The sequence below is a fragment of the Sorghum bicolor genome, chromosome 8, assembly GCF_000003195.3.
Source record: "Sorghum bicolor cultivar BTx623 chromosome 8, Sorghum_bicolor_NCBIv3, whole genome shotgun sequence".
Lineage (NCBI taxonomy): Eukaryota > Viridiplantae > Streptophyta > Magnoliopsida > Poales > Poaceae > Sorghum > Sorghum bicolor.
This window is the reverse complement of record NC_012877.2, coordinates 45,163,839-45,229,234: the sequence shown is the minus strand read 5'-3', so window position 1 is coordinate 45,229,234 and position 65,396 is coordinate 45,163,839. Positions and strand designations below refer to the sequence as shown.

Below are 65,396 nucleotides of genomic sequence, written 5' to 3'. Positions count from 1 at the left end.
TTAACCTGCTGTAAAACTTATGCAGATTTTTTAGAAGAAGACTCTGGTTTTGAATACGCAGATTTAAAATGCCCAGACCTCCACTTTCTTTTGGAACACAGGCCATCGTCCAAGCTGCCTTGGGTGGTTTCTTGTTATTGACGTCTGACCCTCGCCACAAACAATGTTTTCTATACTTGTCAGTTTGTTTAATTACTGTCTTGGGAAGCAGATACGTTGACATTGCAAAGGTTGGTAGAGCACTGAAAACTGCATTCGTTAGCTGAAGTCTTACTGCTTGACTCAAAAAGCTTGAAATGCTAACCAACCTTCGTTCACATCTTGAAACTAGAGGCCAATAATCTGCCACTGTTGGTCTAGTTAAACTTAAAGGCAATCTCAGATAGGTAAAAGCAAAGTTCCTTTGGAGCAACCAAAGGTTCTGATCTCAAGTTTATCCTCATAGGAGCTCCTCGCCATCTCTAGTGTGCTCTCTCTCTCTCTCTCTCTCTCTCTCTCCATTAGGACACAGATGCTCTAAGCTGGCGGTGGTAAAAACTTTCCATAGGCGGTTTCTTAAGCAAACCGTCTGTGCTATTCTTTCTATGAATACCCCTAGCCTCCCTTCTTCCTCCTCGGGCAGAACTGTTGCTAGCAGCCACCTTCCATTGGAGGCCATCTTAGAGGTCTAGATTTTCCAAAATACAAGAGGGAGGTTTTGATCTTCATTTTTTGGAAGGAGGGGGCTAAGAAAGGTTAGTTCATGCCTCTAATGCCTCTTTTTGTGCCCTCTTGCTCAATTGAGCAACTTTTTGGATCTAGGGTTTCACCATGAGAGGGAGAGAGTAGACTAGCTAGGTATGCACTATATTTGCTCAAATGAGGTTGCTTAAGATGGTTAGATGATGTCTCTCGTCTCCCCATTTCCATGTTTCTTTCTCTAATTATAGAATCCAAGAAATATATATATATAGTGGTTTCCATGATGGTGTTTTCATGCTTGGGAAGAGAGAGAAAGATAGGTTTTCTTTTTTAGTTTTTTAAATTATATTGTTTAGGATGTTATTTTTTATGTAAATTTGATTTAATTATGCAATATGCATTTTTCATGTATGAGGTTGCTTAAGATGGTGAGACGATGCCTCTCCTCTCACCATTTCCATGCATGTTTCCTTCTCAAATGTATCTTAGTGAAATCAAGATATATATTTAGTCAGTTCCATCAATGGTGTTTTTCTACCTTGTCAATTTGATTTAGTTGTTAGGTGTTCTTTTTTGAATTATTACTTAGGTTTTGTCTTTATTTTTAATGTTAGCTCTAAGGTTTACAAATTGGATAGATATCAAGTGGGAGGTTTTCATCTTCACAGGTTGTTGTTTGAAAAGGTTAGATAACAATATTCCTAGACAATATTTCATACTTGTTTTGCATTGAGATCAATTAATTTACTAATTTTTCCATAGCTCATGATGGAGAGGTCCTTCTAGATGTATAACTTATCAAGACTAGATCCATCATGCATACTTGAGGTCCATAGGTTTGTTGATGCTGCTAAGAACCATGCTTTGAGAACAAAAACGAAGCACATATATTGTCCATGCATCGACTACAGAAATATTAACATTTATGAAGATATTGAAGCAATCATTAACATTTATGAAGATACTGAAGCAATCATTTCTCATCTGGTCTGCCGAGGATTTATTAAGGATTACTTGATTTAGACAGCATGGAGAGGGTAGCTCAGCGCCTTATACAATTGGGGACCCTACGAACATCGACGCCGATGGTCCAGGCATGCCTGATGAAGGATTTTAGTTTTTCCACGACACACACCAAAGTGAACATGTTGTGCCAAATGTTACCACCGGTGGTTTTGCTGGGGGAAATGATGATGACAGAACTCATGTCTTACCAAATGATACAGCTGCAGAAGACTTTGAATTCTTAGAGGCAATGTTGCATCGTCATACTGAACCATCAATGTTATTAATGAAAGGGATGGAGGCCTTGAAGAAGGCAGCTGAAGAGCCTCTGTATGATGAGTCCAAGGGTTGTACCAAAGAGTTCACGGCGCTGAGATCTATGCTAAAACTATTGATGGCAAAAGCCAGTTACGGTCTGTCTGATGTTGGATTTGATACGTTCTTAAGTATTATCGGAGACATGCTTCCAAAGGAGAACAAATTGCCTACTAACACGTACTTTGCAAAGAAGCTGCTCAGTCCACTCACTATGGGTGTTGAGAAGATCCATGCATGTAGGAATCATTATATCCTATATCGCGGCGATGAATACAAGGACTTGGATAGGTGTCCAAAGTGTGGTGCAAGTTGATATAAGACAAATAAAGACTATTGACAGGAGGATTGTGCTGCCCCCATGTGTAAAGCAGGGAAGAAGCAAAAGAAGACCCAAAAGAAGACCCAGCAGAGTTCAAAACCCACCAGCAAAGATAAAGAAGAGGTTGATTATTATGCGTAGAAAAAGATTCCTACTTTAGTGATGTGGTACCTTCCAGTGGTAGATCGACTGAGGAGTTTGTTTGCTAACCCTGACGATGCAAAACTTATGAGTTGGCATGCTTCGAATGAGCACAAAAATGATGGCAAGCTTCGCCATCCAGCCGATGGAAAGCAGTGGCAAGATTTCAATGAGAACCACCAAGACTTTGCTAGCGAACCAAGAAATGTTAGGTTCGCACTGAGTACCAACGGAATGAATCCATTTGCTGAGAGGAGCAGCAAGCATAGCACATGGCTGGTGATTCTCACCATCTACAACCTTCCTCCATGGTTGATGCAGAAGCAAAAATACCTTTTGCTAACCATACTTATCTTTGGACCAGTCCAACCTGGAGTTGACATGGATGTTTTCTTGGAGCCCTTAATGGAGGAGATGAAAATGTTATGGATACAAGGTGTTCAAATGTTGGACGAGTATCGCAAAGATTCATTCACGCTGAGAGCAATTATTTTTGTTATGATCAACGATTACCCTGCTCTCTTCACATTGTTAGGGCAATTCAAGGGAAAGGAATCCGTAGCTTTTTGGGACATGCAGGGTTCTATAGACGCTTTATCAAGAACTTCTCTCAAATTGCTAGACCCCTAACTAGTCTCCTAGCTAAGGATGCACCTTTCATCTTTAGTGATGAGTGTCATGAATCTTTTCAAACTCTTAAGAAAGCACTCATCTCAGCCCCAATCATCTAACCACCTGATTGGAATCTTCCTTTTGAGATCATGTGTGATGCTAGCGATTTTGCGGTTGGTGCCGTTTTAGGACAAAACCAAGGATAAAAAGCATTATGCCATATCATACGCTAGCAAAACCTTGTCTGGACCACAGCTCAATTACACTACAACTGAAAAAGAGCTTTTGGCTGTTGTGTTTGCTATAGACAAGTTTAGATCTTACTTAGTGGCGGCAAAGATAATCATCTATTCAGACCATACTGCTCTCAAGTACCTCCTCACTAAGAAAGATGCTAAGCCTCGTCTAATTCGATGAATTCTTCTACTCCAAGACTTTGACATAGAAATCCGAGATAGGAAGGGAGTTGAGAATTTTGTAGCCGATCACTTGTCTAGGCTTCAATATAAGGAAACACATGATGAGCTTCCCATAAATGACTACCTAAGGGATGACACCCTGCTTAAGATAACACATGTAGATCCATGGTACGCAGACATCGTAAACTTTATAGTAAAAGGCTATGTCCCACCTGGTACAAACAAAAGGAAGTTGCTTCACGATAGTCGTATCCACCTTTGGGATGAGCCATATCTTTTCTGAGTCTGCGCTGATGGACTCTTGAGAAGGTGTGTTCCTATGCTGAGGCTACTCAAATTATGGAAAGATGCCATGCCTCGCCATATGGAGGACACTATGGAGCATTCCGGACACATGCTAAAATTTGGCAAAGTGGCTTTTTCTGGCCAACGATGTATGAAGATACAAAGGACTTTGTCAGGAGATGCCACCGATGTCAAAAACATGGGAATATCAACTCACGAAATGAAATGCCTCTCACAAATAATCTTCAAGTAGAACTTTTCGATGTATGGGGCATTGATTTCATGGGGCCATTCCCTATGTTCGGGAATTGCGAGTATATCGTAGTAGGTGTGGACTACGTGTCCAAATGGGTAGAAGCCCTACCTTGTCGATCAGCTGATTCAAAACATGCCAAGAGAATGTTCCATAAAGTAATCTTTCCTCACTTTGGTATACCCCGGATAGTTATAAGTGATGGAGGTTCCCACTTCATCGACAAAATCTTCCGGAAGTACCTAGCCGATCATGGAGTTCGACACAACGTCGCAACACCATACCATCCTCAGACTAGCGGTCTAGCCGAAACATCTAACAAACAAATCAAAAATATTTTACAAAAGACCGTAGATGATATGGGTAAGGGGTGGAAGGACAAACTTCTTGATGCACTTTGGGCATATAGAACTGCATTCAAAACACCCATAGGCATGTCACCTTATCAACTTGTATATGGAAAAACTTGTCATTTGCCTGTGGAAGTAGAGTTTAAGGCTCACTGGGCACTCAAGAAATGGAACATGGATCTCCACCTCACTAGCGAGAATCGTCTGATGCAACTATCTGAGCTAGAAGAATGGAGAGAGAAAGCCTACCACAATTCAAGGATCTATAAAGAGAGAACAAAACGATGGCATGATAAGAGAATCAAGCACAAGGAGTTTAAGCCTGGAGATAAGGTTCTACTATTCAATTCAAGAGTTAAGCTCTTTGGGCATGGTAAGCTACGAAGTAAGTGGGATGGACCATACAAGGTTATTGACACTTCAACTCATGGGGCCATTACCATCCAAGACGACATAGGTAACACTTTTAAGGTAAATGGTCAACGCTTGAAAATTTATCTCGAGCCACAAAACAACCTGGTAGAGGAACTTGATGTGATTGAGTTCATAGAATTCTCATATTAAGCTCTCATAAGCTCTAGACAATTACCTAACCCTTAATATGCTCCACGAGTTTTGTTGTCTATTTGGGTTGTGCAGGGTTTTGAGACTTAAGAAGAGTGAGACCGAACATGCAGGCCACAAGAGTGAACGACTATGTCAACATCCAGCTTGGGGGAGGCACCCCCACGTGTATCTGGATAAGTATTACTTTTCTTTCTTGGTTTTATTTACTAGTATTCGGAAATAAATAAAAAAATGCATAACCATGAAACCAAACAAAGTTTTTCTTTTGAATAATATATAATAGTTTTGTGTAATCCTAAGTTTTAAATAAAATAAAAAGAAAGTTTGATCCAAGTCTAGGTAATTGACAAACATGACATGAGAAGGTCTAAGCTACTATTTAACTTGAAAATCTAAAAAAATGAGATCCTGTTTGACATAATACCTAGAGTCTTATAAGATATAAATATTAAAACTGTGGGCACTTGCTTTGTTCAAGCCATTGTCAATTCTTGTAGTTTTGGTTGAGAGAATTATCATGCTCCAAAGATCAAGATCTTTTTGTTTTAAAAATATAAAAGATTCACTCTTCTGAAGTATTATTGCGTTAGAGGCATGAGACTATGCAAAAATTTGATTAAAAAAAAGAGTGAGACGAGAGGTAAAAATGGACAAGTGTCCGATAGTAGAATTAGGGGTACAAAGATACCCACCTGAGTGGAAAAAAAATGGACACGTGTCCGACAGTAGAATTAGGGGTACTTGGTGCCCACTTGAAAAAAAATAGAAAGAGAGAGAGAGAGAGAGAGAGAGACTGAAAAAAAAGAAAGAAAAAAAATGATAGCCCATGGTCCCTCTAATAAGCAATATGCCATTAAGAGATGACAAACTTTTCAAAAAAAGTCAAAGGTCTTGATCTAGGAGTATGACATTTCTCTCCCTTGCTCCGAGCATTGACATAGCAAAATGCAAAGTAAGTATGCTAAAACTTTTAAAGCTCTACTTATATATCTTTTGAGAAGAAGGCAAATGCCTCAGTTTTATTTTGGAAACTTACAAAAAACTCCAGAACAAAGGTAAGACAGAAGAACTTGAGACATAGTGCTTGACTTGATCGTTCTGTTTTTCAATCACTTAAGACCTTAGTGATAACTTAAAAACCCTGTAGTAAGAAGCATAAAAGTAACCCCTGTTTTCTTGTTAGCTTTGCTCAGGGACGAGCAAAGGTTAAGCTTGGGGGAGCTTGTTGACGGTCCTTAATGCTCACATTTAACCGTCAACTAATCATGGAAAAGGACCCAAATGCAACCAACACCCAGACTTAGGGTTTTATCTGACAGAATTCCACGAGTTTGGGTGTTTGTCTATTTCAATAGGGGGTTATCAAGAAATATGGAGGAAAGGCCCACACGTCGGGTTTACATAGAGATATTAACGTGCCGCGCAATTTTCTATCATCTAGAAGACTCTAGAAGCTACAGGAACGAACGGGAAGCCGAGCGGGCCTGGGGGCAGGGCGCCCGCCCTCCCCCCTTGGGCGCCCGCCCAGGTGCTATGGCCAATCACGTTCAACCTCGCGGATTATGCTCCACCGACCTAAAGGATCAAGGAAAACCATGCGATTAATGTCGGTTTGATCCGACGGCCCAGATTCACTTGAGGAGACTATATAAGCAGGCCCCCTGGCCCCTGGAGAACATACCTCTTCTACAGAATCAAAGCTAGGGTTTCAATTATTCATCCAAGTAGAGAGGATCCCTCTAGTTCATCTAGTTCTAGTTCTAGTTCATCTAGTTCTAGTTCTAGTTGTAATCTAGAAAATAGGGAGAGAGAAGAGGAGAGCGGAGGAGGAGCCGGATCTGTCGGATCTTCCTCAACATTGTACTTTTGCAGCAACTGGTTCGTTCTTCATCGTTCTCTAGGTTCTTCAATTCATAATTCCTGAGTTCTTTAATTACTTTTATTTACATTCAAGTTATTTATTGGATTCCCGCTTGCATCAAGTGCTCTAGTCTTTGCAACGCTAGAGTAGTAATTAATAGATTAGACGTGGTGTTTAGTCTTGCAAGTACCTGAAATTACACCGAATCCTGCGGATTGTTGTGGTAGCCCTAGGGTAGTGACAGCCCTAACGGTCGACGTATTCCACCTCGTTCGGATCGGTGTTTGTAGAACCGTAGTTAGAGCTTCCTAGCCCCCTTCTCATCTCTTTCTGTGGTTAGTGTTCTGATGTCCTGAAATAAATAATCTTTGAAGTAATTCTTGATTCTTAGATCAACTAGAGAACTCTCAGGAAACTTCCTCTCTTCCCACCAAAAATAATTATATAGTTATCCTTGGGCGATGCTGAATCTTAATTAGTACACTCACGTTCCCTGTGCAAAATCGATACTCTCGAATACTCCCGGGTGAAAGCTACATCGGTATCCGTGTGCTTGCGGATTTTTCTGTTTACGTTTAAAATACCCAACAGAGATCGAGCGTCTCCAAAAGGAGAGAGACCAGCTCGACTAGGAGCGTGCTCGTGCGCTGGAAAGCGAGCGCAAGGTCGGCGAGGAGCTGAAGACCTGGAATCGGGAGCTGACTGGTAGGATCTATTTTGTCCTTTTTGACCACGAAGTTTTTATTGCCATAGCATGTTGCTGATTGTTTGATTTCTTTTTTCCTTGAAATTGGTCATAGTGCTCAAGGCCAACGCCAAGAAGCACGTCGAGGACCTAGTAAAGGACCGGGACTCCTGGAAGACGAATTGCATAAAACTCTGGAAAGGAGTTGCTCCGGTGCTGGATCTGATAAGCCCTGAGCTTCCCAAGGAACAGCCCCGCGCACCGAGGCTGACCCCAGTCGAGAAGGCGCAGCAAGCGTGGGGCTGGCTTCAGCAGTTCGTCACTGATGCTGGGGAGTTTGCTGGGGCGCATGTCCTTAGCATGGTGCGCTTCCACTACCCCCTGGTCGACAGTGGCGGAGGACGAAAAAAAATTAAGGTAGGAAGGTCGATAACGGTTCACTAGACATAATAATAGTCAAGCACAAAGTACAAGCATTTAGGATATAAAGAATTATAGAAAATACATGCAAAGTCAACTAACCATGTGAGTATGTGACGATGAAGCTTCAGTTATGCTTAGGCTTCTTAGGCAATTGCATTTGCCTATCTTTCTTGTTTTGAAATGTTTCTTTTATCTTCTCAAGATCAATTCCTTTGAATATTTCTCGCTCAATATAGCACACCATTAAGTGATTGAGCCAAGCGTCAGACATCTTGTTGCGCAATTCTGTTTTGATAATCTTCATAGCTGAAAAGACCCTTTCAACTGTTGCCGTCGCTACCGGTAGTATCAATGCCAACTCAATTAGACGATAGACCGATGGGAAAAGAGCATGTCTCTCAAGTTCAACCATTTTTGCAGCTAGGCTTGCTAGATCATGACAATCTCTAAACTCCTCAATTCTTCTCACATGAAGAATAAATGTCTCTAGTTGATCTTTTATACCCTTCTTTTCAGAATAGGAGAAATCATCAGAATATATCTCAGTAAGTCAAGCTAGCTTGTGCACATCAAATTTAGAGAATGAATCTCTCGGGTCAAGACAAGAAAAACAAACAAGCAACTCTGAAGATACCTCATTAAACCGATGATCAAACTCTGTGGTAATAGCATCTGTAGCAGCATAGAAGGTATCAACACGAAAATAATGGTCAGCAGTGATCTTGTTCTTGCCCCCTTTTCTTGATCTTCCAAATCTTGTCACTGATTCATTCATATTTGGTACTGGGATATCATTTTCACTGCAGAATTTTGTGGCTTCCTGTAATAGTGGCTCCCAACCATCATTCCTTAAATTCATCAAACGTGTTTTCACATCAATAACCAAAGACATGGCTTGAACAATATTTTGATCCTTCCTTTGCAAGACAAGAGAGAGCTCATTTGTGATGCGAAGGATTTGCAACATCATCTTCATGATGACCACAAAGCTAAATGACTCCATGATTTGCACTAAACCTCCTGCCCTACTTGGATTACGCTCATCTTCATGCACAATTTGTAGAACTTCAATTACTGAATCCCACATTGATTCAATACGAAGTAATGTCTTATAATGAGAACCCCATCTTGTATCTCCAGGTCTAGCCAAGGATGTTGCTTGATTTTTCCCTCTGCCTGAGGAAATCTCTCCACTGCCCAACTTACCTAAAAGATTTTCACGTTGCTTATCTAGCAATACATCCTTCCTCTTGCAAGATGATGTTGTGTTATTCACAATCAGGGTCACATATTCAAAGAAATCCTCAATAGATGAACAACATCTTGAGATAGAAACAACTACCAACTGTAATTGATGAGCAAAGCAATGGACATAAAAAGCATATGGGTTCTCATCACGAATAAGCTTCTGAAGGCCATTAAATTCTCCTCTCATATTAGAAGCACCATCATACCCTTGCCCTCGTAGATTTGCAATGTGTAGCCCATGCTCACCAAGTACTTCAATAATTGCTGTTTTCAGTGCTTGTGAGGTTGTCTCCTTTACATGCTTAATACCTAAAAATCTTTCAATCACCTGTCCTTTCTTGTTCACAAACCTACAACATAGATATTATAATATGATTAGCTAATTTTAACAAAAATGAATATACAGTAACCAATTTACATTATAAAATCAACTAGTTACCTCACAACCACAGCCATTTGTTCTTTGACAGATATATCACGAGATTCATCTATAAGAATGGAGAAAAGACAACCTGCCATCTCTTCCTTTATTGCTTTGGTGACCTCAATTGCACAACATTCTGCAAGTTCTTTTTGAATTGTTGGGGAAGTCATCTTGGCATTTTTGGGACATGTCTCATCAAATGCAAGCCTCACTTGTTCATTCCTTTCTTTGTACCAATCAAGAAACTCTAGAAAATTTCCCTTATTCAAAGAAACAAGGGACTCATCATGTCCACGGAATGGTTCACCTTGCAATGTGAGCAAACTCACAATACCCAATGATGTATCCAACCGAGTTTCATATTTGACTAGTGCATCTTTTGTATGTCTGTCAACCTTATGTTTCACACTTGTTCTTTGATTTTTGAAATCTTCATATGCTGTCCTACACTGATTGTGGATTATTCCATCATGTTTTGGAAGCGACAAATATGCATTCTTCCAATTATTAAACCCCAATGTTGTAAAGACATCATATCCAAATTTGTCATCCATTCGATCATGCTTGAAAAGATAACAATAAAAACAATAGGCCCTATCCTTCTCCACACTGTATTCAAGACAAGAATGTTGCTTGAACCAACTTTTCTGAAAGCACCTTTTCTTATTTGTTTTAGGGAAATTGTAACCCATTGGTTGAGTTGGACCCTTATCTATGAAAGCCCTTCTAACCTCAGATCTAATATCGATAGAAAACCGATCAATTGGTATACGAAGCCCTGGATCAGTGATAATGTGATCTGGATTAAACTGAGTTATAATACCTTCTCCATCAGTTTCAATCTCCTCTTCAATTTGTGGTGCTGCTATTTTGTTTTCCATCTCCTCTTCAACTGCAGCAACAGCTTGTTCAAACTCATCTGAGTCGTAGTCATCTTCCATAATTTCCTGTGCTTCAAAACTAACCAAACCAAATTAATTAGTAAGTCATAAGTGATAACCGAAGATTGAAAAGCAATAATGGAAAAACTTATAAAGTGTCAGAAAGTTGGACATCTTACTGTAACAACACGGATCTGCCGAGCGCGATCTAACTGGTGAGCTAATTGGCGACTGGCGAGCGCGATCGCCGTACGGCCAAAGTTCCGAACACGAACAGCCGAGTTGACAGAGTCGTGGAATCGCGATGGAAATTTGGAGCGCCGGCGGCGGAAAGCAATGCGTCGTTGTTGATCTTTGGAAACAAACTGACGAGTCCCAATCTAATATGTTATGTGGCCGGTGGCCCAATATGTTACACGGCCCACAAGACCACAAGCCACAAGCCCACACGTCCACAAGGCAGACATAAAGCACTAAAGCAAGCATCAAAGCCCAAAGACCCAAGGCCAAGTAACGATTCATCAGACATATGAGACATTTGGTCGTCTTCATCCAGCGGACGTTCGACAGCACACAACAGCAGTAAGACCTTCAACCAGGCATCCATGGCGGCCAGATTAGCTTGGGGGTGGGGATCCACGGCGGAGTCAAGGTAGGGCGAGTGCCCTACCTTGCCCTATCGAGCCCTCCGCCACTGCTGGTCGACCTGTCTCGGCTGGAAAGGGGGTACCCCAAGGAGGTCGGTTCGAAGGAGGCAGATGACCTTCGCGTCGGCCTGCTCGACCTGTCGTCGACTGTGATCGGTGACACAAACCTTTGAGGGACGTCCACCCCCCTGAGCAGCCAGGGTCAGATAGGTTGGCCAGGGAGTTGTCGGGGGCATCGATTGCGAGAGATGGGCGGTCGACGCCTACGGTCTCGACCAGCCAGGCGCCGGTGACCCCGACCCCTTCGACGGCGCAAGAAACCCGTGCGGGCGAGCAACCCGAGCAGTAGGTTTATAGAGTAGTCTGTAGAGATAGACTAGAGGCCGTCCAGAGGGGTGCTTATTGTAAACTTTGTATATAAAGTTTGTAATAATGTCTGAATTTTGAAAACCATGGTTTTGAGCGCTGTAAATGAATTTCCTGAGTGATGTATCACTGAATTATGTCGAGTACCCTTGGGTAACTTGTCAGGGAAAGTTGTTGTCATACTTGTCGAGTATTCTGCATATGTGAAAATATACAACAAAAAAGACAAACTTTATTATTACTCATCAAAAAAGATATACAAGTAAGATGTACTAAAACTTATGGATAGAAGCGCCGTAGTTTGTCTATGTGCCAGGAGTTGGGCAGGCTAGTTCCGTCTGGGTATGCCAGCCTATAAGAGGTAGGACGTGTAACTTCGGCGATCACAAAAGGCCCCTCCAAGTGAGTAGATAGCTTGTGCATTCCTTCCTGGCTTGTTTTCTATTTGAGTACCAGATCACCGACCACGAAGGAGAGATCCTTGACATTCTTGTTGTAGTACCGCCTCATGGCCTCGAGATACTTTATTGTTCAAAGGCAGGAGGCCAACCGTCGCTCTTCTGTACAGTTGATTTCAAGTTCTCTGGCGTGGTCTGCTGAAGACTGGTCAAAATGCTCGACTCTTGGGGATGCGAAAGCTACGTCGGAGGGGAGCACTGCCTCAGCTCCATAAACCATAAAATAGGGGGATACACCCGTATTTCGACTAGGCTGTGTTCGGAGGCCCCAGACCACTGCCGGTAATTCCTTCATCCATCGCCACGACGCCCTGTCATTTTCCGTGTACAGCCTTTCCTTTAGTGCATCGATGATCATTCCATTGGCTCGCTCGACTTGGCCGTTAGCTCGAGGATGGGCTACCGACACGTATTTTATGACTATGCCTCTGTCATCACAGAAATCCTAGAATGTAGTGCCGGTGAACTGAGTGCCCAAGTCGGTGATTATGCTATTGGGAATCCTGAATCTATGTATGATTTGATTGAGGAATTCTACAACCTTCTTGGAAGTTGCTTTGACCAGTGGCATGTACTCGATCCACTTAGAGAACTTGTCAATTAGCACGAACACGAATTTGAAATTGCCGGGGGCTGGTTTGAATGGCCCAATAATGTCAAGACCCCAACAGGCGAAAGGCTAAGACGATGGAATGGTCTGGATCTCATGAGCAGGTACATGGATCCTTTTGGTGAAGAACTAGCACCCTTCGCAATGCCGGACCAGCTTCTCCGCGTCAGCGACCAGTGTTCTAGAGGCGGTGTGGTTGCCACAAGACCCAGCGTGTATGTCATCTAGCAGCTTGATGCCATCGTCTTTTGTTATGCATTTCAACAAGACTTCTGAGTTTGCATTCTTACGCATAAGTCTACCATCGACCAGTATATAATTTTTGGAGCGCCGGATAAGACGTTCGTTCTCCGTTTTGTCTTGAAAGAGTGCGCCAGTCGTTGCCACTGGTTGTCGGAGGGGCGTCCCCTACGAGCAGTGTCTTGTTGGGTGGCTTATCGACCAGGTCCGTTCTGACGCTTGATGTGTGAATGTCCTAAACAAAAACACCTTGCGGAATCTGGGCCTGGGATGATCCTATCTTTGACAGCGCATCTGCTGCTTGATTCTTGTCCCGGACCACGTGTACGTATTCTATGCCATAAAAATTTGATTCCCACCTCCGGATTTCTTTGTAGTACAGGTGTATCTTCTCATGAGTCGTGTCCCACTCCTTATTTAACTGGTTGATGACCAGGGTAGAGTCACCGTAGACGTAAAGGCGCTTGACTCCTAGTTCGATGGCCAATTAGATGTCGTGCAGGCATGCTTCGTACTTGGCGACATTGTTGGATGCTGGGAAGAGGATCCTAAGGATGTAGCATAGTTTGTCCTTGTTTGGTGAAATGAAAAGGATTCCGGCACCAGCTCCATTGATGTTTAAGGACCCGTCGAAGAACATTGACCAGTGATCGAAGACATCTGGAGAGGGTGGTGCGTTGAGATCCGTCCATTCTGCGATGAAGTCGACCAGGGCTTGAGACTTGATGGTTGTGCGACTCTGGAAATCCAAAGAAAATGGGCATAACTCCATGGCCCACTTTACAATTCTACTGTTGGCATCCTTGTTGCGTAAGATGTCCCCCAATGGAAAACTCGTAGTAACTAAAACACTATGGCCATCGAAGTATTGCTTCAGCTTCCTTGAGGTGATTAAGATGGCATAGATTAATTTTTGTATCTGGGGATACCTGGTCTTGGATTCGTTTAGGACTTCGCTTATGAAGTATATTGGTCATTGGACTTTGTAGACATGGCCTGGTTCATCCCGCTCTACTACGAGCACCGTAGAGACGACCCGATCAGTTGCTGCTATATAGAGGAGCAGGTCCTCGTTAGATTGAGGCGCAGTGAGGACAGGTGGTGAGGTGAGGAAAGTTTTGAGCTGGGCGAATGCGACGTTGGCCTGTTCTATCCAGGAGAATTTCTCAGATGCCTTTAGTAGCTTAAAGAAAGGAAGCCCTTTTTCTCCCAGCCTAGAAATAAACCGGCTGAGAGCAGCCATGCATCCCGTGAGCTTTTGAACGTCTTTGATGTTTCTGGGAGGTCGCATGTCGAGCACCGCCTTGACTTTTGAAGGGTTTGGCCGTATGCCGTCGCGGTTGACGACGTTGCCGAGCAGTATACCGGAGGGGACCCCAAAGATGCATTTTTTGGGGTTAAGCTTCCACTTGTACTTGTTTAGTGCTTTAAATGTACGGTCTAGGTTGTCGATCAGGGTGCTGGCGTCCCTGATTTTGACGACAACATCGTCGACTTAAGCTTCAACAAGGTCGTCATGTATCTCGTGGTGGAGGCACTGCTGAATGGCGCGTTGATAGGTAACTTCCGCGTTTTTTAGTCTAAAGGACATGGTGGTGTAGCACTATGCACCGAAGGGAGTGATGAAGGAGGTTTTAATTTGATCATCTTCTTTTAACGAGATCTGGTGATAACCAGAGTAGCAATCGAGAAAAAGAAAGTAGTTCGCATCCGGCCGTTGAGTCGACCACTTTGTCTATGCGGGGAAGACCAAAAGGATCTTTAGGAGAGTGTTTATTGAGATTGGTGTAATCAACGCACATTCTTCATTCATTATTCTTTTTTCATACAAGGACCGGATTGACGAGCCAATCGGGGTGATACACTTCTTTAATAAACCCGGCTGCTAAAAGCCGTGTAATCTCTGTCCTAATAGCCTCCTTTTTGTCATGAGCGAACCGTCGTAGCTTCTGCTTGATAGGTCTTGCGCTCTTCGAGACATTTAAGGAGTGCTCGATCAGGCTTCATGGGACGCTGGGCATGTCCGCAGGTTTCCATGCGAAAATGCTTACGTTGTCCCTTAGAAACCTGACGAGCGCGTCTTCCTATTTGGCATCCAAATTGGCCCCAATGAGAGCCGTCTTCTCTGGGCTGCCGTCGACCAGTTGGACTTCCTTGTGCTCCTTGGACTTGGTGCTTTTTCTTGGAGTCTCCTGCTCGGGTAGTTTGAGCTGGTCAGGTGATATTTGTGTTGCTTGTGCTACCGTTTCTGCCATGCAGATCGAGAGGTCGATTGCCTCGGTGATCTTGAAGCTTTTCTCTTTGCAGGTGTATGCCATGTAGACGTTGCCTCTAATGGTCAAGACGCCCTTTTCGGTTGGCATCTTGAGGTCCACGTATGAGTAGTGCAGAACTGCCATGAACTTGGTGAGCGAAGGACGGCCTAGAATTGCATGGTAAGTCCCATCGAAGTCGGCGACCACAAAGTTGACGAACTCTGTGGAAGTGGTCTGGCGTTCCAAACTAGACGGGTAGCGTTATCTAGCCACGGGGTACTGAGCTTTGACCTGGCAAGATGCCCCAGAACTGAGCGTCATATGGTTTCAGCTGCGCCGGAGTTAGCCTGAGAGCAGGCAGGCTGTTGCGGAATAGGATGTCGATGGAGCTACCCCCGTCGACGAGCACGCACTCGAACCTGACGCTGTTGATGGACGGGTCCAGGATCAACGGGAAGCGCCCTGGTTCTGGGATGGCAGCCCACTGGTCCTGTCTGTTGAAGGAAATCTCTCGGTGCAACCAGGGAGGGAATTTAGGATCGGCGATCGAGCCATCAGTGTTGTCTACATTGAGACAGGCCCTCTGTAAGAGTTTTCTTTCCTGTTTTGACTCGATGGAGACTTTCCCTCCAAAAATGGAGTGTACCACGTCGGTGGGACTGACATATTGGTGCCATGGGTCCCTATCCTGGTCATCGTCTTCATCTTCCTGATTGCGTCTGTTCTGTTTCTCATTTTTCTTGGCGGCATCTCCCTGAGCGGCCCGCTGTGTGTAGATGCTTTTAAGGACACGACATTCTTCCATCGTGTGGTTGGACTTGGGATGGAGTTGGCATGGTCCTTTCAGCGTTTTGTTGTAGTCTTCTTGGTAGTCTCGCCGTCCATTGGGACGCTTGCCTGTGTTTACCTCGTGATCATTGTCGTGAGGTCGCTTGCCTCTGAAATCGTCACGATTATCATGATGCCTGTCCCACCCTTCTCGGTGGTCGCGGTTATCTCCACGGTGGGGATTCTGGTTGTCGAAACACCCACGCCTGTCGTCTCGTCGGGGGGGGGGGCTGCTCGGCTCCTCGTACGTCTTCTCGGATGAGCTTTTCTATGTCGTTGGCATCGGCGTAGTTCTTGGCTGTGACGAGGAGCTCGGCGACCGTGGTCGGCCTTTTGCGCAGTAGCTTGCTTCTTAATGCTTCGTGGAAGCATAGGCCTTTGATGAAGGCCGATATGGCGTCGTCGTGGGAAATCTTTAGAATCTTGAGGCGCATATCCGAGAAGCGTCGGATGTAGCCACGCAGGGGCTCATTCTTCCTGTCCCTTATCCTCTCAAGGTCGTATTTATTTCCGGGCTGCTCGTAGGTAGCAATGAAGTTATCGATAAATGACTGGAGCAATTCCTCCCAAGAATCAAAAGAGTCCTCGGGTAGAATGAGGAGCCATTGGTGGCCGGCTTGGTCAAGGACGTCTGGGAAATAGATTGCCATGACATGCTCGTCTCCTGCTGCTGATCGTACTGTGATCTCATAAAGAGAGATCCAGTTTTCGGGATTCTCCTTGCCATCGTACTTTTTAAGCTTCTCAAGCTTGAAATTGCGGGGCCATACGACTTGCCGAAGGTGTGAGGAGAACTGCCTTAGGCCGGGGGGCCATGTGCTGCATCGTACTCGATGCGTCACATGTTTTCGTGTACTGCTCGTTCCGTAATGCGCCTGTTGATGTGCTCGCGGACATCCTTAGCAGGGATGTTGTGTCGTAGGTCTCGGTCTTGGTTCACCTCCTGTTGATGCAAAACTGATCTGCAAACACAAAGGGCTAATACCCGATTCAAACGTTAAGGCGTGCCAGCCGATTTGACCTTACTATCGGCAAAGGTGATAACTCGAATACTTTAGTCCTGACAACAGCGATGCGCCCGGATGTCACGGCTAAGAGGTACTCACGCGGAACTTGAGAACACGCCGAGCTTAAGTCGACGAATTCCTAAGAACTCGTAATAAAAAGAAAAAAAAGTATGACGAAGTCGTCGAAAAGTAGATGCTGGAATATGAGTAAAAACGTGTATTTGATTGATTTCTTCCTTTTTTTTACAAGGCCCAAGGGTTTATATTTATACCCTGCTCAAAGAACTACAACCAGACACGATTAGAATTCGAATTCCAAATTACACGGAATCCGTATACAAAACGATGCAAATAATTAAGGAAATAACAAACTATCCTTCGTGACAAACCGAAACTCCTCCACATGACAACTGGCAGCTTCCGGACTCCTCCTTTGCATCATCGACAATCCCTTTGCCATAGTCATCGGCAGACCTTTTTATCCAGCCATCGGCACCATATTACTGCCTGTGGACTTAGTCACATTCAATCTCTCCCTCATCGGCAACCATCCTCATCGGCAACCCGCATCGTACTGCCACCCTATCCTGCCATCCTAGACACGTGCCCAAAAACGGCGTCAACACCTCCTGACCACGCCCTCGTCTCTGTTCGTGGTAATTGCCAGGATCCCGACCACGGTTATCGCGATGGGTGTCCTTCCTGCGATCGTTGACAGGCGAACGGCTACGACGATGCCCGCTGGGTCGCGGTGAAGTTCGGCTGCGGTGAGTCTGGTCAGAGGAAACCTCCGTGTAGGAGATGGCTTGGACCCTTTTGAACAAAGTAGCGGTCTGTCCCATCGCGGCGATCAGATGTGCTCGTATATTAGATTGGATGTCCTGGTATTCTGGAGTATCGGAAAGTCGATCTAAGTTTGTCATGGTGACGCCCACATTAGCGCTTGGTGTCTTGTAGACTTGCTAATTTCCGACCATGTCAAAGCGTCACCAAGGTTGTTTAGGATGAGTTGCCGCTCCTCATTTGCTCGTTGTTGGGCACGGTCGGCGTTGCGCTGTTCGTGCTGCTGTCTCTGTTCGTCAGTTTCGCCATCGACAACTGGCTCGTCATTGCTGACGTTGAGAACCAGGTCTCCTCGTCGCGGTGGGAAGACCGGGAAGCGGGAAAAACCTGGGGGGTAGGGCGGTAGATCTAAATCGTAATCTTCATCCTCGGGGTGTAAAACCTCGTTAGGGACGGAGCCTGTGCTGGAATTTGTGCTGTTGGACTTATCTTCCGGTAGAGTGCGGATGGATACCATATTGACAAAGTGACGGGCTGTTCGCCTATTTTGGCTCAGCAACAAGCTCATCTTCCCAAACAGAGATTGGGTATGCCGTGAAAACTGATTAGCCGCGTTGCTCAGACCATGAGGGAAGTTCTGGTCTGTCGAGGCTATCTTGAGCTTGACAATCCATCCCACGGTGGTCGATGTTATCGTCAGGGACATCCCCAGTCGTTTGTGCGTGGTGACACGAGTTGGTCGATGGGAATCGAAAAAATTCGATGCTGATGCTTGATCAGGCTTGCGTGAAATCAAATCCACCAAGTTGGAGGCTTCGAGAAGTTTGTGGTCGGCGCGATCGAGGGCTTGGAGAAGATCCGAGTTGTCAACTTGTTTTCCCTTGTAGCGAGGGAGGAGAGGTCGGGCCCTCGGAGTCGTCGCGACCGTGGTTGGTGTGATCGGGACCATCACCTCTGCTGCCCCAAATCGGATCTGAGTTTCTTCCAAGGTCGTGGTCGTAAGGCCGCCATCGTGAGTGGTCCAAGTGATCTGGCCGACGGTAAACGTGAGACCTTCGGCCACGGCGGCGGAAGCTGGGATGATGACCATCTTGCTCGTCTGGTAAGCTGTACGCACACCCCCTACCTGGCGCGCCACTGTCGACGAAAGCTAGTCGGCAGTCTACCTTGGGGTATACCCACGGTAGTAGATTATCAGCAGAAAGGTGCGCAAGCTATGAACTTGATGGTGACGCAAGACACAGACAAGGTTTTTATCTAGGTTCAGCCGCCGTGTGGGCGTAATACCTACGTCCTACGTCTGATTGTATTGGATTGTGTTGAGTTGAGATAAGATGATCTAAGGGGGGTCCCTTGCCTCTCCTTATATAGTCTAGAGGGCAGGGTTACAGATTTGGAAACTGATCCTAGTCGGTTACAATTGCCATAGATAGCACGATATCAATTTCTATTCCAACCGACTAGAATCCTGCTTGACCTCCACGTCTTGTTTCCTTGCGAGAAACTCCGAGCAGTTGGATCAAGCCTCGAACTGTCTCGTGATGGGCCAAACCTCGTGGCCCAAGTCTAGCCGTAAGGGTATAGGGGTTTATACCCCCACAGTATGCCCCTGCTTATATACCCTAGTGGGATGAACCGCATCCTTTGGATCAAATCAACTTGAAATAAGGGTCAAGACGCATCGTAGAGGTCAGTTGGAAGTTGTCATGCGAAGCAGAGCTCACATCCATGTGGGCCTAGGCCGGTCGGCCTAACATGTGGGGCCGAACAGCCCCAGCTGTCAGCCGTCGAGCTCCCGTTTTGTTCTCGTGTCTTCTAGTGTCCTCTAGAAACTTCCTGTCAATTCTTGCAGAATTCCGACTTGATTTGGTTTGGTTCCTTAGCTACTACTCTTCCTCGAATTATTCTGTTTTTATCCCTAAAAATTCACAAATAACCAAAGCTGTAGAAATTATCATGTTAGTCCATAAAGCTTTTGTTTGGTGATGCTTCCTGAGTATTCTAGATAATTCTTGAGTGTATCCATCGGGGACTCTCTCGTTGGGACTCCAAATATAGCAAATGATATGTCCATTTCGATTGTCTTGATGAGCTCTTTGCAATGGTGAGCTCTATTTTATCATTTGAGATACTTTTATGTGGTGAAATATCAATAATCCTACAAAAGAGATGAGAACAACACAACTCGTGGAACTTCTTAGAATAAACCCTACAACTATGCACTAATAACTCTTTTGCCATTGTGTTGTGCATTAATTCAAGGTATAGTGTTGACATTAAGGACCGTTAACACTCCCCCTCAGGACCACACCATCGTCCCTGGCCAGCTTTGGAGCTCTGGTTCTCGGCTTGCCCCACCCCCTGGCCCTCTGACCACCTGGCCCTAGTGGCCGCGCCTCCCTAGTCAGTCGCACCGACCCCGGCTGCAGCAAGGTAATTTTTTTGTTTTCTTTAATTCAGTTGCTATATATATAGAGTTTGTAACCACCTTTATTTACGATAATTTTATGTACTAACTTATGATAATGTCAATGCATATTTACGATAGTTACATGGGGATATTTACCATAATATTATAGTAAACCACTTAGTAAGAAGTTGCTATAAACTTGTGAATTAACATAGTAATTATCATAACTCAAAGTGACTACAAAATAAATTATTTTGTAACTAGCTACAAAGTAGTAGGTATATATATATATGAGTTTATAGATAGTCAATTATTTGACGCATATGTAGTTAATACATAATTTAATTGATACATAGGTATAAATGTAGTATATAATGAGTACACACTTCTAATATATATTTTTTTAAAAAGTTGTAGAGAGCTTCACCGTAGTAGTTAGCGTTTAGTTTGGACTAAATGCGATATTTTTTATTGTATGTATGCACTAGATGGATAACCTAGTGGGCATATATCATGGAGGAACCTTGGAAAGAGATCGCTATGGATATGTTGAGTTTATTGACATGCATAGTGTGCCTGTGTTATTTGATGAGAAGTCATCATTTAGTGAGTTGGTTGGAAGGGCTTGGGAGGAGCTATATTGCCATGAAGATGATGCCATGGTAGCTGAGGGTGTACTTCACCTTGGTTGCCCTCCAAACTTGCTAAGATAGTTGATCCTAATTGGGTGTGCAGATGAGTGGGAGAATTATGTGAGAACGCCTTTAAAGAGCCAGTTCTAAAGTTTGGATGTGGTTGTGCGGCTGGTGTTAGTTGATCCATTCCTCATGGGTTTTCCTCGTAGACAATGGCACAATAGGCTTTCTTTGACACTCTACCCTTTGCTACGGAACCGGAGGTTGCGCCTATGGTTCCCGATGCCCAATCTTCTTGCAATGAGGTCTATGTTGCTACAGCAGTTGGTGATGGTAGTGGATCTCATGATGTCGTGGCAAAACCTCCTCACGAGATCCCTTTGCCATAGATTCATCCCAGTAAGTGTGTTATCTGCATCGTTCCTTTGTCATTGATCTCCTCAGGTCACCTATTGATCTTATTATTTCCTTTTAATTCAGCTTATGTCGCGGGAGACATTGTCGATAATGTGGAAATTCTCCATGGAGAAGGATTTTGTGCCTCAAATAGTGTGGATTCAGAGCCATATGAGATTGCAATGGCAGCTGATTCTGATGATGATCGTCTTGTTGGAGAGATGATGGAGAGTGATGTTGAGATGCTGAGGCGTGTGTATTCCGGACACCGTGATCCTAGAGTTCATGAGTTTAGTGATCTTACTCATTCGGATCAGGCTTGTGCAGAAGGACATGATGATGAGCTACAAGAAGCCCTAGAGTCTCGTCTCGAAATCACAGTTGAGAAGGGGAGAGTTTTCAAGGACCTCCCTACATTGAAAAGGTGGTTAGAGGCGTTTATAGTGATACGCAAGAGACCTTACAAGGTCCTACATTCGTGCAGAGTAACAGACTGAGGATGAAGAAGTTATGACCGTTTATGGTGCCAAGGCCACCTCCACATAAGCGCCACATATGCGACCCTCAACGCCACTAGTAATGGCTACAAGATGTACTACCTTGGCGCCATGGGCTATGACGCCAAGACTAGGGTCCATATTCGAAAATCTAATCAGTAGGGGTCTATTTGTGAGAAACTTTCCAAAAAAGAGTCAAAATACAAAAAAAATTTGGTTAACCGAATTTTAAGATAGCCTCATGCTAGCCTAGCCAACTTTGGCGGCCTCGCTTGCCACGTTAAGTTCAGTGTTGTGATGCGTGCAAGTTAGCACTTGCTACTTGCTAGTGTGCGACCGCTTATGTGTCAAATGGTTTATGCACATTGAGATCTTGTTCATTTCATCTCTAAATTTCAAGTCAGGCCTTATTCGTTTTATCAACTATAGGGATTGGAGAATTTGATGTAGATGACATTTTTATTGGTTTAGGGATGAAACCTTTAATCTAGGGATGGAACGAACAGACCGGAGTTGAGGTTTATTTGGATTGTACTATGTACGATTGTACGTACTACATGCAAAATCCACTGCTTTCTTTCTGCAACCTTAAAAAATTCCACTGCTTTCTCGCGACGGTCCACCAGCTCATAAAAGTTTGCATTGGAAGACGAAGAGGAATCGACGGGCGAGAGGACGGCCGGCTACATAGCTATCTCGCCGTTCGTGCTATATTAATCACAAGATGATGCCGCACACGTACTGTGTCTTTGAAGCTACTACCTGATTGACTGGGCCGTTCATCGACCAGACCAAGAGCCACATCAACACACCTGCAGTCTCTGCAGAGCTTCATCGGCAAAACAATGGCCTCGTCGTCCTCGGCGGAGGCGGCGAGGGCGCACGTGGAGCGAATCCGGCGGGAACGGTTCTACATCGGGCGGGGGGAGAGGAACCCGCTGGCGGAGGACATCCACCAGGCAGTCGGCTACCTCTCCGAGGAGCTCTACTCCAAGGACGTCCATTTCCTCATGGAGCTCATCCAGGTACGTGCACACATCCCCCACCTATACATATTCCATTATATCGATCATTCCGTCATAATCTTGTACGACCCCCGGCCGGTCACATTTACTAGCTTATAATATATATATTTTCTTCATGTTCTTGTCTTGGAGAGTCTCATCTATATTTGACTGAAGGTCTATTTTCTTGAAGACGCACAACGTCATACGTGAATGCTTTGAGTATTTTTATTTTGCATGTGCACAGACTAATCCTTCAGTTGAAATTGCTTCACGAAGTTCATGTCTCGCAGCAGTAATTAAAAATATGAACCTATATATTTGTATGAAATCACTTTTTAGACTTTTTTTTCTCATGGAACAGAAGGGCCGGGTTGTTCCCACTGGAAATATGCATTAACCATAGTTGGAGAAGTACTGGTGGGGTACCCTGTTTGATCCCATGGTCTAAAGTTTTAGACATTAAATTTTATACCAGTTAAACTCTTGATGCTCAAAAAAAGAGGTCTAAAGTTGTGTCTAAAATTTAAACCATCTTACAAAGTTTTAGAGCACATAAATGAGCTGAAGTGGTCTATAGTTTTAATCCTTACTTTAGTCATCTAAAGTCTAGGCGTGAGAATCCAAACAAGCCCTTACTTTCTCTTTAGATTTTTCTAACTAATTATTTAAGGATTAAGAAAGATAATTAACAAAATTAAACTTATACAATTGAAGGAATGTTAGTAATTGTCATGACCGGACATTGGTCATCTAACGGCATCTCGACTCTGCCCAGGTGCACTCATGCTCAGTCTCAACTTATCTGTCGGTTGGTGTGGTCGATCCTTCCTTCAATCCCTTCATCGCTCCTCTTAGCTCAACATATTATGAAATTTTAGGATGACCGTTTTGACCAAGTTTCTAAAAGAACATTTATATCTTCAATTTGATTTACTATTAAAATATATTTCATAATAATCAAATAATACTTATTTGATGTACTATTAAAATATACTTTATAATAATCAAATAATACTTATTCGAAATCCGGCCTCAGCAGCATTGTTAAAAAACCTAACAAAATTGGTTTCACTTCACCTAATTAATACTAGTGTGATTTATTATTATGCATTTTGTATTACAAGCCCGTGAACCATTTGCGAGGCCAAGCGGAGACCTTCAGCACAGGCCTGACTTTCCGCCTCATCTGCCGAGGCGCAACGAGCAACAAAACAGCACACGCCATGCCGTAAACCACCCCGCCGGGCTCCGGCCTCACCGGCATGGTTTCTGATGATCACGCCGACCCCGGCATCTCCTGTCTGCTGTCGGAAGAGCCATCTGACCGTCCATCCTAGAGACCCTTCGCCCCCGCAGCCCCGGCCCGCTCGGCCATTGGCCAAGTCACCGCCAGCCCGCACCCACCACATGAAATCAGTGGAAGTTTCTATACTTCCTGCAAGTTCTAATATATCTTCCCTTCTACCATGTTCTGAAGCTTTGTCTGCTTTGCTCTAATCGAATCCCAACTTTATTTGTTTGAGGAGTGGCAATACTGTCCTCTCATTCACAGTTCTATCTTCCACAAAATCACAGCCATCTCTTTCTGCATGGGAGGTGTTTGATGAATTGCCTTGTCGACGAGCCAAATCTAATAGAGTTGGATTACAATTCTTTGTGCATAGGATTGATCAGTCTTAAGATAGTTCCCTTGTGACCTTTTAGCGTTAGTGTTGTCACTTGCCATAGAGATATTTTGGTAGCTGCTTTTGCAAAATGTAACACAGAAGAAAGATGGCTCATCTTTCATTAGGCGGAGATAAGGATAGAAATTAGGGGATTTGGTTGTGGCAGTATAGGTGGGCTCACAGGTGAGAGCTTTATTTGGGTCTCATGGTGATGGTTCATGGATAACTTGGTCCTCCAATGGGAGCAGATGACTTGTTATGCTTTGTATATTGGATGCATGCACCTAAATTGCCTCAAGAGGTGTCGTCTGGATTTTCGGCATAGTGATGATTTATGAAGGTAAACAAGATGGTCGTGGGTTTATGTCATGTGGTATTACAATTGTTGGTTAATTAAGTATTAAAATTATATGAAAGAGATAATGTCACAGGCATGGCTAGCAGGCCAGAACATCCAACCTGTTTTGCCAATGACCCTCAAGTTGAAGACCTCTGTATAGTAGCTCTTATTTGTCAATGTCAAAAGATATTATTTGATATGATGTGATTAAAATGTGTTGGGAACACCAGTGGTTAAATTTACAAGTTTATCAATCTGCTCCATTTGTCACACAGATTATCCTAGTCATTGCTGTAGAGAATGAAAATGATTGTAACCAAGTGGCCAACTGCATGATTGTTTGTGCAAATGTGAAGCAACGTTAGTTAATGTACAATAGCATCAGTGTAACAGTTTCCCTTATGTTTTACTCATGAATAGATGCTGCTACTTCATGGGAAATTTCATGCCTGGTCTAAATCTGTGAAATCTTTTTTAGATGCTGAGGACAATGATTATCCATTGGATGTGTCGCCAGCACTGGAGTTTGTCATAACAGAAAAGGACATTACTGCTACAGGAGCTAGATCAACACTTGTTGTCTTCAATAATGAAAGGGGATTTTCAGCAGCAAACATTGACTCCATATGTAGGATTGGCAGGTCAACTAAGAAAGGAAACAGACATCTTGGCTACATTGGTGAAAAAGGTACTCCCGTGCCACGAGAGTTAACTTTTGGTTTGGACCTTGGAGTGCAAAACTGCCTGTTGCCTATTTTGCATTGGGTTTATGCAGCATGTATGCAAGCATCTTGAATGAGAACTCAACATGCCTGTTCCGTTTTAGTTTTTACTGTTACCTGAATCAGAAAATTTGTGGATGGTTTGACCTTTAGGAGTTCTAGTAATACTTGAATTTTTGGGTTTTAAGCAGTTTCATCTGCCAAATGGTCTTAAATCTGTCCCTTGAATTTTATATAAATTAATTCTACTCGAAGTAGCTTACTGTCATCTTTTCTTCGTCTTGAAGACATGAGAGTTGTGTTTGTATTGTACAGAGAAAAAAGAGGAAGAACCCTGTACAAAGCAACCTGCTTAGCATACTGGCGTTTTCAACAATGATTTTGCCTTAACTGCAATAATTTGTGATTCTATAATTTCATGGAATTTGTAGTTCCAATGTAAGATGTTTTTCTTAGAAAAACTAAGGCCTTGCATGTATAATGTGGTCCTGCTTTATGTTGTATTTTTAGTTAGCTAACAGTAATCTTTCATTCAGGTATTGGTTTCAAAAGTGTATTTCTAGTTTCAGGTCAACCACACATCTTCAGTAATGGATATCAGATAAAATTCAATGAAAAGCCTTCAGCAGATTGTGATATAGGATACATTGTTCCTGAATGGGTTGATGGGAAGCCAAATATTGATGACATAAGAACAGTATATGGCCCTTCTAGGAGTCTTCCTACAACTGTTATTATCTTACCTTTGAAGACTGATAAGATACTTGCTGTGAAGAAAGAACTTAATAGCACACATCCTGAAATTCTTTTGTTTCTTTCAAAGATTAGGCAGCTCTCTGTCAGGGAAATGAACCATGATCCTAAGGCCAGTAAGATCAGCCAGATTTCGATTTCCAGTGAAGTGGACTACAGGTCGAGGAAGGACATAGATGCAGAGTCTTACACGCTTCATCTAGCTATGCAGGAAAATAGCAAGGGAGAAACAGAAGAGTGCACCTATTATATGTGGAAGCAGAAGTTTGCAGTCCAACCAGACTGCAGAATTCAGAAAAGGATGGAAGTTGATCAATGGGTAGTTACGTTGGCATTTCCTCATGGACAGAGACTAAGCAGAGGAGCAAAATCGCCTGGCGTATATGCATTCCTTCCTACAGAGATGGTCACTAACTTGCCCTTTATTATTCAAGCGGATTTTCTTCTAGCTTCATCCCGAGAGTCCATTTTATTTGACAGCAAATGGAATCACGGTATACTTGAGTGTGTACCTTCTGCTTTTGTCAATGCTTTTGGAGCTCTCCTGAAATCGTCAGGGGATGCCCCACATTTTGCGCTCGCACCCATTTTCAGGTTTCTGCCAATTCAGGACCCTTCAATATCACTTTTTGATAATGTCAGGCTGTCCATAAAAACCAAAGTTGAAGCTGAGGACATAATGCCTTGTGAATCATGCACTACACAGAAGGTCTTCTGCAAGCCCACTGAAGTCTCTCGTCTCGATAGTGCATTCTGGAGAATTTTGAATTTGGCCCAGAAGCAAGGAATCGGTCTGCAGAATCTATCTTTGTATGGTACTTTTGTCCTGAGCTCCTATCTTGACAACCAAGAATATGATGATGTATTAAAATTTCTAGGTATTGGATATGCCAGCAAAGAATGGTACAGTAAGTGTATTGATGGATTGAATCTTGTGAAAGAGGCATCAGAAGAACTGTACCTTCAGATCTTATATTTTGTTGCTGGAAATTGGAAACTGTTTTTTGGAACAAGTATGATGCTTATATCTCTCATAAAGTATGTGGATACCAACAGTCGATTGTCATACTCCAGTGTGCTAGCAGCACAAAAGTCTTTAAAGATATGTACTGCATCTAATTTGGATGATTTATCTTGGCTTATTTCCTGGAACAAGGAACTCTCAGCGGCCCCTGGTCTATTCTTTTTGCCCCTCAGTACACATAGGTCTCTGGATGCATTTTCTGGGGGAATACAGATAATGGACTGGCTTAGAAACATTGTGAACATGCAAATTTTGACTCCAAACGAGTATGCTTCTACTGCATCCAAGTCACTTAACGAGAGTGGGTTGGCTCTTATTTACTGCCATTTTCTTTATCATTCACATGCAAAAAAGTACATAACTGAGAGTATCATTGTCAACTTGTGCCAAGCATTGCCTGTGGTTGATAACTTTGGAAAGGTTATAAAACATAGAAAAACTTTGCTTGTCCCTGCTGATGGAAGCAAGTGGGTTAGAGTAATTGGTACTAATCCTTGGAGATCTCAAGATTATGTTGAGCTGTCAGCAGATTATAGCTTTTCAGGAAGATATGCTGGAAATTATACGTCTGATGGTCAGCTCATAAAATTCCTGAGGACCTATGCACAAGCAGCTGATATACCATTTTTACGTCCTCCTAATTCCAGCTTCCCAACAGTGTCGTCTCCTCTGGCCATGGAAAATGCACTTTTGCTGTTACAGTGGATAAGGAATTTAAAATTAAAAATAGTCCATCTGCCACAAAACTTCTTAAACTGTATTAGGAATGGGAAGTGGCTAAAAACATCTCATGGTTATGAGTCACCATTAAGAACTTTTCTAGCAAGTGCAGTATGGGGAAGTAAGCTGCAGGTACAGTTTATCTTTGCTGATGTACCCATAATTGATGAAGAGTTCTACGGAAATAGAATAAATGCTTACAAGGAAGAGTTGATGGTGATTGGAGTGCAATTTGAGTTTGCAAATGCATCTATACACATTGGCAACCAGCCTTTGTGTACGGAGGATGCTATTTTACTTCTACAGTGGATTAGGCATCTAAGATCAAGGGGCATCCTGCTATCCAAAAACTTTTTGGGCAACATCAAGAACGGTAAATGGCTGAAGACCTCAATTGGTTACAATGCACCATCTCAGTCTTTTTTGTTGAGTTCAGAATGGACAAATTTGCGGCAGATTATTTCAGAGTTAGCTGATGTACCCTTGATTGACCAAGAATTTTATGGGAACAAAATAAGTTCTTACAAAGAAGAGCTGAGATCCATTGGAGTGCAGTTTGAATTTCCGTACGCATCTGTGGACATGGCCAGCGAACCATTGACTATGGAGAATGCTATTTTACTTCTACAATGTATCAGGAATCTGTTGAGGTGCGTCCAGCTACCCCAGAAGTTCTTGAGCTTTATCAGCAATAGAAAGTGGTTAAAGACATCCTTGGGTTACAGTTCACCTCTGGGATCCTTTTTGCTGAGTGCAGAATGGGAAAAGTTTCCACAAATCCAATCAATCTTAGCTGATGTACACATTATTGATCAAGACTTTTATGGAAATGAAATAAAAAATTACAAGGAAGAGTTGAGAGTTATTGGAGTGCAATTTGAGTTTGTAGATGCAGCTGTGCATATATGTAACCATCTTCTCTCCTCAACAACTAAAACTTTCTCTCGAGCCAATATGTTAGCTCTACTTCAATCGATCAGATTTCTGAATGAGAATAACAAGACTCCCCATCTCATTGAACGAATGGAAAATGGCTGCTGGGTTAAGACTTGTCTTGGCAGCAGATCACCACTAAATTCAATCCTATTTAATTCAGAATGGGAGAATGCCTCGGTCATCAGTATCTTGCCTTTTATCGATACAGTCTTCTATGGGGTTGACATAGCTGATTTCAGGTCAGAGCTTGAGCTATTTGGAGTTGTTGTTGGATTCAAAAGAAATTATCAGCTGGTGGTTGATAACTTTAGGTTCTCTAAAGATACAATCACTCCTAGTGCCACAATACTAATGCTCAAGTGTATTCGATACGCTGAGGAATGTCTTGATTTTGTAGAAAGACTGAAAGATCTCAGATGGTTGAAGACTGATGTTGGCTTCAGAGCTCCTCACGAAACATTCCTTATTGATGACGACTGGAAATGTCTTTTGGAGGTTGTTGACAAGGTGCCATTGCTTGATCTGGAATTCTATGGGGATGAAATCAAGCTGTACAAAGTAGAGTTATGTAAGACTGGTCTAATTGCTGGCTTCAAGGAAGTGAGTAAAAAACTAGTGTGTGGTATCAAGAAACTTGTAAACACTTCTTCTATTACAAAAGAGCGGGCATTTGCACTGCTAGAGTGCTACAGAGACCTAATCACCAGGCATGGGAGGTTACCCGTTGATCTTGGGAACCTCATGCACCGTGAGAGATGGCTACATACATCATTTGGTTTCAGGTCTCCGAAGGAAGCAATTCTTTTTGGCTCAGAATGGGAGTCTATTGCTTTAGTTTCCCGCCTACCATTCGTCGATGACAGCAACACACAGTATGGCCTTGGGAAGGAGATTTACTGCTACAGTAATGAACTGATGGCCTTGGGTGCCAAAGCTCAATTAGAACAAGGTGCAGCATTTGTCATTTCGGGACTCCATATTCCAACTGATCCTTCAGCTGTGACTCCAGAAGCTTTTATTTCATTGCTAAAGTGCATCAGAATCTGGAGAAAAAACGGATCTGCTCTACCTAAAAGTTTCATGAGCGCAATCAACTTGAAGTGGGTTAAGACAACTGCAGGGTACCGTCATCCAAACAGTTGTATCCTTTTTGGTTCGGCGTGCTCTTCTCATGTTCACAGGGATGATGGCCCTTTTGTAGATGAAGTGTTTTATGGACAGGAGCTAGTTTCATATGAGAGTGAGCTGCAAACAATAGGGGTTATTGTGGATCCTAGAACTAGCTGTGCTTGTGTACTGTTGGCACGGCATCTAAAAGGTCTCTCTAATGCTGATGCAATTTCTAGGATTTACTCGTATTTGGAGGTGTACCGTTGGAAGCCTAGGTACACCAGTGAGGACTGGATTTGGATACCTCATGAAGCTAATGAAGGACAATGGGTTAACCCTGACAGTTGTGTTCTTTATGATAGTAACGGTCTTTTTGACTCTCAGCACCATGTTCTAGTGAAATGGTACAGCAGCAAATTGCTTCGGTACTTTAACACGGCTTTTGGTGTGAAGCATCATCCAACAGTCAGCGATTATTGCAAGCTCTGGAGTATGTGGCAGGGCTCGAACTCTGCACTGACACAAAAAGAATGTGTTGCTTTCTGGGAATTCTTTGGCAAGAACTGGAGCACAGATATGGGGAAGTTTATTGCTGGGTTTATTGATAAGGTTCCTGTTAGTTCTGATGATCAGATCTTGCTACTTGAGAAACAAGATGTCTTCATTCCCGATGATCTACTACTTGAGGATCTTTTCAAGAAGCAGGCTCAGAAACCTTTGTTCATTTGGTATCCTTCAACTAGCCTGCCTTGCTTGTCTCCTGCTAGATTAAATGATATCTACAGTAGCATTGGTGTTCAGAAGATATCAAAAGCTGTTACCAGCAATCAATTTGAGCTCTTAAAAATTGAATCTGTTACCCTTGTTCATAAGAGTACTGTGATTAAACTTGGGTTGCTCAAAATTGTTCTGGCTTTCCTTGCCGATCCCATCCTCAACATTTCTGTTGAGAAGAGGCATGAAATGGTCGCAAGTCTCACCAATGTTGCTGTCTACGAGACAAGAGATCCTCTTAATGTGAGTTATCAGGTTGCACTTTCTTCAGGAAGAAGAGTGCATGGTACATGTGCAAGGTTTTTCCGTTGGGAGAGGGAGAACTCAAGGTTATTTGTGACAGAGACTGACGAACCAGGATCAATGACCAATGCAAGGAAGATGGAGTATGCATTATGTTTTGCTGAGGAGATCTCTAAAGGATTGTTGTCGGAGAATACAGATCGGATTACAGCTCTTGCCGAACTCGTGAGGACTGGGTTCTTGCTGGAATTTGATGTTCCTGCAGTTCAGATTTTGTTGAATTTGAAGAACCTACGGCTGTTTGAGCAGGATGAAGAATTCCTTTTACCTTTCACAATATTGTGCTGATGGATTACGTGGTTCTTCCTATGTATGATCCTCTCTCTCTCTCTCTCTCTCTCTCTCTAGCTCTAACCTCAACCTACGTAAATATTATTCTGCAGATTAATATTATGCTATTTGGGGCTCCTGTGGGATTTTGCCAAGTGATCAACATCCTGTGTTAGTTGCACTAAGGTTGCGAAATATTTCATACCAATAGGTACGTTTCTGAACCTCTGGCACAAGGACAAATTAAGATGTTCATCCTGCTGATGCATGCATATGCTTAACTGCAAACGTGTTCCTGATAAATTGCAGGATTCATGGATGTTCATTCAAATGTGCTCTCCCGCAAATGTGTCTCCAGATACAATAACAAAACATGTCTTCTGTGCGAGATGAGCTGCTGGATTAGGCGATTAGCCACCAAACTATTGAATGTTATATATTATTACATATATGGTGTTCTTGCTTATGAACTAGCTTCTTTTATGCATTTTTTCTGTGTCTGAACTATATATATTGTTCTAATGGTTTGTCCACGGTATGTTAATTATGAAGTGTGGTTTGAATATCACTTGAATATTTGATGTATTCATACTTATAACTTTTTATTAGCTGACAGTACGTATGATATTTCTAAGGTGGAAAGGAGTGAGCTCCTGTCATGGTCTTCCTAAGGGTTTGGATCCTAGAGCTAAAAATTAGTTAGTCCATCTTGTAATAATAGGTTAAGCATGGGCTAATTATAGGCTCACAATGGCCTAGTAGGCTCTAGCCACCAATTATAACCACCATAAGCCCTCAATTAGCTCATATTTAGCATAAAAAATATCCCTAGTCATGTTGAATCGGGTTAGCAATGGGCTCTTGTGGAAGTAAACTGTTGATTTGGTAAAAAACTCTGTCTAGCAGCTTCCAGATCAGAGAGTCTATTTCTTCTAATTTTTATAGTCCCTTTATAATATATTATTTACATCAACACTCCCCCTTAAGATAGGTTAAAGATATCTAACATGCCCATCTTGCTACAACTTAACTCAACTTCACTAGGTCCTAAACCCTTTGTAAAACAGTCCACTAATTGATCACGCGATTTTGCATACTTTAACTTTAGAACCCCACTATCTAGCTTTTCCTTGACGAAGAATCGATCAATCTCCACATGCTTAGTGCGGTCAACCTATACTCAGCCTCCGTAGTAGACCGAGCCACAACTGCTTGCTTCTTGCTAATCCATGGGACAAGATTGCCTCCCATAAACACACAATATTCAGATGTAGAACTCCTATTATCTTTGCTACTCGCCCAATCAGCATCACAGTAGCCCTCCAAATCAAGGTGTCCATTCTTCTTGAACCATAACCCTCTTCCAGGGGTTCCCTTCAGATGCCTCAAGATCATGTAAACAACATCCATATGTCCTGTTCTTAGATCATGCATATATCTGCTCACCAAACTCATTGCATAGAAAATGTCAGGCCTTGTATAACACAGGTATAGCAGTCTTCCCACAAATCTCTAATATGTCTCTTTGTCCACAGAATCTCCACCCTTGGCACTGATTTGATGGTTTTTTATCAATAGGGTACTACATGGCCAACATCCAAGCATGTCCGTTTTAGTCAACAGATCAAGGACATATTTTCTTTGAGAGAGAACTATCCTCTTAGGCGACCTTGCTATCTCAATTCCAAGAAAATACCTTAGTGGTCCAAGATCCTTTACTTCAAAGGCCTTTCCCAGATTCTCCTTCAAACACCTAATTTCCTCTATATCATCTCTTGTGATCACAGTATCATCCACATATACTGCCATAATGGTGATAAATATTCCTCTATCCTTGTAGAAGAATGTATGATCACCATTACATTGAGTGTAGCCCATACCACAGACTGCTCTCATAAACATATCAAACCATGCCTGAGGTGATTGCTTTAGTCCATAGAGTGAATTTTTAAGTCTGCACACCTTCCCAACAAGTTTGACTGTTGGCAAACCCCGGTGGGATTTCCATATAAACTTCTTCTAAGTCACCATGAAGAAATGTGTTCTTCACATCCATATGATGTAGAGGCCAACCAAAGTTAACAGCATAGGAGATTAAGGTCCTAAGAGTGTCCATCTTTGCCATAGGAGCAAAGGTCTCATCATAGTCAATCCCATAAGTTTGACTATAACCTTTTGCAACCAGCCTTGCCTTATACCTATCCACATTTCCTTTTGGGTTTTGCTTCATGGTGAAGACCCACTTGCAGCCCACAACCCTTTTTCCTTTTGGAAGTGGGACCAATTCCCAAGTCTTGTTCTTCTAAAGAGCATGCATCTCTTATTTCATTGTTGCATTCCAGTTAGGATCCTGTTTTACACACTTCCAGTCCCTTGGAATAGGCACTATTTGTAAAGATGCAACAAATGCTCTATATGAAGGTGAAAGGCGAGAGTATGAGAGGAAGTTGGCAATGTCATAATCTATACTAGGATGCTCAAAACCATAGCGAACATGAGGTTTTCCAAAATTAGACCTAGTATCTCTACGTTATGCAAGAGGTAACTCTACATGTTCAAGGTTAGAGGGTACATTACCGCTTGATGGAGAGAGGTCTGAGGAGAGATTTGGGACTCGTGTAGCAACTTGTTGTTGTTGTGGTGCATTGATTTTCTCCCTTGACTCCTAAACCATTTCCTCTAGTACACTATTGGCTCCTTTGCGATTGTTTGCTTCCCTTGACTGCTAGACCGTCTCCTCTGGTACACTATTAGCTCTTTTGCAATCACCTCTTCATTTTGTACATCAATTGTCTCCTCATTCCTAGCACCAACTACCCCCCCCCCCTCATTCTCATCACCAATTACCCCTTCACCTTCACCATCATCATCCCTCATATCCACACCAAGTTTTTAGAGATGTGGACATAAAAAAACTTGTGTGATGCTTGTGAACTTGGGAAGCATACAAGGACAACTTATCCTAACATTGACATCCGAAGTTGTGAACCTTTTATGTTAGTACACTCGGATGTTTGGGGTCCCTGCTCAGTTACATCTATGACTAGATGAAAGTGGTTTGTCGCCTTTATTGATTGCTATACTTGTATGACCTCGGTTTACATGCTTAGGGGTAAACATGAGGTCCTTTGGTGCTTCCAGGACTTTCATAAGTTAGTTGCAAATCAATTTAATGCTAGAATTTGGATTATCTGAACTGATAATGGAAAGGAATATGTGAACAATATTTTTGGGGCGTATCTTTTGGAGCATGGGATTATACATCAGACTAGTCCTGACACTCCATCACAAAATGGTGTAGCTAAGAGAAAGAATCGTCACTTGTTAGAGGTGGCAAGGTCAATGATGTTTCAGATGGATGTGCCCAAATATCTCTGGAGTGAAGCGGTGCTAACGACAACATATTTGATCAATCGTATGCCATCTAAGATTTTTGGTATGGCGTCACCTGCAAAGCTGTTTCTGGGGAAATAGGAATTTAAAGTACCTTCCAAGGTATTTGGTTGTGTGTGCTTTGTCAGGGATCATAGACCGTTAGTTGGAAAGTTGGATCCACAAGCGGTGAGGTGTATTTTTGTTGGATATTCTTCTACACAAAAAGGTTACAAGTGTTGGGACTCTGTTGGAAAGAAATTGTTTGTGAGTATCGATGTGACATTCAGGGAGTCTAAACCATACTATACAAAACCATGTGATGTTGATCCGTTCTTGGAGGAAAACTCTCCACTCACTGTGACAGTAGAGAGGGGGAGAATAGAGGAGTTGCTGCTCAACAGGAAGTGATTGTCGGTACTATCCCATGTCTAATGGATATGCCTGAATTTTGTTAGGATCATGGTGTGGATATGAGGGATGATGATGGTGAAGGTGAATGGGTAATTGGTGATGATGGTGAAGGGGTAATTGGCGATGAAGCAGTAGATCTCCCTCTTTTGTGTTCCAGTAGCAACTCCCAATGCTAACTGCTCTTGGTTCATGAACCACAGCCCATTATGCCTGACTCCAGTCCCAATCACTCTCCCCGTCATCTTCTCCTAAAAAATACAAGAATTTTCATCAAACATAACAATGCTTTTGAACTGATCAACAAGTGCACTACTAAGAGGAGATGGAGTGCATTCTATAGATCCTACACCATGAATGGGTTGAGAGGTACCATCAACAGTTTGTATTGTTTCAGTATAAGAATGTGGAGTGTATGTTTAAAAAAACTAGATATGCCTATGACATGCTTGGAAGCTCTTGAGTCAACAACCCACTCTATGTATGTGTTCTCGAGGCACTTTTCGAGTCACGAAACCTTCCTGTAAATTATCCTATCTTTGGCCTTGTTTGGTTCGTAAAAATTTTCAAGATTCCCTGTCACATCAAATCTTTGGTCGCATACATAGAGCATTAAATATAGACGAAAATAAAAACTAATTACACAGTTTACCTATAATTTGTGAGATGAATCTTTTGAGCCTAGTTACTCCGTGATTGGACAATATTTGTCAAATAAAAACGAAAATACTACAATACCAAAAATCAAAATTTTTGCGAACTAAACAAGGCCTTGCCTCATTGCCTGAGTTAGGTATAGGAGTTACCCCTTGGCCCGCATGATTACCAAAGAGATGTTATAAACTTATAATAAATTTTTCTAACAAAAACGTGCTAAAATATGCTTGCAAAAAAATGTTAATCCAAATGTAAGGTTGTCACACCCGGTTTTAAGGAACAAAACCAGGCTAGCTATATGTGTGCCCAGGAAGTCCACACATACAACAACAGAAAGGAATAGTATCGAAAACAATGTTATATAGCGAAAACATACTTATAATTAACACTTACATCAGAGTATCGCGGAAAGGTAACTAATCTTCAGGCTCAATCTTCACAGGGACAGTTGACTGGGGGTAACATATGCCTAGCACTTCTCGTATCCTAAGAACGTCCTTCGTAACTCCTTCGCTCCTCTGATAACTCTTACTAGTAAACTGGAGTGGTGGGAAATAGCAAGAGTGAGCACATATCGTACTCAACAAGTATAACCAGGGGTTCATGAGGCTCAATTAGCTGACACTAGTTTGACTGCATTTAGCTTTTATATGTAGATAGCATGTTTATATTTAGATAGCAAATGTCAAGGTAGCATAATTAAATTCCATAACCACATGATCAATGTATACAAAAATTAAGAATAACACATATAAACAACATAATAAACCATCATTTATTATCATTATTCACATTCATCAGTGTCCATCTATTCCGTCAGTTTTCTGGGCCGCCCGTATCCGTGGGCACGGCTAGTATACCAGATTTAACACTCTGCAGAGGTTGTACATCTTTACCCATGAGTCGTGATTTACCCTTTCGCCCGAGGTGATCAGCCTCTTAACCCACTACCAAGGAAGGTCGGCAGGGTTCACTATGAAGTCTTTCAAAGGTACGTCTAACATGTTAGGGCCGCAAGGTTTCCTTTGCGCGCAGATATAGATACCCCCCTTCCGAATGGCACAATGACGCGCAGCCTATACACATAGGGACAGGGGCTCGCACTATACCCAAAACGGTTCAGCCCCTCCGCCCTTTCGGGTAACCTCTAACAAGCTAGAAAAGCTTACTCATACTTGACTAAAGCCAGAGCCATATAGCCCTCATGGTTGTACGAGTTGTCCCAGCTTTTGCCAAGGGATAAGTCCTTATGGAGGGTCAAGATCAATCCAGCAAAAGCCAGAGTTCTTTCCACCCTTTATATTCAAGTTGCTAGAAAGCTTATTTTATTGTTTATTGTATACTCAAATATTCATGTTACAAGATCATGGATTAATAATCAAGCACTAGCAAGAACTACCAAATGCATATCCAAAATAGGTAACAAGGAATCCAGGATAACAATCATCTATGATTTTGCTAAGGTCATCAAGGTGGACACATGCATATGATATATATTGTATTAATTGTGTATAGGTAACAAGGATGATCCCAAGTTATACTTGCCTTAAACACTTGCACAATTCTCATATCATCAGCTTTTAGTCATCACCTTCTGATCTTCAGCACTCACAAGCAGTTCTTGTCTACTCGCAGATCGCACCACACAGACAAACATACAAACAACAAACAGAGACAACTAAGAACAGTACACCACATAAGATTAAGCAACATACTAATAGAGAGATCGCTGCTACAGTCATGAGAGCGCAATAGAACACCAAGAATAAGTGTACGAAACTACTATCACTACAAGAAATTCCCTTATACGTGACGGTTTGATTGTGACCTTCTAACAAATCATCACAGAATGTAGTCATCCATGACGGTCCAAATCCCAGGTGATGATGCATGACGATTGGTTGAATTACCGTCATAAGTGGAACGTCACGAATCATGCAAAATCATTTTACGGATCAATTTAGTCATCTATGACGGACTCATAGGAAGGTCACAGATATAACATGCAGATGGCATGCTGATGAGACCGTCCACGTCGTTCCTACGTGTCATGTGGTTGGCGCTGGTCTAGTGGGACCCACCTGTCGGTGAGGGATTTAAATAGGGAAGGTAAATGCAAAAAAATTGCCACAAGTGGGATTCGAACCGTGGCCATCCACAACGTTCCCAACTGCAAAGAGCTAACCAGTTGGTCATCGGTCGTAGTGTGCATAAGGCTGACTTGTTTTTTCTTTTGACCTATGAATGAAATTTGGGATAGTTCTTAAACAAATTAGACGACCCTGTCCGCGACGGCACCCCTATCTTCACCGCCCAGCGTCGCCCCTCTGCTTGCCGGCCGCTCGGCGCCCACGCCGCCCGGCGTCGCCCCTCTGCTTGCCGGCCGCTCAGCGCCCACGGCCCCTCTCCTTGCCGGCCATCCTATCCACGCGGGCTGCCCTATCCTCGCCCACCGCCGCTGTCCGTGGTGGCCGTGCGCGCGGTCCTTGTCTGTGCCGGCGGCGCCGGTCGTCCGGCCGCCGTCCTTGCCCGCGGCGACAGGGATACCGGGGAGCAGCCACGACATCGACTCCGTGAAGCCCCCCTGCAGTGGATCCATTGCCACCGTGCGGTTCTTGTCCGCGTCGGCTGTGTAGCCCCTGTGCCCTGTCCTCGCCAGCTGTGAATTGGTATGGATTTGAATACATATTGTAAATTAGTGCTGTACTTTGTTAGTTGATGTGTGGCTGCAATTGTAGGTTAGAATGATCTACTTAATTTCTGCAATTTATTTGTAGATGGACAGACGTTGGATTCATGGTGCTTTATTTACCCCTCAGTGCATTTGTGGTGTCCGGTCTTTCATGAAATTTGTCAAAGATAGGTTTTCTGAGTCTGAGCAGATTTTGTGCCCATGTTCAAGTTGTCTAAACACTATATCTTTAGAGCAAAATGAAGTAGAGAGGCACCTACTGCTCAATGGTATGTCCAGCACATATACTAGGTGGATAGATCATGGAGAGGATAGAAATATTCATGTTTTGGAGGAAGTAGCAGAAGCTGAGGATGCAAATGATGTTTGTTTTGTACCTGAGCACACCAATGGTGATGGTGGACTTGAAGAGATGTTAGATGAACTAGTCACTTCTGAAACACATAGAAATGAGGCTAGAACTAAAGATGGAAATGAGGGTGCTGCATCACATTTCAAAAAGCTGATTGAAGATGCTAAGCGTGAGCTATATCCTGGTTGTATGAATTTTACAAGGTTCACATTTGTAATCAAGATGCTCCATGTGAAGTCATACTATAGGATCACTAACTCAGCATTTTCTGCAATTATGAAGATTTTGTCAGAAGCTTTCCCACAATTTAATACTATTCCAAAGTCATATGAGGAAGCAAAGAAAATGCTTCGCGAGTTAGGACTTGGTTATGAATCAATTCATGTGTGCCCCAACAATTGTGTGTTATTTAGAAAAGACAATAAAGACAAGGACAATTGTCCAGTTTGTGGGGCATCTAGATGGAAAGATCCTGGGAGGAAGAAGATTCCAGAAAAAGTATTGCGGCATTTTCCATTGGTCCCTAGGCTGCAAAGGATGTTTGTTTCAAAGAAAAGATCAGAGGAAGCACAGTGGCATAAGTTGAAGAGGAAACACAATGAGAAGGAAATGACCCATCCTGCAGATGGAAAGGCCTGGGAAGATTTTGACAACCATTGGCCTGATTTTGCTCAAGATGCACGAAACATAAGACTTGGACTTGCCACAGATGGTTTCAACCCTTTTAGCAACATGACTTCATCTTATAGCATGTGGCCTATTTTTGTGATTCCATATAACTTACCACCTTGGGCTTGCATGGATGAATCTAATTTCATGATGGCTTTGTTGATTCCTGGTCCTAGGTCACCGGGGAAGGCCTTAGATGTTTTCTTGCAACCTCTTGTGGAAGAACTACTTCAGCTATGGTCTGGTGTGGACACTCTTGATGCTATCACCGGACTAGATTTCAAGCTTCGTGCTGCAGTGTTGTGGTGCATTCATGATTATCCAGCACTAAGTACCCTATCAGGCCGTACCACAAGTGGTTACTTTGCTTGTCTCCATTGTGACCAAAATCCGTTGTCATATGCCATAAGGAGCAAGCTATGTTATATTGGGCATTGTCGTTTCCTTCCTAAAGGTCATCGTTTGCGCAGGGACAATGAATTTGCATCCATCCATGACAGTAGTGTGAAGCCAGCTAGTTTCACCACACAAGAGCTGCTAGAAGAATTAGAAAAGGTTAGAGATGTTAGAGTTGGAGAGAAAAGGAAGCGTTCGGGCAATCATGTCCCAATTTGGGGGAGAAGGAATTGTCTGTGGGACTTACCATATTGGCCATCTCTAAAGCTTAGACACAATCTAGATGTCATGCATATTGAAAAAAATGTGTGTGAAAGCCTCCTTGGTACCATTTTGGACATAAAAGGGAAGTCAAAGGACACAGTTAATGCAAGGCTCGACCTAGCTGATTTGGGTATTAGAAAGGAGTTGCAATTACAGAATAGTGGAGATTCATATGACATGCCCAAAGCGCGATATACGCTGTCTAAGACTAAATTTCTTGCAGGAGGCCAAGTTTCCAGACGGATATGCTTCAAATATACAAAGATGCTTAAATGCTGACTCACTGAAGTGGCAAGGCCTAAAAACTCATGACTGCCACATTCTTTTGCAAAGGATTATACCAGCTGGGTTGAGAGGGCTTTTGGATGATGATATATATCAAACACTTGCTGAGTTGGGCAAATTCTTTAGGGAATTGTGCAGCCAAAAACTAAACAAAGATGTCTTGGCTCGAATGAAGACTGAAATACCAGTCATATTGTGCAAGCTTGAGAAAATCTTCCCCCCTGCTTTTTTTGATGTCATGGTTCACCTTGCTGTCCACTTGCCTGATGAGGCCATCCTCCGTGGGCCAGTGCAGTTTGGGTGGATGTACCCAATTGAACGGCGCTTGTATACATTGAAGAGGTCAGTTAGGAACAAGGCACGCCCAGAAGGCTCAATTGCAGAGGCTTATGTGGCAGATGAAGCCCTCACATTTGTCTCGAGATACATGGATGATGTAGAGACAAGGTTTAATCGGCTTCCAAGAAATGTTGGATTTTCAAATCCTTCAGCCTATACTGTTGATGTTTTTGGGCATGGTGTTAATCTTATTGGTGCATGTGATCTTTCATACTCCGAGGAACTTGATAAGATGGCTTGGTATGTTTTCCATAATTGTGATCAGGCCGACAAGTACATAAAGTATGTTATTAAATAATCCCTATTTTGTATATTACATCTGTTTCATAATTATTTTCAGATTAGCAACTTACTTATTTCTTTTATTTTTGTGTTACAGAATGTTTGAAGATGAATTAAGAGCATCAGGGGTGCAAGCTGCAGACCTTGAAAGAAGGACAGAGCATGGATTTGCAAGTTGGTTCAGGAACTATGTTAGTATCTTATTCTTATCTTAAAATATGGAAGTTGAATGCATCAGAAGATGTGGATATATTTGCCCTAGCTGATATAACCATTTTTGCAGATGTGGAGGTTGAATGCATCAGAAGATGTAGATGATGACATATTTGCCCTAGCTTGTGGTCCTGACCTTAGAGTGAGATCATACTCCACATGTATTGTCAATGGTGTGCGGTTTTGCACCGTTGAGCGTGACAAAAACAAGAAGATACAAAATTCTGGTGTGGCCTGTTCAAGCCCGTATGGAAGTAAGATGATGGATTTTTATGGTACATTGAAAGAGATTATAGAGTTAGAGTACCATGCCAAGGACGATGGTGGAAAAAGAACTGTTGTTCTTTTTAGATGTGATTGGTACAAATTGGATGGTAAGAATACTGCAATAAGGGATGATGGATTTTGTAAAAGCATCCATATTGGCAGCTTGTGGTACAAGAAAGACTGTTTTATTTTGGCAAATCAAGCTACACAGGTATTCTATTTGCCAGATATTAGGAATGGAACAAATTGGCGGATTGTGCAGACATTTAAGCATCGTCATTTGTACAATGTGTCCGAAATAGATGGTGTCGTATCCACTGCTGCACCCTATCAAGAGCAGACATGTGTTGTGGACATTGGGAGAAGACCAGAAGTTTCTGAAATCTTGCCTGACATGCCTTTGAACAGAGTTGATGAGGCTAGCCTTCATGTTGATTCTGCTGAGGTTGCTCGACTTAGAAAGGAGAATGAATCAACGAGTACTTATGAAGATGAAGAGGGTGATGAGATTGAGGATGACACACTGATGGAGTACTTGAGTGAAGAAGAAACTGTCCCTGTTGAGGTTGACAGCGATGATGAGTAGTTTAGCATTTGCCTTGTATTGTGTGTAATATTTTCCATGTTTAGTACTTGAGTACTAGTGAACTTAGCATTTGACATGTACTAGTTAAGAGCCCATATTGGCTGTATGAGACATTTCAGTTCGGAATTATGACCGTATTATGTAATAAATTCCATGTTTTGTTTTATTCTTGTGCATTATATATATTTGTTCAATCTAGAAAGACATTTCTCAATTTATTTGATCAGTCTGCATCAACCTGAGACTCTTTTCTGCTACAACATGCATGTAGTCATTTTAGTCATCAGACCTAAGAACCATGCAAGGTTCAGATGTATTCCAGATTTTGCAAGTGACAAAAGATTCAAATTCGGCAAGTGACAGATGTATTCCAGCTCAAGTGAAAAATATACAGATTTACATGTATTCCAGCTCAAGTGAAAAATATACAGATTTACATGTATTCCAGCTTAAGAAAAAAGGGTACAAATAAACATGTATTGCAGCACATAGAATTCTGCTTGGACCCTTTCCAGCTTGGTTTGTTCCTCCAGCTTGGTCTCTTTCCAGCTTGGTCTCTATCTCCAGCTTGTTGTATTCTCCAGCTTGGTCTATCTCCAGCTTGGTCACAAGACAATGCAACAAATGCATTCTGATTTGTTAAAACTCACAAGATAGGCAACAACAGCTTGGTCTCTTTCACGAGCAGTAGCACATAGGAAATGATACTAAAATTCAGCCATAATTCAAGGAAATTGCCAAAGTCACAAGACAATGCAACAAATGCATTCTCAAGTCACATGCATACTACTACACCAGTCTTCGAGCAGTAACATCCAGCACACTACCTACATACATACTGATTCAGTCACCTAACAATAAGGGCAACAACTACACCTAGCAGTACACCAATAAGAACACCGACAAGAACAGAGACATCTATCACAATATGCAATTTTCTATTACTCGACTCTGGCTTTGGAGCAGTAACATTCATCTTCAATTTCAAAACATCATTGGCAACACTGTCCAAAACATCATTGGCAACACTGTCCAGCCTTTGCCTCACTTCAGTCATCTGTTGCTTCAAATCACCAATGTCATCTTCCTGAATCTGATTCTTCTGCTTTAGAGCCTCTGAACGCACATAGGACTCATACAGTTTCTCAGGCCAGATTCTCCCACAAGTGGTTGGATCACCCTGCTGACCATAAATCAGTGAAGCTAAAATAAAATCTGAAAGAAATCAATAGACAGTGAATATACAAACCTTAATGTTTTTTGGGCACTTCACGAACCACTCGTTCAGTGTGTTCTGCTGCTTGCTTTCTAATCCGGATCAGGGGAACATGGCAATCGGGGCAGTCCAGCAGGGGGGCGTGGCCCCAGCTAGTGCCGCCAGCAGTGGAGCTCGAGCTCATATGGATGGGCTCGTGGTGGGGCGCTGCTGCGCTGGGTAGCTCGTGGCACCTCGGTGGGATCTAGGCGGCGACGGCGGGCAAACGGCGAGGGCGCACCTGGTCGACGGTGAGGGCTGATGGTGGCGCAAAACAGGGAGGGCAGAGATCGACGGCTAGGGCGCTGCCGGTCCTCAGCGGAGGCCTGCTCTTGTGACGACGGCGGCGAATGAGGGCCGCAGGCGCCGCACGGGAGGCGCTGCACGGCGAATGAGGGGGGGAGGCGCTGCTCTTGTTGACCGTGGCTGGGTGACAAGCAAGATGAGGGGAAAGTATATCCACTGACGTGTGGGACCAGCAACACGATTTTGTAAAAAATAAAATAACAAATTGCATAAAACATCATAAATTTAAATGAAAGGATGTCATTTAGGCATTGTTTATATGCAAAAATAAATTGCACAGTTTATACTGTAGCACTTTAGTTTTTATTTGACAAACATTGGGAAAGTATATCCACTGACGGCGAGGGCGCTACTCTTAAAAAATAAAAATTAATTGCACAGCTTAACTATAAATCACGAGACGAATCTTGTGATCATAGTTAGTCCATGATTAGACAATATTTTCTATAAACAAACGGAAGTGCTACAGTAGCGAAACAAGGCCTAGTTACACAACATATGAAATTTTTGCTATCATGTCAAAGAATCTTCTTATGTATCATATATTCGAATGGAGTTCATGCATGTACAACATCTTATAAGATTACTAGGTAGTTTCTTGAAGCATTACTAGACATCAATGGGTAGTCACCACAAAAACACCATCACTTAGCATAAGATGCTTGAGTAGTAGTAGTAGTAGTAGTAGTAACCATAAAAACACCATCATTTAGTGTGTTGATTTTGTGGTTACCACCAATCGATGTGCGTATACTACTCCTAGAACTCCCTCGATTCGATGTGTGTATACTACTACTACTACTATTACGACGAGGACGACGAGCACGAGCCCTACTAGAAGTCTTACTAATTCCACTATCACTAATGAACACACATCGAATCGAGGGAGTTCTAGGAGTAGTATACGCACATCGATTGGTGGTAACCACAAAATCAACACACTAAATGATGGTGTTTTTATGGTTACTACTACTACTACTACTCAAGCATCTTATGCTAAATGATGGTGTTTTTGTGGTGACTACCCATTGATGTCTAGTAATGCTTCAAGAAACTACCTAGTAATCTTATAAGATGTTGTACCACACATCGAATTACTACTACTACTAGTACTAGTATACACACATCGAATCGAGGGAGTTGTAGGAGTAGTATACGCACATCGATTGGTGGTAACCACAAAATCAACACACTAAAATCAACGTGTGCTTTGCACGCCAAATCAACGTAAACTTCAAAATTTTTGTTATTCCCTAAATTATTTTTAGCCACATTGTACTCCAAAATTTTTAATATTACCTAAACAAAGAAGTTTGTCCAAATTATTCAAAATCTAGTTATGAATCGACACTATTTTATTATTTTCATACATATAAAAAAGTAATAAAGCAGAAACAAAGACACCCTAAACAGGGACACGTGCCCTGAAAAAATTTCGGCCAGAGGGCGGGCATTCTGAACAGAATGGCGCGTGCGCCCGAAAAATTTCGTTGCCAGCACCCTTCCCACCTCCAATTTGGCTGCGAATTTACCATTACGCCTTGCCATCTAGGACACCAGGCCAAACCCGCAAAGGAAATGATGGGGATATTTTGGTCAAATTGCAGTGCCATATATAACCTGGCTCGCAGGCAAGGGCGCCACCAATTTCCCCCAATCCTCCATTCCTCCCCCCAATCCTCCATTCCTCAGCACCATTCCTCTAGATCCACCGACGAGCGCGACCCCGACGGTGAAGACGACAAGCACGGCGGGCGTGACCCCGCTGGTGAAGCCGACGAGCGCGACCCCGATGGTCAACACGAGGAGCGCGGCGGGCGTGACCCCGCTGGTGAAGCCGACGAGCGCCACCCCGACGGTGAAGACGACGAGCGCGGCGGGCGTGACCCTGCTGGTGAAGACGACGAGCGCGGCCCCAACGGTGAAGAAGACGAGCGCGGCGGGCGCGGCCACGCTGGTGAAGGCGACGAGCACGACCCCGACGGTGAAGACGACGAGCGCGGCGGACATGACCCCGCTGGTGAAGACGACGACCGCGGCCCCAACGGTGAAGACAACGAGCGCGGCGGGCGCGACCACGCTGGTGAAGGCGACGAGCACGACCCCGACGGTGACGACGACGAGCGCGGCGGACATGACCCCGCTGGTGAAGGCGACGACCGCGTCGGACGCCACTGCCACCATCTCGCAGGCACCACTGGTGTCGATGAAGAACACGGGCACAAAACGAGCGAGGAGGCCACCGTGGCAAGAGGAGTATCAAGGTGAATGTCTCTCCTGAAGCTTCTATTTTGGGCAATCTAATTTTGGCGAAGGGCTTTGTGGCTGCATGTCCTCTATGCGCTTGAGCTGGAGCTTCTATTTTTGGTGACCACATTTTCGATGATGTACATTGCTGTAGAGTCTGAGCTAGTGGGATAGAAGACAAGCATTGATTTTATAATATGCACTGGTTGTGAAATTGCTGATCCTTAAAGATGTTCTGTGTTTCCCTAATTTTCTCTTTGTTCCTTCACATTGCAGAACCTCCGCTCACTGATTATGAACTCTTTCGGATGAAGAAGTGTCTCCGCAACAACACATACATGCACTCACTAGGACTTCCTGTGTTAGCGCAGCTCTGTAAGAACACTTTTGTTCCCCAGGAAAAGCAGCAGCAGAAAGACAAAGAAGACTCTGGTTCGGAGTACAATGGTGAAGATGAGGCTAACAATGATGCCCATCTAAGTGATGATGACCTGGAACCTTCTACTGTATCATCTAAGGTGCTAGTTATTCCATATTGTCAAATCTAAAAATGTGATTTGCTTGCTAATTACATCTAAGGTGCTAGTTAACAAATACATGCATGTAATGTTTATCTCTGTAGCATGACACAGCAACATTTAATGTTCAATCCTTATGTATGTTTGATTGGTTTTTTGTAGAAGAAAGCAACAACAAACAAGAGAAAGAGAGGTGCTGACAAGGAACAACCTCGGATGCAATCTAGTATTGTCACAAGGGGAATGAAGAAACGTCCAGATGATGTTAGTGCAATGAATATTCAGGCTGATATCCCTAATCAGGCAGCAGAGGAAGGTTATCTGCCTATCCAATGAAATGCTTAATTTATCAGATGCAATCTAGTGTTTTCATTATTCTTGTAGTTCAAATTGAGTTGAGCATAGACTCTTAGTGTAACGGAGCCTGCAAAAGAGATTCTGCTATTGTTTTTCTGTCTTTACATTTTGGCTAAGTACAGAGAAAGGTTAGTTGACTATCCCATGATGTTTGATCACCTAAATCACTTAGAACAGCTCAGGATCAAAAAACAAGTAGTTCATATTCATGCTTTAGCTGAAAACAAGTAGTTGAGCACAGCCTCTTAGTCTAACAGAGCCTGCAAAATTGAATCTGTTGCTATTGTTCTGCCTTTGGAGATGAGCAAATATACTATTACTAATTCTATATTGCATTGTAGCTGATGCAGGTGAGCAAAATGAGCAAGAACGCAATGAGCTGAACCTGGATGCCACTCCAAATGGCGAAACAGTGAATGATGTCAATGAAAATGGAGAAACACATGCTTCCAACGTTGCTGAAGGTGTGTGTTTCTAAGTCTTGCACATTGTAAACCTTTTCCATACCCAACTTCGGACAGCAGTATACTAACACAACTCATTTTTAGATGAACTACTTGATGAGGAAGACAGGACAAGGGGACCTAGTATTGGGAGAGAACTTGTTCAAATGACTCGCTCGAGGAAGAAAAAACTTCCTTTGGTTATTGAGCCAGGGAAGAGAAGACCAAAGTCGGTGATGATCGCTGCAAAATTTGCAACGAAGTGCAACATTGCAGTAAGACAAATTGTTCCGATATTTCCACATTGGAAGGAATACAAGAAGTATCCAAAGATGATCGACGCGTACATATCGAGAGTTGTTGTAAGTGTTGAAACTTTCCTCTTTATACTGTTTATTTCCAACATTAAGCTTGTGTATTCAATAACAATTGGCAATGTTGTTTACTGTCTCCAGACAAAGTTTCATACGGATACAAATTCAGTACCTGTGAAAAAAGCATGTCTGGCTATGATGAAGGAAGCTGTTCGCCAGCAGCGCTACAAGCTAAAAAAGAGGTATTTTGATGCTTTCCCACTGCATCAGGTGCCCAAAACTTCTCCTGTGGGTACTATGACTGATGTGCAATGGGATCATCTTGTGGAACACTGGAAAAAGGAGGAAAAAATGGTAAGATCATGCAACTGTTCCAATCACATCTTGAAAAAATGTCATGTGTGCTTAGCTATAGAACTGTGTTCCTATAGGTGACTTGTGAGAAGAACAGAGAGAACAGAAGCAAAGTGCAGTTCCATCAGACCACTGGTTCTCGCAGCTATGAAATGCACATTGTAAATTTGGTGAGTACTACTCTTTGACACTTTCAACTTGAACATGCTTTTGGACCTTCAATGGCAAGATATTGCATACCATCATGCTGTTTGTGAGGTCTTTTCTTCACTGCAGATTTAAAATAGCCTTGTATGTAGCTATGGCACAATTGTTGACAAAAATCTCCTACTGGTTGTGAGTGTTTCCACTATAACATGTTTGTGAGGTCTTTTCTTCTCTGCATATTTACAAAAGCTTTGTATGTATTGTCATAAAGATTAGTAATAGTTGATAGAAATGTGTTGCTGGCTGCTAGGGTTTTAAAAATTATTTCACTGCATACTAAACTTGGGTCTGCAAAACTAGGTTATGCCACTAACAGTAGAAAATCTAGAAAATGTTGTAAATTAGTTTGTTCATTGACTATTATCTTTGTTAGTAATTAATACAATCAGCAACAACTTTAAAAGTGTCCTTTTCTATTCATTTTTAGGCGGAGAAGTACAAAAATGAACCACCAAATGCACTGGAACTATTTAAAGAGACACACTACAGCAAAAAGAAAGGATTTTCTCCTGCAGTTCAATCTCTTGTTGTAAGTAAATTCATACTTTGTTCACAACCTGTTGATACATTAGGTTGATATCATGATCGTTGAGTTATCTATGTATCCTCCATTGCTAGGTTGAAATAGAGGACAACCTGAATCAACCTGTTGATGAAGCTCTTGAACCAAAGGATGTCACTGAGGTGCTCTCTGAGGCTCTTGTTCAGAAAACTAAGAAGAACAGATTTCTTGTAAATGTGGGGCTGAAAAGCAGTGCTACCCGTGGTAGTGCTGAGTATGACCTACAAGAGGAACTGGTGGTAGAGAAGCAAACTTCAAGTGACCTTAGGGAGATTGTCAAGACTCAACAACAGCAAATGGATGAAATGATGAAGAAGTTGGAGGAAAAAGAAGCAGCTATGGCTAAGAGAGAAGAGGAGTCGAAGAAAAGGGAAGCTAACATTGATGCACTAATCAAGACTTTCATGTCCATGGTTCCAGGAGACCAAGCAACACAGTAAGGTTGGCTTGGTTCTTGCCTGGTGCACTTTGATGTTCATTGCATGTTTTGGTGATGGATGCTGTGATGTGAACTGGTGGCTCCAAGGTCTTTTGGTGGAAATGATGCATGCTTGTGCAATGGTGAGCTTATGCGCATGTGAACTGCAGCATGGTCTTTGAGCTGTGCATGCATGGTTTTTTGTGATGCATGCATGTTCTGTGAACTTATGTAAGGTCTGATGTACGCCTTTGTTGTGCCAAACTTTAAGTGCAGCTATATTGAGATGTATGTGGTGATGGGACCTATAATTATATGTGATGACATATTTATGTTTATTTGTGATGATCTGTGGTCATCTGTGATGATATGAATCATGTGAATTTTCATTTGAATGTGCTGTCAATTTAAATGTGAAACTACTGTCCATTTAAATTTGAATTTGGTGCTATTTGAATTTGAATGTTTCCTGATAGGCTATGGGCCAAAATAGGCCATTTCTACCATGCAATTGGGCTGGCCCAACAGTGCCTACTAATATATGGGCCTAACTTAATAAAAAAAATACACAAAACATGGGCCTAATTGGAGAAAATGGGCCATAAAAAGCCTAGTGATGAAGTGGCAAGGTGGCAGCCAAGTCAAATCCTACATCACCAAATGATGTGGCAATAGCTGACATGGCAGCAAAACCATGACGGTTCAGTTCATCACTAGAGTCTCTTGCTATAGTTGCCCTCTGGTTCGTCCATGACGATCCAAAAAACCAACCCGTGACGTTCTATTTTGGTCCATAAAATGTATGACGAGGAATAGATGACGTTCCTATGGACCGTCACAGATAGTTAACCGTGACGGATTTTTGCTTGTTCATGACAGAATGAAACCGTCACGTATAAGGGAATTTCTTGTATTAGGAATTTTATATTATTTTATTATTTTATGTTATAAAGAAAAATCTACATGCTTTATTCATTTTAATTTCGCAAAACCATAAGAAGCATGTTAACTTAGATTACACAAATTGTATTTTAGTTTAGAAAATTAGCTAAAACAAATCATGTTTGTCATATAGTTTTAACAAGTTAAACAAAATCATGACAAGATATATTTTAAATCATAAATTTAGAAATATTTAGCATGGTAAAGGTCACTTCTAACATATAAATTTCGCTAGCACAACACCAACTCATCCAGAACAGACTAAATCGGAGCTACGGTGATAAAGTGTTGGAAGATTTATGATACAAAATCTGAAACCATATTACCTACACAGGATGTTTGCTAAATACATGCAAAGTGAGAAAAGGACCTGTGCACGTGATGAATATTTCGGCAAAAGGAAATTTTAGCTGTCCAAAAACAAAGCTAAATATTGCTCACGTTTGTGATGAAGGGATGACACCAGTAAAGCAGAGTATTGTATTAGCTGATAAAATAATAGGGCAAAGGAATTAAAGAGACACCTGGCTGGCTGGGTCCATAATTATCAAGGTGTTTTGCACTAACCTTGTGATTAGACATGGATGAGAACAAGTAGGATGCAAGCCGACGCCCAGCTTCAGAATCGTCGGCCAACACGCCGCCGGTATACATGCTGCAGTGCTGCAGGGCCCTCGATCAGCTAGGCACATCTGTTGGCCGACCAATCTCGAGAAGGTGATGAGGCCATCGGGGCGACAGTGGGCACATCTGATCGGGTGAACCGGCAGGGATCGGTAGGAAGAAGATGGACGGTGGCCTTGTAAGCTCGGATGTTGCAGGTCGATGGAGCGGCGGCGGCGGCACAAGAAGTTGGCGAGGCGCAGATTCCCGGAACAATGACTCAGACGCACCCAGATCGGCAGGAACATGGCCAACGGCCTTGCTAGATGTTGTAGATTGATTGTGTGGCAGCATGGATCATGATCAACTGGATTATTTTCAAGGGTTTGCAAAAGGAACGATGGATGCTATTTATAGTCAGAAATGCGGCTAGATGGTATAGAGTTCCTAGACGTGTGTATTTCGTAGAGATTGATGATTCTATATATATATATATATATATATATATATATATATATATATATATATATATATATATATATATATATATATATATATATATAAATGATTGATTACTTTACCAGGAAGCGCACGATGTGATCTTTACCCATAAAGGACGTGGCCAGGTCGATTGCTCCTTTTGGAATGTAAATACGTGTTGTCACGTCCAAGCAAAACAGCCCAAATAAAACATCTTGAGTCCAATAAATAAGAGTTTCCTTGGATACATTGGAAAAATAAAAGATCAAAGCTCACGGAACTTTGATATTGTGCCATGGTCGAACTCCAAGCATTGGAAGGTGATCACGTTGTGGACCTCCACGTGATTGAGCAGCTTTTGTATGGATTAGACACCGCCACCGATTCAAAATCAACACGCACCAATCAACACAATGGATGTCGAATTAGAGCAAAAAGATCGTTTGACTCGGCCGGCGGCGGCGCTGGGAATCGTTGAACGATAGATTGATACTACACCACGGCGGCGGCAACACGATGAATAGGATGAAACCCTAATTCTTTTAATCTCATGTTCGGCTCTTTAAGATTTATATGAGAATTATTTCACATGGGCATTGAGTATTAAAAAGACATATTCCATTATTTTCGAAATTAATGAATTTCGAGATTAAAATGATTCTAGAAAACTCCAGAATTGATTTTTATGTCCTGAAAAATACTCCGAAGGCTCCAAAAATTTGAAGAAAATTCTTAGAGACATTTTAGAATATGAAGAACCCAAATAAAGTATTTAGGGCTCCTGAAAAGATTATTTGGAGCATCTAAAATTTATATTATGCTCACAGAAAAGTGGGAATGAGTTTCGGAAAAATGCTAAAATAATTCCCGGTAAGTTTTTAGAGATTGATTGACGGTTGAGGAACTGAAAGGAGTGATTTCGATTTCAAAGAAAAGATTTTGGGAAACTCAGAACGAAAGCATTTTGATTGTACAAAAAGATAAAGATGTGTCGAACAAGGAGCAAATTTATTATTCCTGTATTTTCATGAGCACTCAAATACAAAACTAAATCAATTTTCATCTATTTTGAAAGGAGCAAATTTTGGAGTGTTACAAAGGTCGACCTATGTTTAATCCATTTTATGCAGACTTCCTCAAGCCCCTGTAAAACTCTTTTAATTTACATCCATGTACACATGCCATTTGGTTATCGTTAATTTTCTTTTTAGTGGCCACTAAATAGTGGAAAGAAATCATAGATCCATTCATGTATGACGATTGACTCATCAATAACCTTATATTAGTCGTTTTGTTTTTTTTTTAAAACTTATATTGGCAGTAACAAGTCGGCAATACACATTGCAGCTTTTGATAATCTAAACACTTTTCAAGGAAAATCGATTACATATAGTACATTATGTCGATATTATATTCAAGCAAAAAATTACATCTACATGTACAAAATGACAGCATCAACTCCACGTGTAGATATTATCGACGAAAGCTGGTTGGCAGTCTACTGGAGGTATACCTACGGTAGTAGATTGTCGGCAGACAGCTGCGCAAGCTACGAACTAGATTGTGACGCAAGACACAAGCAGGGATTTTATCTAGGTTCGACCGCCGTGAGGGCGTAATACCTACGTCCTGCGTCTGATTGTATTGATATGAAATGTAATGAGATCTCTGACTTGAGATGACTTGTCCTCTAAGAGACCTCTACCCCTCATATATCGTGAAGGGACAAAGTTACAAGTAAAGTATCCTATTTGATACTTTTTGTAGCCTTGCGGTGCACGCCGACCAGCGTCGTGCGCCGCACTTCTTCATCTTGTGGGCCAGGCCACCTCCGATGGTGCGGTCCATGTCGACCCATGAGGGTATAGGGGTTTATACCCCCACAGCTAGTCCCCGAGCACCATATATTATGATGTGATATGCCATCTTGAGCATCTTCCAATGAGGCTTGGGACGTCTCTTACCAGGGAAAGTCGCTCGAATAGTTGCGACAGTAGTTCGGAAGACCATCGACCACCATTGACACCGAAGAAGCAGGTTGTCCGAATAATGCATGGTGCTCTTGAGAAAAAAGATTTCTTTCTTGACAAAGTGTGTCCACTTTACTTTTCTAAAAAGTATAGTCTTTCAAAAAACAAGCATATTCACCGTAAGGTGAAGTGTGTCCACTTAGTCCCCGAGTCTGGTAGGCACATGGTGTCAGGGTCTAAAAAGAAAAGTCCACGTAGAAATTCTTATACTCAGATGCATCACCAGATGCATCATACCGATGTAGTCCTCGAGTTTGCTGGAAAGCAAAGTACGAGCCTTGTAGCAAGGTCTAAAAAAATTAAAATCACCCCTTAGTTGTATGAGTCCAATTCATATGTAGCCGAGAAGAGCAGTCTTCAAGCTGTGGTCGGAGAGTGATCGAAGCAAACCCCGAGCACAGCGTAGGGAGTTATTGACGAGTCCCCGAGCACGGTCCGAAATATAAACGTGCTCGGTGGTCGGTACAGTTCCCGAGCATGGCGTAGAGACTGGTGGACAAGTACCCGAGTGTGGTTGAGAACGTAAACATGCTAGGTGGTCGGCATAGTCTTCAAGCACAGCGTAGAGACTAGTCGACAATTCCCCGAGCGTGGTTGGGAACGTAAACGTGCTCTGTAGTCGGAGCAGTCCCCGGGCATAACATAGGGAATAGTCGACGAGTCCTCGACCGTAGCTTGTTGACTGGGCCAAACTCCTGAAAAATAAATATAGAGAATAGGTAGTATATAATGTATAAATAAACTCTAGATAAAAAATCAGCACTGAGATAAAATTTTAGATTTTTTATTTTATTAAAATTAGCACGAGTAGTTAATTCATCCTAGAGCTTGTTCTTGCTCTGGTCTAGCCAACAATATGGAGCATGAGGTGCAAAATCTAGGCTCGCCTAGGATTGACAACCTCGCCAAAGAGCAACTGCCGACCACCCAGAACGCAGTGGGCGGATCTCGTGCCCGTGTATGGAGGAGTCGGAGACAGTGCCGGCTGTGAAAAACTCGTGTAGGAGAAAAAACTAGTCAGCTAAAAAAATTGTTTCGAGGGATAATAATATCAAAAATATTATGCCAAAAATAAATAAAATATTAGAAGTGCACTTATCTTTGGACGAAAGTCTGGTCTGTGGCGACAAAATTGTCTGGCCCTCGAGCTTTTCGACATGTTGTCATGATGGTGGTCGCGGTTGTCGTAGCGCCGTTCTCGACGCGGCGATTATTATTGCGACCGGTGATCAAAGCAAGTAGGTCAAACAACTTGGTCGATAGCCCAAGCAGGTCGGTGTCGTCGATTTGCCTCCCTTTATAGCGGGGAAGCGGGTGACGCGTTGTCGGCGTGGTCGGAGACGTTGGTGGTGTGCTTGGAGCCGTAGCCAACGTGGTTGGAGCCGCGGCCGACGTCGATAAAGAAGTGATCGGTGCAGATCATATCTACGCCTCCTCCGTGATTGTGGCAGTGAAGCTGTTGAAGCCGGTGGTCCAGGTGATATAGATGACGGTTAACATGAAGCCACCCGCCACGGTCACGAAGTTGGGGATAATGGCCATCTGGTTCGTCTGGGTAGCTGACGGTGAACATGAAGCCACCCGCCACGGCCACGAAGTTGGGGATGATGGCCGTCTGGTTCGTCTGGGTAGTTGTACGCACACCCTCTACCTGGCGTGCCACTGTCGACGAAAGCTAGTCGGCAATCTACCTTGGGGTATACCCACGGTAGTAGATTGTCGGTAGACAGGTGCGCAAGCTAGGAACTAGATGGTGACACAAGACACAGACAAGGATTTTATCTAGGTTCGGCCGCCGTGAGGGCGTAATAGGATACTTTACCCTCCAGTGTCTGATTGTATGGATATGAGATGTAATGAGATCTTTGTCTTGAGATGATCTGTCCTCTAGAAGACCTCTGCCCCTCTTTATATATTGTGAAGGGACAGAGTTATAAGTAAAGTATCATATTTGGTACAATATTTTCTTGTAGCCTTCCGGTGTACACCGACTAGTGTTGTGCGCCGCACTTCTTCATCTTGTGGGCCGGACCACCTCCGATGGTGCGGCTCATGTCAACCTATGAGGATATATGGGTTTATACCCCATAGATATATTTTTGTTGTGTAAATATTTCTTCTCGTAGAATTGTACAACTAAGTAACTATCTATAGTCACCTTCAAATTACCGCAACAACATGTGGGGCTATAATCATTATCTAATGGGCTATAATCAGACAAGCCATGACGAGCCGAGTTGCCTTGTTATCCGATCCTAAATTCGCCAACATGTACGCTCTAACGGGTCCCTCTCGGATGAGAGTTTGGACAGTTCCTTTACCAGCCTACCCGTTCATCGTTACCCAAGCATGGTACCATTTGCTAGTTTGCTCATAAATCTATACATTCTTCACCATGTAAACATGTTACTCTTTTTTCAGACAAAACATATTTTTTTGTGAGTTCACTAGACCGACAGAAAAATACATGTTTTCCCTGTGCAATTGGCTTCTTTTTCCTGTGCGTGTAATATTATTTTTCTGTGGATATGTGCACAGAAGATTAAATTTTAATCTGGGCGAGCATAATTTTTCTGTAGGTCACGTACCGATAGAAAAACTATTTCTGACGGCGAACTCACAGAAAAATGTGATTTTTCTGTTATTATATTTCTGTGTGTTATTTTCTGACGGTACCAACTGGAATAGTACTGGGAGCTTCAGATGCCTTAAGCTTTTGCCACTGTTCCCACTGCTTGACCTGTTGTCCAGTTAAGGTGAGGGACTGATTCTCAACATTAGCTTGAGTACTAATCTCTATGGTAGAAACCTCCATGGTAGATGCATTGGCTTGAGGGGCACCACGACCTCTGCCACGTCCTCCTACACGTCCACCACCACGACCACCACGACCTCCATGATCACCACCAGCACCACCACAACCTCCATGAGTTCCACTCCTACCACCATGGTGTTTTGGAAGGGGACAATTGTAGCTCATGTGTCCTTTCTCTCCACAGTTGTAACACAACCGCTCTATCAGAGTGGTAAAGGCTGACTTCATAGGATTATCACCGCTCATCATCCGAAGCCTGCTCTCCTCAATGACCATGGCTGACACAGCTTCCTCCATGGTAGGCAAACTCTCCTGGTGACAAAAGGCAGCCCTCCTACTCTCAGATTCAGGATCTATGTTCTTCAGAAAATGGGTCACCCTCCTATCCTCAACCCACTTCTAAATATCTTGGGCATCTGTGGATCTCTCATATTGAGTGGAGCATAGTGATCCAGCTCTCCCCACAAGTACTACAACTCACTAGCATATTGCTCCACTGATCATCCAGCTTGTTTTACTGTCTCGACTTTGTTCTGAATTTCTATCATCACCATCACATTCCCTTGCTTGGAATATCTGTTACTCAGAGTTTTTCATATTTGTGCTGCAGTGTACATAGCCTCCACCACTTTACTAACTAATGATGATATGGATGCCAATAACCATACCACTATGGTAGAATTCGTTGTGTGCCATATTTTCCATTCGGGGCTAAGTTTGTTAGCCGGCTCAACACAATCCTCCCTCAAATAGTTCTCTACACCATTTCCTCCTAATATTACTTGCACTCTTCTCGACCAACTTAGGTAGTTTTTACTTCCCTCTAGTTTCACATCATTTGGAATGAGTTCCAATTTGAGTTCACGTACCTCCCTCGAACCAATTAGATTCATCTTCAAAAGCCCTTGAATCATGGATCTCATCTCATTTCTTAGCTCAGCTTTGGTAATTAGTGAATCATCTCCACGGTTACCACCACTGCTATGCTCACTGTCTTCCGGCTTCCCTGTATCCATCTCCTCAAATCAGCCTCTCTCACCCTAGTGATTAGAACCCTTCACCTCAGCACAAAATCACAGCCCTACAGTAACCACCACACTTTCCTTCACCCAATCGATCAGTCACATTAACAATCAAGGGCAGCAGCAGTGCCCTTCTCTTCCTACTTCTTAACTAGAGGGGCAGCACCACCACCACTTTTGAACACCAATGACCAGCACCAAAAAAAAAAAGACCGTCAACGAGCAGCAGCACCTTTTCCTCTTCTCTGCTACGACTGCAGAGCAAACAGGCTAGAGACTGTAATCCTCCTCCACTTCACCGTGCAGCAGCTACCTTGTGCTGCCTGCACCTGTTCGTGCAAGGTCGCCGGCGACCGCACGTGCTGCAGTGACGCGCGCTGCTCAGGCCCAGGCACACCCTCACGACTCCGGCCGAGAGCATCCGCACCTCCGCCCGGCTGGGCCGCGCCGCCGCCACGCGCTTGCGGCGGTGCGGGCGGCGAGCCGACCCCGCAACGGGCCGCACCGCCACCACGCACCCGCAACGCACGCCAAGCGACCCTTTGGTCACTCACGGCCTGGCCGGCCCCGCAACAGGCCGTGCCGCCACCACGCGCCCACGACGCGCTGTCTTGACTTCACTCCTGCAGCCACACACCGCTGCTGCAGGTACGACGCACTCTGCTACAAACCCTAGCTCCGTATACCCTACTGGAATTGGGGAAGGTTCTGGCTGGCTCAATCACCTAGCCCTCACTCTCTCTATTCGTATCTTCATAGTTTTACACATAGACCCTTTACATTACCATATTTTACACCAACATGAACATTGGTCCTAAGACCAGATGCTTCACCAAATAAATCCAGAAGCTGTAGAGACAAATTAATATCTGCTGCAATAGGCTGAAGGAAAATGGCTACATCATCATCATATAAGGAGATCCTGTGTTGGATAGGCCTTCTGGATAAGCATGTAGCAACTCATCATCAGAAGCCTTTGTGAACATCTGATTTAACACATCCATAACAAGAAAAAAGAGCATAGGTGATAGCGGATCACCCTGCCTCAAACCTCTTCTATGAAAAATATCTTCACCTAGGATACCATTTGAGAGTACTTGGGTGGAAGAAGATGATAAGAGGCCGCAAATCATTTCACACCAGCGAGAACCAAAACCCAATTTTCTTAGCACCTCCAAGAGGAAGGCCCAAGACACTGAGTCAAAGGCTTTGGTAATGTCAAGCTTCAGGAGAATTCTGGGCTGCTTTTGAGAGTGAAGGAATTTAACCATCTGCTGAACCATCATAAAATTATCTTGGATGAACCTTTTCTTAATGAAAGCAATATGATTGGGGGATACCATCACATCCAGCTGACTTGCAAGCCTATTAGCCAAGATTTTGGTCACAAGTTTGGCGAAACTATGGACCAAGCTAATTGGCCTATATTCCTTTACTTGAACAGCATTAGCCTTTTTCGGAATCAAGGTAATGTATGCAGAATTCAGCTTCTTGAGGTTTCTGAAGTTTCCCTTCCAAATAACATGAACTGCAGCCATTTCATCATATATTTGATAATTGTCCACCAACATTTATAAAATCTGCCAGTGAACCTATCCGGTCCAGGAGCCTTATCAGGTGGCATCTCCTTAATGGTGTTCCACACCTCTTCCTCAGAAAAAGGCAACTCCAAAGCTTCAAGATCAAAACTGGGACTGCCAAGGGTGTCTAGATTAATAGTACTCCCTCTAGCACACTCAGTCCCGATGAGATTGTCATAAAAATCTAACACAGCATCAGCCTTATCCTCATTGTCCCCTGATTCTGGGGCTGGAGGATAGCATTGGCTGCAAGAAAAGATTTCATTTTGAAGCCTTCTAGCCCTCTCTGGATGGTTTTCTAGAAGTAGTAAAGGACGCTAGGGACTCGGTACAGCCTAGAACCTGTCCGCTTGATACCCTTGCTCTGAAACTGAAGGCAACTGCCACAACCTTATAGAGTTGGAGTCAGAAGAAATTTGGTCACTCGTAAAAAAAGAAATTTGATCACTTCAAATCCCAATTGCTTCTAGCAAAAGAAATCCTCCATCAACTGGATATTGCTCAAGAAAGCAGACTTCTTCAACCTAATGAGTTATGGCTATGTAATAACCTCAAGAAGCATTCACTGGCGCTATCTTCCCTGTTGAGAACAATATCAAGACTCAGGTCCAGGATCAACTGGCTAAAGGATGAGGATGCCAACACTAGGCTTTTCTATGAGTATGCAAGATATAGAAAGAACAAGAACTTTATTATCCCTAAATTGCATGTTGGGGACTAGGTTTTCTCGCTATAGTGTGAAGTAAAACCTTTAAAAAATATGATAATATTTATGATATGATATAAAATAAATATAATTAGATTTATCATGTAATACATTTTTTAGTATACCTACTTTAAATAATATAGCTGTTAATATATATTTTTTAAAACATAGTTAAATTTAAAATTGTCTGATTTATATTAAAAATTTTTAAATAAGAGTGGACGTAGTTGACAGTTTGTTTATCGTTTAAGTGTATTCATGTTTTCAGTAGGGCTAGCTGGTTCAAGATTGCTAATACCAGCAGATAAGCGCAAATAAACCTCAAAGCCACGAACTAAAAAAACACGAGCAATAGCGAAGTTGTAGGACCAACTGCTGAAGTACAATTTGAAATGCAAATCGGGAAAGCTAATAACACACACAGGGACAGTAATGAAACATTAGCATCCGATGGACACCTATCACTTCACCATCATAAAAAAAAAAGATACCGTGCACAGGCGCCAAAGCAATCCTGTAAGGTCTACCTGCTTAAAGACTTGACATAAGACACATGACGTAACTAACTGAGTAACTGACAATTATTAAGAAAAATGTAATTTGAAGAAAAGCATAGGAGCAGCATCGGCTCTGTCCGCTCTTCGTCGTGTCAAAATCGGCTCACTCTTGCTCAGATTCATAATCGGCATTCTGAAGACCCTCCACGAATGGCTTGGCATTCTGCAGGACCTTAGAGTTCTTGCCACCGGCAACGGCTACATAGTACCACTGGAGAATGGTTTCTTCCTCAAGGACATCTCCACAATAGAGGGCTCTAAGTACAAATGGGATCTGCTTCAAGGCCGCAGCACTGCACTTGCTGCCAAACTCTTCGATGGCCTGAAGTAGCTTGGCCTGGTGACCCTCGTCAGGTACGAGAGCAGCAAGGTATGCCATGTTCTTCTCAACCGCTTTCGCAAATCCCTTGCCCACACCATCAAAGAGAGCCTCAAAGAGGACGTTCATCACGTCCTGGGAACAAAGGGTTGAGGTGGAAAGCAGGTCCTTGAGCTCAGCTGCTGTGGCAGCATTGCGCAACTGATGCTTGATCTCTTCGACCAGTTCATCATAAGGGTTGGTGTCAGGGATGGTTTGTTTGCCATCAGAGTTACTCCTATTTTGAGGTTTTGCCGATCCATTAACAGCCACATCTTTATGGGTTCCCTGTTTTTCCTTCTCAAAAAACTCATTGATAGAGAGCAGAACCATTTCCGCGGTGGAAACACTCAGCTGCTCATGCATGCGTTGTTTCATTGCCCCCGCTGAGGTGTTGGTCTGCCACTTCACGTCGTTCTCATCCTCATGTGAAGAGTCTACATTGCCACCATGTCGATAGAACCGTGGTGAGATCGAATAATCCTCATTGGAGCCACCAACAGTAGCCACATTTGCCGCGCCACCTTTTGAACTGGATTCTTTGGAAGATACGCCTTTCGGTTCTGTATTCCTAAGGATAAACTTTGTGAGCTTGTCATTTGGGTTGACATCTGAGACAAAACCACATGCAGTGCATTTCAGTGATAACATCGGATCATGAGTTGTCCTAGAGATAGAGATGAAAATCTTGGTCTCCGGGTTGCTACATCCATAGCACAAGACATACTTCGTGATGAAGTTGTCAAGGAGACCATTCAACTTTGTAGTGTTGTGATCCCCATTAACAAAAGCTCCTGTAATCTCATCAAACTCACTATTAGCCCCAAGTTTGTATCCGAAGTACTTCGTTAAGTAGGGTGCTGGCCTGGAAAGTGCTTTTGCTATACCAACCATGTTCACAATTTTTGTCTTGGTACCGTTACCACATCCTTCTGTTTTGGTAATCATCCTAGGCATCTTATACCTGTAAAAGGCATCATCCTTGTTCGAAGCACCAATATTCTTCAGATACATCTTGAGTCAAGCTTGTTGCAGCAGATTCTTTCAGATGCAGCAGAATCCAGAAGCTGCAGCTGCTGATCTTGGAATACAACTAAGCTCAATCTGAGCACTATCAAATGACCTAAACCTGATGAGATGTTGATGCATGCAGAGAAAAAAAGGCTTATGCCTTCTTTTTGTTGCACGAGTATACTCTCCCAGCAATCTCAAATAAAGCAGAGATTGTTCAGACATGAAAGAAGCCTTGGTTCCTATGCCCTCCACTTTGAGGTACTCCAAACAGATGATGTGACCTGGTTTTAGTACAAGTAGAGTTTCAAATATTAGTTATTCATAATGAAAGATATGATCATATGAACTTGTTCAGGCAAAGCCATATCATTTTGCATCATAAAAGTGGAAAATTGTATAACAGTATCAAACATTACTTTTCATGGCACCCATACCTAAATCCATAATTTGAGAATCAAGAGAGCTGATGCACAACCAAATATCAACAAAATCGAATAAAAAAAGAGATCATGTGAACTGCATTTCAGATGCACATCCAGTGTCAAACACTACAACCAACAATTTTAGTAAGGGATGGTACCGAAGATTATTGGTAAAAATGCAAAAGAGCTGCAGATAAAACAATAGAACATTCAAAATCAGACAACAATAATACTGGTGAAATGGCATTATTCACCGTATGACTTTGACAAAAATTATTTTTACTACATTTGGTTGTATCAGAAAATAAATATTCAGAACAACTCTGAAGTTCACTAGAAATTCATCAAGAATATTGGCAACTGATTTGCACGCATAGTGTTTATGGAGGGTACGCCCATTCTCAGAAATTCAAGTCAGATCTATGAGGTTCCTGGGTTAAAACTTAGTATACATTAATGAGGCAAATGCTGGAGGAGAACTATGGGAACGCCTAACTGATGACATGTAACCTAGTGCTCCAAATATTTTCTGCAGCACTAACTTCAATGGTTCTGTGTACTGGAAAAGTGTGAAGCCGGCAGTTTTAGCTTTAAAATTTGGGTATCAAAAGATTGTTCGTCAACCTTGGTTTGGTAGCCCCTCGCTGCCTACTTTGGGTCCTTGTATCTTATTCTTCACCTCTTAATGAAATACGGGTTCAACCCGATCACGAAAAAAAAAGATTGTTCCACGATGAGATGAAATTTATAATTTGGAAGACATGGTTTGGTGGTTCTTCTCTATTTGTTCAATTTTGGGACTTGTTACCAAAAAGCAGAGAGTATTGCCACAATATAGTATGGGATCAATCTTAAGTTCCCTTTTTGCCAAAGTTTTGAGCATTGGATGATTATTTGGTCTGATCCCCCAGACCCCCAGAGATTACAAATGTATCATTATAATACTGAGAAAAGATTCATGAGCTTAGCAGTATTAAAGCAATGGCAAGTACTCCTCTAAAGTAACTCCATTACATCAATTTCAAGGTGGTTAAGCCTATCTATATCCCTTCAATTTTGGAACTTGTAACCCACTAATAAAAGTTTATATTTCCTCTAAAGATGGCAAAGGATAACCTTCAGTGATCTTTGTTCAGAGAAAGATGTTGTGGATCTTTTTTATTTTTTGAAAGAATGTGGCAGGAGCTCTGCCTTGCATTGAAGGGAAAAAACATAACATAAGTTTTTTTAAGAAAGAAAGTGGCACGATGCTATCAATTATTCTTTTTATTGTATTGTAGCAACAAAATTTAAAAAAAGATGCACTGTAAAATCTTTATTCCTGGGAAATTGATATTTTTATGAGGAAATTCTAAGAATGTGAATTGCTGATGCTAAACATGCATCCCAGAATGCTACTTGTGCTTCTACTTCATGTGCAGTCAATAAAAGTCACAACGATATTATGTTCAGAACGCTGAATCAATGATTCAGGGCAACACAGGTGTGGTGCAGACTTATATGAATTTGCAGATGTTTGGCAGATTATGTACCGGAACTATTTGTCCTAGTGCTAGATCGATGTACCATATTCCTGAAAGAGATGATTTATAGAATCCGGTTGAAACTGCAACTACTGGCTGTGCGAAGACAACACAAACAAGGGTGGATTTGCACAAGTTGGTTTCAGGATGGCTCAAGTCGTGAAGATGGACATATCAAGGAGGAACTGTGCATTGTCACGTGATCCTAAACATACAGTTTGGAGCTACAGAGGCGAGTAACTCAACAAGTCCAGAAACTAGTTGACTGTTTTGACAGAAAACCTATCTAAAATTAGAATTGAAATGAGATGCACACCGCCGAGACGATCTGTTCTTCTAAAAACAAACTACATTACCAATACTAGTTACTACTAAGTCCTAAGTACTAACATTAGTCAGCCCTAAAAAAATAATCCTTTCGAATCGAATCGGGCACTAATAATCTACTAAAAACCGCCACAACCCTAACGTAAGAAGAATAAACGCAAGGAGCACACTATCACGGCGCGTTTACCAGTTTCGAACTCTTTTGAACGATTGAAACACCAACACGAGAGAGGGGGTGAAAGAGGGGCGGGCAGACCTCGCGCGATCAGTGGCGGCCGTGACCGGAGGCGATGCGGCGGGCGGCGTGCCACGATCGTGCTGCAACCAAGAGAGCCACGGGTTCTCAATTCCTACGGAAGGAGGAAGATCCCAGCGAGGAGGATTTATGAGAACTCGAAGCGAAATCCTAGAAGAGTTCGTGATCCAGAGTGGGCCGGGGTATAGCTGCGCGCCTGCGCTTTGGGTTGTGGTGGGCTGTTTCGCCGTAGGATCTGCTCGGCCCAGCCAAATATAATTGTTCTATTTCCTCAAAAAAAAAATCTAGGAAGGAAAAAGTCTGCCCTTAATTTTTTTAAACCGTGTACTTTATATTAGTTTTAAAGGTGGTTTTGCTATAATGAATAACTAGGTGAATTTCCCGTATGTTGCTGTGGATTTTTTTAAATAAATCATTATATATATAGCATTACTACATGGTATTGAGTATATTTTGTATGTATAGATATAGAATATTATTCTACACCACAAGTCAAAACTGAGTAGAAAAAATACTGAGCAGTACTGGAGAGTGTTCAGTATCATCTTGTCCAACACCCAGGACCACGAAATACTAAACGATACTGAAACACAAGGACTGAACAAATATTGAATTATATTCAATATAGGAGTTCGGTGTAGAATAGTATTCTATACCTAGGGTGTAGAATAGCGCGCGTGCGCGCGCGCGAGCACACACACATATATATATATAATATATATATATATAAGTGCTATTCTACACCCTATTCTACACCGAACTGTGAGCAAAGTTCAGTATCGCTTAGTATTCGTGTTTTAGTATTGTTCAATATTTCGTGGTCACAAGTTGTATACTGAATACTCTTTAGTACTACTCAGTATTTTTTCTACTCAATTTTAACTTGTGGTGTAGAATAATATTCTACACCTAGGGTGTAGAATAGCGCTATATATATATATATATATATATATATATATATATATATATATATGAATTTGACTTGCGTGTTATTTTGTTGTATTAGATCTGGTAAACAATCACTAAGCTAATAGAAGAAACAATAGAATATTTGATTATATTATAGAGACATAGGTGATCAAACGAATAGTATATATAGATGACTTGTATGTTAATAGATTAAATATTTAAAGTATTTCACATGATATAGATGATATGGATATTTTTTGTAATTAATATGGGATGACATAGACTTAGTAGAGAATGATGTGGAAACCTTGCATGAAGAGAGAATTCATCTAGTGAGCTTTAGCTTTATAAGAGTATATGATAGTTTTGATATAGTGACAGTGGTTTTATCTTTTTTCTTTTTTTAATATCTCGACTAAATCTTTAAAAAATAATAGTAAATTATAGAAAAATCATAAAATACGAAATTTAATTTTGTTGGACTTTACATGAGTAAATCAATACACTAAATATATAATATGGTATGTTTTAGTATAAAGTTTTGCTATGAAGGTTTTGTCTTTTTCTTTTTTTTTATTGGGAAAAAGTCTACATATTCCTCCAAACTATCTAGGGTGGATAATTTTGCCCCCCGAACTATAAAACCCAGATATTCTAGCCCTAAACTTTTTAAAATTGGTCAAATAACCCTTCGAGCAGTTTTGTAGGGTGATTTTGTCTTTTTCTTTTTTATTTATTTGTGTTGAATTTTTGAAAAATCATAATAAATCATAGAAAAATCATAAAATGAAAAATCTAAGCTTGTTGGAGTCCACATGAGTAGATCTATGCAGTGAATATATAATATGACATGCTT

The 65,396-nt window shown here is 42.4% G+C and overlaps 5 protein-coding genes and 1 long non-coding RNA gene across 6 annotated transcripts; 3 read left to right on the top strand and 3 right to left on the bottom strand.

The window, feature by feature from the left end:
• On the bottom strand, window positions 8,470-10,566 carry LOC8064057 (zinc finger MYM-type protein 1). The gene is made up of 2 exons (XM_021466051.1): window positions 9,607-10,566; window positions 8,470-9,517 (listed from the first exon to the last, which is right to left on the bottom strand). The coding sequence occupies exons 1-2, from the start codon at window positions 10,530-10,532 to the stop codon at window positions 8,470-8,472; spliced, it is 1,974 nt and encodes a 657-aa protein (XP_021321726.1). The 5' UTR covers window positions 10,533-10,566.
• On the top strand, window positions 23,767-31,798 carry LOC8064056. The gene is made up of 5 exons (XM_021445633.1): window positions 23,767-24,618; window positions 25,097-25,306; window positions 25,877-31,270; window positions 31,344-31,441; window positions 31,540-31,798. Exons 1-3 carry the CDS (start codon window positions 24,606-24,608, stop codon window positions 31,246-31,248), a joined length of 5,595 nt encoding a protein of 1,864 aa, XP_021301308.1. The 5' UTR covers window positions 23,767-24,605; the 3' UTR covers window positions 31,249-31,270; window positions 31,344-31,441; window positions 31,540-31,798.
• On the top strand, window positions 38,033-42,142 carry LOC110429615. The gene is made up of 4 exons (XM_021445812.1): window positions 38,033-38,339; window positions 38,448-40,949; window positions 41,047-41,140; window positions 41,233-42,142. The coding sequence occupies exons 2-4, from the start codon at window positions 40,216-40,218 to the stop codon at window positions 42,013-42,015; spliced, it is 1,611 nt and encodes a 536-aa protein (XP_021301487.1). The 5' UTR covers window positions 38,033-38,339; window positions 38,448-40,215; the 3' UTR covers window positions 42,016-42,142.
• On the bottom strand, window positions 42,729-43,654 carry LOC110429616. Its single transcript, XR_002446708.1, has 2 exons — window positions 43,265-43,654; window positions 42,729-43,195 (listed from the first exon to the last, which is right to left on the bottom strand). It is a non-coding gene; the product is annotated as an uncharacterized LOC110429616 (long non-coding RNA).
• Window positions 45,276-49,364, top strand: LOC8063248. Its single transcript, XM_002443126.2, has 9 exons — window positions 45,276-45,840; window positions 46,100-46,341; window positions 46,504-46,657; window positions 47,040-47,162; window positions 47,247-47,503; window positions 47,597-47,809; window positions 47,887-47,979; window positions 48,444-48,545; window positions 48,635-49,364. Exons 1-9 carry the CDS (start codon window positions 45,369-45,371, stop codon window positions 49,016-49,018), a joined length of 2,040 nt encoding a protein of 679 aa, XP_002443171.2. The 5' UTR covers window positions 45,276-45,368; the 3' UTR covers window positions 49,019-49,364.
• On the bottom strand, window positions 59,608-61,129 carry LOC8063895 (eukaryotic translation initiation factor 5). Its single transcript, XM_002442078.2, has one exon. It carries the CDS (start codon window positions 61,101-61,103, stop codon window positions 59,835-59,837), a length of 1,269 nt encoding a protein of 422 aa, XP_002442123.1. The 5' UTR covers window positions 61,104-61,129; the 3' UTR covers window positions 59,608-59,834.

What these genes read in the sequence shown, in the direction of transcription:
- LOC110429615 (XM_021445812.1), top strand. Translation starts at nt 40,216, where the DNA reads ATGACATGCCCAAAGCGCGATATACGCTGTCTAAGACTAAATTTCTTG. An exon ending in CAGGCCGACAAGTACATAAA is followed by an intron (nt 40,950 to 41,046) that starts GTATGTTATTAA and finishes TTTGTGTTACAG; the next exon opens with AATGTTTGAAGATGAATTAA. An exon ending in CAAGTTGGTTCAGGAACTAT is followed by an intron (nt 41,141 to 41,232) that starts GTTAGTATCTTA and finishes CCATTTTTGCAG; the next exon opens with ATGTGGAGGTTGAATGCATC.
- LOC8063895 (XM_002442078.2), bottom strand. Translation starts at nt 61,103, where the DNA reads ATGTATCTGAAGAATATTGGTGCTTCGAACAAGGATGATGCCTTTTAC.
- LOC8064057 (XM_021466051.1), bottom strand. Translation starts at nt 10,532, where the DNA reads ATGGAAGATGACTACGACTCAGATGAGTTTGAACAAGCTGTTGCTGCA. An exon ending in CAAATGGCTGTGGTTGTGAG is followed by an intron (nt 9,518 to 9,606) that starts GTAACTAGTTGA and finishes TCTATGTTGTAG; the next exon opens with GTTTGTGAACAAGAAAGGAC.
- LOC8063248 (XM_002443126.2), top strand. Translation starts at nt 45,369, where the DNA reads ATGGTCAACACGAGGAGCGCGGCGGGCGTGACCCCGCTGGTGAAGCCG. An exon ending in TAATCAGGCAGCAGAGGAAG is followed by an intron (nt 46,658 to 47,039) that starts GTTATCTGCCTA and finishes ATTGCATTGTAG; the next exon opens with CTGATGCAGGTGAGCAAAAT. An exon ending in AAATGCACATTGTAAATTTG is followed by an intron (nt 47,980 to 48,443) that starts GTGAGTACTACT and finishes ATTCATTTTTAG; the next exon opens with GCGGAGAAGTACAAAAATGA.
- LOC8064056 (XM_021445633.1), top strand. An exon ending in TGGCTACATTGGTGAAAAAG is followed by an intron (nt 25,307 to 25,876) that starts GTACTCCCGTGC and finishes TCTTTCATTCAG; the next exon opens with GTATTGGTTTCAAAAGTGTA.